This window comes from Pristiophorus japonicus, chromosome 6 (genome assembly GCF_044704955.1).
Source record: "Pristiophorus japonicus isolate sPriJap1 chromosome 6, sPriJap1.hap1, whole genome shotgun sequence".
NCBI lineage: Eukaryota > Metazoa > Chordata > Chondrichthyes > Pristiophoridae > Pristiophorus > Pristiophorus japonicus.
In genome coordinates, this window is record NC_091982.1 from 33,562,689 (window position 1) to 33,634,777 (window position 72,089).

The 72,089-nt window shown below is 45.7% G+C and overlaps 1 pseudogene; it reads right to left on the minus strand.

Moving 5' to 3' along the window:
• Positions 1 to 25,225: 25,225 nt before the first annotated feature.
• On the minus strand, positions 25,226 to 29,677 carry LOC139266094 (sorting nexin-18-like; annotated as a pseudogene).
• Positions 29,678 to 72,089: the final 42,412 nt, after the last annotated feature.

The window sequence follows — 72,089 nt, forward strand, 5'->3', positions numbered from 1 at the left end:
CCCCAGTGGCTTACAGCAACACACAGCGTGAGGGGAAGCTCGGAGGGTGAGTCGGCACAGGGGTCCTGATGAGAAACAGGCAGATGTGGACCTGGACTTGGAGGCCATGTCCAGGGAGTCCATGCAAATGCACCGCGAGCTCATGGGTGCATCGGAGAAAGTCCCGCAGAGCATTGGGGGAGTTTGGGGGAGGCCACCTCAAGCATTGCCCGTGCCCCTCAGGATTCCAACATGCCCATCCTTGCCCGTTTACAGAGGAGATAGACTCAACCAGAGATAGTGGAGTCCCAGAGGAGATGACGCGTGTCATGGTTGACGTGGCAGCAGCAACCGCATCACAGGCCCAAGCCACGCAAGAACTTTGTGATGTGATGTTGTCAGTGATTGCTGGCATGAACTCGCAGACTGCTGCGTTTCAGGCTCAGACTGCTCTGAGTCAGTCGCAGAATGATGCCATGCAAATACTGACTGCTGCCATCCTCTCCATATCCCCATAGTCCAACAGGGAAGTGACGGTGCCGAAGCAGGCCAGCAATATGTGCTCACACATCGTGCTCTGGATGCTGATGCTCTGCCCTTGGTGAGTGACAGTGAGCTGCTGGAAAGGAAGGTGCCTCAAGATGACAGCATGCTGGCTCCCACCACTGCCACTCTGCCTTTGCTCCTGCCGCGGTCTACACTCGAGCCATCTGAGACTGCTGCCGCCAATACTAAGGTGGTGGAGTCTGCAGCCGGGCCTTCCAGGCCCAGAGCTTGTCCAGGAAGTCCTGCTAGGCCAGCTGCAAAGCTGGCCCACATACACAGCAGCCCTCAAGCAGCCTTGCTGTAGGCACTGAGGCCACATTAAGGAGGAGCACTAGGCGTGGAAGCAGGGTAAAGGTAAGGAGTGCAAATGTCTGATGAAGTCTGAGTGAAGACTTTGCCCACCATGAACAGATGTCCTCATCGTGTAAATAATGGCTCTAAATATGTTGTTGCATTGTTTGATGCAACCTATTATTGTGAGTGTGTGTGCCTAATATGTCACATGGATGCTGCTGTGGGATGACTAATGGAACGGGCGTTTGTCCAGACATTGTTTACGTTCATTGTTTTTCAGTTTTGTTTTATTACTTGCTGAGGAGGGGTTTGGTTGTGGAGCGACTATGTTGGTGTCGTCAATAAAATTTTACTTTGACCGTTTTGCATTGGAGTTATGTGATGATTGTGGACCTTAGCAGAGATATGGCACATTATCAGGACCTCAAAGGTAGGAATCTCCAGATTACTCCCGGTGCCATGTGCTAGTGAGTACAGAAATAAGAGGATAGATCAGATTAATGCATAGGTCACTATTAGCTGCATCCCTCAGCTTCCTCCATTCAAGAGAACTGATGCATTATGAGCCGCTGACGTGTGGCTCTTGCACCGGCAATATTGCCACGTTGCTTCGACTGTGGATGATAATCCTCCTGGTGTGGCAAGCCATTTGGGGTCACACCAGGCTCCTGTTCCTCATCCTCCTCTTCCTGAGGTGGGGCTGCAATCCCCACTGGCAATGCCTGGCCCCTCATGATGGCCAATTGTGTAGCATGAATTGCGACACCTGTTGAGGGCAATATTGAAGGTTGCCGCCAGAGTGTTCCAGGCATCGGAAACACTGCTTGAGCACCCCTATTGTCTGCTCGATGATGTTGCAGGTGGCCGCATGGCTATCATTGTAGGGTTGCTCTGCTTGGGTGGTGGGGTTGTGGAGGGGAGGGGTCATCAGCCAGGTGGCTAGGCCGTATCCTTTGTTCTTGAGCAGCCAGCCGCCTCCTTCCCGTGGTGACCGAAACAATCGTGGCACAGTGCTCTCATCATATGTGCTCCCTGGATCGCGGGCATTCACTGTGAGAATGCGCTGCGTGTGGTCGCACACATGCTGCATGTTTAGGGAGTGATAGCCCTTTCGGTTTCTGAATGGACGTAGTTATTTACACTAGAAAAATGCTCTGATTGGGTCTCCGTGATCATATGACTCGATTGCTGATTGGAGGATAAGACGTACCCAGCAGTTTCTCTGGAATGTGTAATTAGAACCGCCCAGCCCAAGTTCTCAGTGACTTTGCAAAGTGTAATTTGAGCCATTCTGACATCAGACGCCAGACAGGATAGAGCTCCCCAACCCAGCCCAAGATCACGACACCCCCAGCCCAAGTTCCTGACCCCACCCCAGCCCAAGTTCATACCCCCTCCCCCCAGCCCAAATTCCTGACCTTACCTCCCCCACCCATGCAAATGGGGCATAGTGTGTGGGTCACAGATTGTTAACAGGTTTATTGGGTATGAACTGAATAGTGAAGGTGTTGTGACTTCTCGATTTCATCCACTCCAATGATATCTCTTGTCACACACATACGAAACGTTCCGAGAAATCAGGTATGGGTGTAAGGGGGTTGGATGAACGTGATCCGGCTTCCCCGAGTTCCCTCTCTCCCGCATCCGCTTTCCCTCCCCCAGTCTCTCTCCCTCCGTCCCTCTCTCTCTCTCCCCATCACCATCTCTCTCTTCCCCCGTCTCTCTCTGTCTCCCCCCACCCATCTCTCTCTCTCTTCCCTCTCCCCGTCTCTCTCTCCCACTCCCCCTTCCCAACTCTCTCTCTCCCCCGTCTCTCTCCACCCCCATCTTTCTCTCTCCCCCCATCTCTCTCCCCCATCTTTCTCTCTCCCCATCTCTCTCTCTCCGCCCCCATCTCTCTCTCTGCCCCCCGCATCTCTTGCTCTCTCCCCCGTCTCTCTCTCTCCACCCCTCCATCTCTCTCTCACTCTACCACTCCTGTCTCTCTCTCTCCACCCACCCTCCCACGTCTCTCTCTCTCTCCCCCCCCATCTCTCCCTCTCTCCACCACCCCCGTCTCTCTCTCTCCACGCACCGGCTCTCTCTCTCCATCCCCCCATCTCTCTCTTTCTCCACGACTCCCGTCTCTCTCTCCACCCACCCCCCCCGTCTCTCTCTCTCCCCCGTCTCTCTCTCCACCACCCCGTCTCTCTCTCTCTCCCCCCCCAACCCCCATCTCGCTCTGTCACCCCGTCTCTCTCTCTCTCCACCACCCCGTCTCTCTCTCTCTGCACACCACCCGCGTCTCTCTCTCTGCCCCCATCTCTCTCTCTCTACCCGCCTCTCCCACCATTTCTCTTATTCCCCCTTGCCCCCCCATCTCTCTCTCACCCCACTCCGTCCTATCTCTCTCTCCCCCACTACCTCCGATGTTTTCTCGCCCACAAAAAGCCGCGAAAATGTTTCAGCAACGATGAGCTCTGCGCGACTCATGGTTTGGCCCACTTCCGGCTGCTTCCTATCTTTCACTGCGCAGATGTGACCGAATCGAAGGCCCATGTTCAAAAAGGGGCGGAGTCCAATGCGTGCATGCTCAGGAGAACATGCAAAAACCTAGTGCAAATAGTCACTCTGTTTCTGAATACCTTTACGTTGTCGAATGGTGTGCCCAAGGCTACATGTGTGTAGTCAATGGTTCCTTGAACCCTCGGGAAGCCTGCAATCCTGACAAACCCACATTCCCACTCATTCTGGCTTGCCCTGCTCATTGGGAGCATTATAAGAATATAAGAAATAGGAGCAGCAGTCGGCCATATGGCCCCTCGAGCCTGCTCCACCATTCAATAAGATCATGGCTGATCTAATCATGGACTCAGCTCCACTTCCCCGCTCGCTCCCCATAACCCCTTATCCCCTTATCGTTTAAGAAACTGTTTATTTCTGTCTTAAATTTATTCAATGTCCCAGCTTCCACAGCTCTCTGAGGCAGTGAATTCCACAGATTTACAACCCTCTGAGAGAAGAAATTTCTCCTCATTTCAGTTTTAAATGGGCGACCCCTTATTCTAAGATCATGCCTCTAGTTCTAGTCTCTCCCATCAGTGGAAACATCCTCACTGCATCCACCTTGTCAAGCCCCCTCATAATCTTATACGTTTCGATAAGATCACCTCTCATTCTTCTGAATTCCAGTGAGTAGAGGCCCAACCTACTCAACCTTTCCTCATAAGTCAACCCCCTCTTTTCCGGAATCAACCTAGTGAACCTTCTCTGAACTGCCTCCAAAGCAAGTGTGAATGTTTAAAATGTATAGAGACATTGAAGGTGAGAACGTGGGAATTGTATAGGGACAGTATAAGCTAACAAAGAATTCATGGAGGAATAGCCATGACATCTCGGACTCGAGACTGCGAAATGTTACAACACTAACACATATTGAAACAAAACCCACAGCTTGCAGAAAAACCTCAAGGTCTTATTAAATCATGTTATTAACCTGAAACATTAACAGAAGGTCTTTGTTTAAAATCAGACCATACTTAGGTCAGCTTATGAGTGGACAAAGGGAAAGAGGGACCAAAAGAGATAGGTTGAACTAGGATGTCACTCTAGCCCTATCTTGCTATCTTTTGCCGAGAATGTATAACTGTTGTCGCTTTACGATGTAACTTCACTTATCCGTAGGGAGTGTGTACGCTCGATCGAGAATGTATATCCTCTGTCTGATAAGTCTTGCCGGCCGGTAAAATAAAGACTGCTTTGTTGAAAGCACAAGAGGTATTCGACTCAGTAATTTTACTGAACCAGATTGGGAGAAAAGAATCTACATTTACATTTGGTGTCAGAAGTGGGATCTCAACGGACGACTGCCGAAAACTTGCGAATTAAGAGCCAGACTAGCCTTGGACGAGACGAGGGGAAAGTGGCCACTGGAGTGAGTATGATTTCAATACTGCTCCAGTTTCCCCCGGTTTCAAAAGTCTGAGGAAAGTTTAGCCACTCGCTGGTTCTCAGGTAGTGTCTGAACGAGATCCAGGACAATCTGGTGAATAACTTTCAAACTTAGAATAGGGATAGAGATAGGGAAATTGCGCGATGACGCAAACCAAGCGGCGACTTGGAAAGATAGGTTATAGTTGGAGCTAGATAGGGATAGATGATCAATCATGGATCCAAAAATTAATAGGAAAGAAAAGAGACTCTTGTGAACATCTGTTTAAATGAGAAATGCTTCTGTGATTTTTACTGTAAAAAAAAAAGCCGGGGAGTTGTGGTTTGTTTTATCTCAAACAGAATGAAAGTTTGTTTTAACCCTTCGTAGTGTTGTCCTGTATGTGGGAAGTTTAAGAGTGTGAACCTTATTGAATTACGTATATTCGGATGATAAGTTACGGAGCCAGGAAATGCACAAAGGATAGGTTTGTTGAAAAAAAAAGAAAAAATTACATGGTCCCAGTGGTTAAAAAAAAAGGATTTAACATGCTCACAAACTTGTTGAAAGAAAACATTCAGAGAAGGCACAGCAAAACAACTGAGATGGATTCAAAAGGATTAAAAAAAAATATATTATATTAAATAACACGACCTTGAGGCTGGAACAATTGAGATAACGAAAAGCAGTCCACAGCCTACGTGCCAGACTTCTCTCTAGTTATGGAAAAGGCAAAAAAAAAAGTAACGTACTAAATAGGTGCTAAAAACAAATGTTCTGAGATTTTAAATTATGAGAAAAATTCCACTGCAGTCTAAAAGAAAAAAATCACTCCTGTCCAGTAGGCAGAAAAACTCCATTAAATTAGGGCTTTCATTGACTGATTGAATTTAAACTGCGCGGTGACGCGAAAGGATAGGGAAATTTGGAGACTAAAAGAAATTAAATAAGGCTCATAAGAAATCAAATTTAGAAAATTAGGCTCACAGGGAATTAAAATAAGGCTTATGGGGAATTAAATAGAGGTTAGGTGTTCAATTCAGGTACGACGTTGACCTTGTATATCACTTGGCCCGTCTAGGCACTGATTGAATTTAAATCCCGCAGCAACTCGGAAGGTAGGGCCGAGGCGAACGCGCAGCGGCGCTGACGCGCAACGACGCGAGACGCGCAGCGGCGCGAGCGTGCGGCCGAGTGGAGGAAGGCAGACGCAGAGGCACGGCAACGTAAACGCGTGGTGACGCGAGACGTGCGGCGGCACGAGCACGTACGCGCGAGTAAACGTGGGCCGACGCGAACGCGCAGCAACGTGAACCGCGAAAGTCAGTGCTGATTTCAGTAAGTCCGTTTATTGTTGAGTTTGTTAAGCTTGTTTAGGTGGAATCGCGTGGAGATGCGAGCCGCGGGGCGACGCGGCTTTGTGTTAAGTTTGTTAAGCTTGTTTAGGTGGAATCGCGTGGAGACGCGAGCCGCGGGGCGACGCGGCTTTGTGTTAAGTTTGTTAAGCTTGTTTAGGCGGAATCGCATGGAGACGCGAGCCGCGGGGCGACGCGGCTTTGTGTTAAGTTTGTTAAGCTTGTTTAGGTGGAATCGCGTGGAGACGCGAGCCGCGGGGCGACGCGGCTTTGTGTTAAGTTTGTTAAGCTTGTTTAGGTGGAATCGCGTAGTGACGCGAGCCGCGGGGCGACGCAGCTTTGTGTTAAGTTTGTTAAGTTTGTTTAAGGTTGAATCGCGTGGTGACGTGAGCCGCGGGACGACGCGGCTTTGTGTTAAGTTTGTTTAAGTTTGTTTAAGGTTGAATCGCGTGGTGACACGAGCTGCAGGGCGATGCGGCTTTGTGTTAGATTAGTAAGTTTGTTAAGTCTGTTTTTCAGTAAAGTCTGTTCGTTTTAAGTTTGTTTAAATCGCACGACTACGTGAACGCGTAACGACATGGTAATGGGTAATCAGTTGGATAAAACAACGGATGCGGATAGTCCGCTACAAAAGTTATGTGAAAAATTCCCTGAAAGAGCTGAAGACTTTAGAAAATTATCAGGAGCCCTGAACAAATTATTGGGAGATGATCAATGGCCTCTAGGTGGCACTAGAAGCATAGAGGTAGTAAAAAAAAAAGCACAGGGATTGTCAAAAAAAAAATTAAAAGATGCATCACTTCTGTCAAGTTGGCAAACAAATGCTATTAAATTAGGACTTTCATTGACAGAGGGAACACATGTTAAAACTGTAGACGTCTTAAAAAAAAAGAATGTGCGCACAAGAAACTTACTAAGAGATCCTCTGGGACCTCTGAGAAAGGTATTGACCGACTACGTAGTAAAATGGCTGGCTTTGTGTTAACCGAGGCTGATGATGAAATTGATGAGTGGTCACTGACTCAGCGCCCAACGGTGCCTCCCGAACCCCCTGGCCCCTTGCTCCAGTCCTCTTCCCAACACCCTCCACCTTACACTCCGGCGAGAGGAGTTAAAAATAACCCCATACCACCAAAGCAACAAACCCAAACTGACTCCTCATCCTCTGATAGCGATTCGGATCCCCAGTTCACAAGCAATATAGCTGAAAGGACCAGATCTCACACTCGAAAGGGCAGAACTATATCTCACTCACAGACAGTCCCATAAATCTTCTAGTCAATCTACCAGTCTAAGTTGTGATAGACATAGCAAACACCCCCGCCGATCGAGACGCAGAACTGTCAAGCAGTCAGACAGCTCCGAAACATCCTCCGACCTAGAAATGATTTCCAAGATCCCAAAGTCCAGACACCAATTCCCTGTCAGACCAATGCCAAACCTTGATGCACAACAAGCTGCAGACCACCCCACTATAGATGTCTATGTGATCTTCGAACAACTATTTGATTGCTCACGCTATCCGGACAAATGGAAAGGGCAGTTAGATATTATTGGAAAAGAAAGGGGAGGGGGGAGGTGCGCCCCCAACCCGGGTCAAGACTGAATACATGACTAGAAAGGAAGAGCCATCTCGGGAGGAAGGATCAATAGAACCGCAGTGTTGCATACAGGATTGGATGGATAAGCAAGGATATGGTTATACTAAACAACCAAACGGCCCGAGCCCTGCTAATAAACCTCCCTATTGTCCCCGGCATGGTATGGGAAGAGGCCGGGACTGGGTAAGAGGAATTGACTGTTTTAATTGTGGGCAGGAAGGACATTGGAATAAAAATTGCCCCTACCGTCAGCATGGAAAAGGAAGAGGAGGAAGAGGAGGGTGCAAGGGGGGAGAGGAGGATCTTACACTAACTTCTCCCAGAACAACCCCTTTGGTCAATTGTCCCCCGATTGACTATGCAGCTTGATTGTGCAGGGATCCTCCCCGGACGACGAACCCATTCTGAATGAGTGGCAACCCTTTTTGATAGATACGGGAGCCTTCATGTCCTCTGTACAATCAAAGCTTAAACTCCCTGCCTCTACTGAAACACAGGAACTTTCAGGATTCCTGGGACAAATCTCGACATTCCCAGTGTCAGAACCGGTTAAAATGGGTTACCAGGAAGAATCGGTGGAACATCGAGTTGTTATCACAACCAATCTGGACTGTAACTTGATGGCTAGAGACCTCCTCTGCAAATTCCAGTTGCATTTGGAGTGTGGAGATGATGGGATTATTGTAAAACAGGAAACCCTTAAGCGGCAGTATTATACCACTAGAACCCCTCAGTGGTGGTCTCTGGACCTGCCGCAGGCACCCTATCACGTGACCCTAGCATACGATCCCAGTGGAAAGAATCAGGACCTGCAGAACTTTTATCAGGATCACGAAGGGGAAGTGAAGGGAATTCTATTAAGGGCTAGAGTGACTGGACTGGAAAGAGAGGCAGATTTTGTGGAAGTGGATAAGAATCTGTGGAAACAGCCCCTAACAATGGCACCGCATATTGCTCGTGAAGTATTAGCCCCTCACCATGCTAAAGATTTGGGAGTTATGGTACGCAAGGCCATAGATGAGGCTGACCCTACCAGCCGGGATGTGCAAATCGTAAAACATGGCCGAACAGTCCAATTTCATGGGGACCCCGAGAAGGTCTTAACGACTCTACAGCATCATACTGGCTCGGACATACCTGACTATGTGGATCCTCATGTGTGGGCAGAGGACCCCTCCCAAGTGGGTTATACTCCCATTGATCCGATTGAGATCCCAGTGCAGGGCAATGTGGACTGGCCCTCTATCCGACAGAACCCACTGAAATCACAGGCAATCCTAAACTGACCTTTCGGCACTGTACTGCAATTAATCCGGCCTGTTTTCTTACTGAGCCACCCCAAGATGAGGAAGAACCCAGTCATGATTGGTTATCTTTAATTTAAGAGGCCACATCAGTCAGGGAAGATTTAGTTGATGTACCAATGGAAGATCCAGACTGTATTCTTACTGAGCCACCCCAAGATGAGGAAGAACCCAGTCATGATTGTTTATGTATGTTGACGGAAGTACTTCTATTAATCCAGAAGATACACGAATCACAGGATACGCCATAGTAAACCAGGAGAATCATATCTTGGAATCTGCCGCTTTTGAAACCGCCTATTCTGCTCAACAAGCTGAACTATTCGCCCTCACCCGAGCCTGTATCTTGGCCAAAGATCTCAAAGTCAATATCAATACCGACTCTAGGTATGCCTTTGGGGTGGCCCATGATTTCGGACAATTATGGAAAAATAGGGGATTCCTAACCTCACAGGGGAATGAGATATCTCATAAACAGCTAGTATCTGATTTGTTGCAAGCCCTCATGTTCCCCAAACGCATTGCCATTGTCAAATGTACCGCCCACACTACCGGAAATTCTCTGGTTGATGTAGGGAATCGTTGTCCTGACCAAAAGGCCAAACAGGCCTCTCGTGACCAACAGATGGTAGTGCAAAAATTATGAGTCAGACTAAAAATCCTGCGAAGGATAAGTTAGCCTCGGAAAAACTAATGCCAACCATCCAAGATGTTATAAAAGCACAGGAGGATGCTCCTGAAAAAGATAAACTGTTGTGGAAATATTATGCATGTACTTATGACAATGTTTCTAAACTCTGGACCACTCCCGCGGAACAGACTTGCATGTCTGACAAGTTGGCTCTATGGGTTATTGAATGTATGCATTTTGCTACTCATTGTGGAGCAAGGGTCACGAGTGACACACTTTTGGCTACTTGGTGGCACCCTAGACTCCAGGCGCTTACCCAGAACATCAGTAGTCGTTGCCTGGTTGGCCAGCAACATAATCCAGGGAAGGGAGTCCCCTGTGATTGGGGTAAAACGCCCCTACCCGAAGGTCCCTTTGAGACATTTCAGTTGGACTACATTGAGTTGCAAAAAGTTCAGTGTTACAAATATGTGTTAGTAATAGTAGATGTGTTTAGCAGATGGATTGAAGCCTACCCTAACCTGGACAATAAGGCTCAAACTGTTGTTAAGGTGTTAATGAGGGAAATTGTTCCTAGATCTCAGCTCGACTGATGACCACCTATGTTCTTTCTCTGACTCAGGCTCTGCGACTAGCTCACAACCAGGTTCAAGATGCTCACCTCGACCTCCCAGTTTTACCCGAATTGTCCCTCGTGGCACTAGGGAAGTATGGATTCGGAAGGGATTAGAGCCACAATGGGAGGGGCCTTTTCAGGTGTTACTCACTACCCCCACTGCAGCCAAGGTTGAGGGGAGGGGTGCCTGGGTTCACCTGCACCACTGCAAGCTCACCATCCTCTAACGAACCTATTTTACTGGTTATTCTAACTCCTGTTTCTGTTCCAGACTTCCTCTTCTCCATAGCTGAACAAGGCCGTTGGCATCCTAATTGGAACGTGGACCAGTTTGAACTTTTACCCGTAGTGATAGACAGCCAGCTACACCGACGGTGACCTGAGAAGAGAGACGGGAAAACTGAACTCTTTTAATCAGCAAAATAATTGGACTATTTATCTGAATAAGATGAAACTGTCTGTATGCCACAGTCTGTATAATAGTGTTGATATATGACAGTTTCGGCGCATGGGAGGGGAGACAGAGATGAGAGCTACATGTCTTATGTTTATGCGCAAAATGGGAACTTTTCTGGATATTAGGTGTGTTCACATTCCCTATACATTTTACTCCTAGAATGATCCTAAGTGTTATCATGGAATGATAAAAGGGGGGAATGTGAATGTTTAAAATGTATGGAGACATTGAAGTTGAGAACTTGGGAATTGTATAGGGACAGTATAAGCTAACAAAGAATTCATGGAGGAATAGCCATGACATCTCGGACTCGAGACTGCGAAATGTTACAACACTAACACATATTGAAACAAAACCCACAGCTTGCAGAAAAACTTCAAGGTCTTATTAAATCATGTTATTAACCTGAAACATTAACAGAAGGTCTTTGTTTAAAATCAGACCATACTTAGGTCGGCTTATGAGTGGACAAAGGGAAAGAGGGACCAAAAGAGATAGGTTGAACTAGGATGTCACTCTAGCCCTATCTTGTTATCTTTTGCCAAGAATGTATAACTGTTGTCGCTTTACGATGTAACTTCACTTATCCGTAGGGAGTGTGTACGCTCGATCGAGAATGTATATCCTCTGTCTGATAAGTCTTGCCGGCCGGTAAAATAAAGACTGCTTTGTTGAAAGCACAAGAGGTATTCGACTCAGTAATTTTACTGAACCAGATTGGGAGAAAAGAATCTACATTTACACAAGTATATCCTTTCGTAAATATGGAAACCAAAACTGCACGCAATATTCCAGGTGTGGCCTCACCAATATCTTGTATAGCTGTAGCAAGACTTCCCTGCTTTTATACTCCATCCCCTTTGCAATAAAAGCTAAGATTTGATTGGCTTTCCTGATCATTTGCTGTACCTGCATACTATCCTTTAGTGTTTCAAGCACAAGTACCCCTAGGTCCCGTTGTACTGTAGCACTTTGCAATCTTTCTCCATTTAAATAATAACTTGCTCTTTGATTTTTTCTGCCAAAGTGCATGACCTCACACTTTCCAACATTATACTCCATCTGCCAAATTTTTGCCCACTCACTTAGCCTGCCTATGTCCTTTTGCAGATTTTTTGTGTCCTCCTTCCATCTTTGTATCATCAGCAAACTTGGCTACTTTACACTCAGTCCCTTCTTCCAAGTCATTAATATAGATTGTAAATAGTTGGGGTCCCAGCACTGATCCCTGCAGCATCTCACTAGTTACTGATTGCCAACCCGAGAATGAACCATTTATCCCGACTCTCTGTTTTCTGTTAGTTAGCCAATCCTCTATCCATGCTAATATATTACCCCCAACCCCGTGAACTTTTATCTTATGCATTAACCTTGTCAAATGCCTTCTGGAAGTCCAAATACACCACATCCACTGGTTCCCCTTTATTCACCCTGTTCGTTACATCCTCAAAGAATTCCAGCAAATTTGTCAAACATGACTTCCCCTTCAAATAGTCAATGCTAACTCTGCCTGACCGAATTTTGCTTTTCCAAATGTCCTGCTACTGCTTCTTTAATAATGGACTAACATTTTCCCAACCACAGATGTTAGGCTAACTGGTCTATAGTTTCCTGCTTTTTGTCTGGCTCCTTTTTTAAATAGGGGCATTACATTTGCAGTTTTCCAATCTGCTGGGACCTCCCCAGAATCCAGGGAATTTTGGTAAATTACAACCAATGCATCCACAATCCCTGCCGCTACTTCTCTTAAGACCATAGGATGCAAGCCACCAGGTCCAGCGGATTTATTTGCCTTTAGTCCCATTATCTTACTGAGTACCAACTCCTTAGTGATTGTGATTGTGTTAATTTCCTCCCCCCCTATAGCCCCTTGACTATCCACTGTTGGAATATTGTTAGTGTCCTCTACTGTAAAGACGAATACAAAATATTTGTTCAGAGTTTCTGCCATCTCCATGTTCCCCATTACTAATTCCCCGGTCTCATCTTCTAAGCTTTATTTAGCCACTCTTTTCCTTTTTATATGCCCATAGAAACTCTTACTGTCAGTTTTTATATTTTGTGCTAGTTTACTTTCATAGTCTATCTTCCCTTTCTTAATTATTTTTTTAGTCATTCTTTGCTGGCTTTTAAAAGCTTCCCAATCTTCTGTCCTCTCACTAGTTTTGACCGCTCTGTATGCCCTTGTTTTTAATTGGATACCGTCCTTTATTTCTATAGTTAGCCACGGATAGCTATCTTTTCTCTTACACCCTTTCTTCCTCACTGGAATATATTTTTCTTGAGAGTTGTGAAACAGCTCCTTAAATGTACACCACTGTTCATCAACTGTCCTACACTTTAATCTATCTTCCCAGTCCACTTTAGCCAACTCCGCCCTCATACCTTCATAGTCCCTTTATTTAAGCTTAGTACGCTGGTTAGAGATCCAACTTTCTCACCCTCCTTCTGAATTTGAAATTCAATCATGCTATGATCACTCATTCCAAGGGGATCCTTTACTAGGAGATTGTTCATTAATCCTGTCTCATTACACAGGACCGGATCTAAGATAGCCTGCCCCCTGGTTGGTTCCGTTACATACTGCTCAAGGAACCCATCCCTTATGCATTCTATGAACTCCTCCTCAAGGCTACCCTGACTGTTATATATGTAAACTTGTATTTACTCTGTACAGCCACCAGAGGGCTCATCCTCTGGAGTCCCAAGGGATCCCATAATCCCTTGGGAGCACAGGTATTTAAGGAGGCTTCACAAGTTGGAGAGGCACTCTGGAGATATGCAATAAAAGACTAAGGTCACACTTTACTTTGAGCTCGCAATGTTCAGTCTGACTCTTTCTCCATACACAACAACTGGCGATGAGATATAGATAGTGAACTCAAAGATGCAGAGAACAGTGGGCATCACGGAGAAATTCTCGGAGGGAGATGATTGGGAAACTTTTGTGGAGCAACGAGCTAGATGGGGAAGAGAGCACTGCCAAACGAAGGGCGATCCTCCTCACCGTCTGTGGGGCCCCAACGTATGGCCTCATGAAGAATCTGCTCACTCCAGCGAAACCCACGGAGAAATCATACGATGATTTGTGCACACTGGTCCGAGAGCATTTGAACTCGAAAGAAAGTGTTCTGATGGCGTGGTACCAGTTCTACACCTACAAAAGGTCTGAAGGCCAGGAAGTGGCGAGTTATGTCGCCGAGCTAAGATGCCTTGCAGGACATTGCGAATTTGAAGGACATTTGGAGCACATGCTCAGAGACTTTTTCGTACTTGGCATTGGCCACAAAACTATACTTTTCAAACTTTTGACTGTTGAGACCCAACCTTGAGTAAGGCCATAGTGATAGCCCAGGCGTTCATTACTACCAGTGACAATGCAAAGCAAATCTCTCAGCACACAAGTGCTGCTACAAGAACTGTGAACAAAGTGATGTTGTTTTCAAATCGTAATGTACAGGGTAAGTCACACATACCTGCAGCTACACGTCCACAGATGTCTCAGAGGCCACCATCAAGGGTGATGAATGCAAGGCCATTAACACCTTGTAGGCGCTGCGGGGGTGATCAGCGTTTCTATTCATGCCGATTCAAAGAGTACGTTTGCAAGAGCTCTGGAACATTGGGACACCTCCAGCGAGTGTACAGGAGAGCTGCAAAGCCTATTAAACCTGCAAACCACCATTTTGCAGAGGAGGACAGATCCACGGAGGATCACGATGAACCAGAGCCTCAGATCGAGGAAGCAGAAGTACATGGGGTGCACATATTCACCACGAATTGTCCCCCGATAATGCTGAATGTTGAACTAAATGGACTCCCGGTGTCAATGGAGCTGGACACGGGCGCGAGTCAGTCCATCATGGGCAAAGACTTTCGAAAGGTTGTGGTGCAACAAGGCCTCAAGGCCTTAACTCCAGTTCACACGAAACTAAGAACTTACACAAAAGAACTGATTCTTGTAATCGGCAGTGCTACCGTAAAGGTCTCCTATGATGGAGCGGTGCACAAGCTACCACTCTGGGTGGTACCGGGCGATGGTCCCACGCTGCTCTGCAGGAGCTGGCTGGGAAAGATACGCTGGAACTGGGACGACGTCCGAGCGCTATCGCCCGCTGACGACACTTTGTGTGCCCAGGTCCTAAACAAATTTCCTTCGCTGTTTGAACCAGGCATCGGAAAATTCCAAGGAGCAAAAGTGCAGATCCACCTAATTCCGGGGGCGCGACCCATCCATCACAAGGCGCGCGCAGTACCGTGCATAATGAGAGAAAGGGTAGAGATCGAACTAGACCGGCTGCAAAGAGAGAGCATCATTTCCCCGATCAAGTTCAACAAGTGGGCCAGTCCTATCATCCCAGTCCTCAAGGGAGACGGCACCGTCAGAATCTGTGGCGATTACAAAGCTTTACTCCCCTCGCTACTGAATCTATTTTCAGGTTCCCATCCCCCTGCCAAACTAGTTTAACCGCTCCCCAACAGCACTAGCAAATCCTCCCGTGAGGATATTGGTCCCGGCTCTTTTGAAGTGAAACCCGTCCGGCTTGTACAGGTCCTACCTCCCCCAGAAGTGGTTCCAATGCGTCAGCAAACTAAGGCCCTCCCGCCTGCACCATCTCTCCAGCCACGTATTCATCTGCTCTATCCTTCTATTTCTGTACTCACTAGCTCGTGGCACTGGGAGTAATCCGGAGGTTATTACCTTTGAGGTCCTGTTTTTTAATCTCTCTCCTAGCTCCCTAAACTCTGCCTGCAGGACTTCATCCCTCTTCTTACCTATGTCATTGGTACCGGTATGGACCACGACCTCTGGCTGTTCACACTCTCCCCCCAGAATTCACTGCAACCGCTCAGTAACATTCTTGACCCTAGCACCAGGGAGGCAACATACCATCCTAGAGTCACGTCTGCGGCCACAGAAACGCCTGTCTGCTCCGCTGACTATGGAATCCCCTACCACTATAGCTCGTCCATTCTTTTTCCTCCCCCCCCTTCCCGCCGTGCAGCTGAGCCACCGGTTGGAGAGTGAGATGGACTCAGGGAACTCCTGCACTACCTACCTAGTCCTCCTCTTCTGTCCAGGGGTCACCCAAACTCTATCTGCCTGCACACTCTTAAGCTGTGGGGTGACCACCTCTAGAAACGTGCTATCCATGTAGCTCTCAGTCTCGCGGATGCACCACAGTGACCCCAGTTGCCGCTCAAGCTCCAAAACACGGAGCTCAAGTTGGTGCAGCTGGAGACACCTCCTGCACACGTGGATGTCCTGGCTGCACGAAGCATCCAGGAATTTCCGCATGCCACAGGATGTGCAATCCACAGGATTGAGCTGCCCTGCCATCCCTCTAGTTACACTCGGAACTATCAAGTAGAACTAAACTCTAAACCTTAGCAAAACACACCCAGCCGCTACTCAGCAAACAGCCTATTTAATTTACTGGCTCTCCTTAGATAATAGAGATCACAAATATTTACTTGCAGTTCCTACTTACAACAATGCCAAAGGTTTCCGACAGAAAAGAAAAGAAAAATACTCACCAATCCACCAGCCAGTCACTTACCCACTTGGCTGTGAAGTCACACTTTGATTTTGATTTTTTTTAACTTTTTGTCCCTGCAGCAGCTGACTCCCCCCAACTCTCCGCACCCTTTTATCCTGTGGCTTGTTGCTTCTCCCGAAATCCATTCTGCAGGCGTAGAGGGCCTTTGTGACGTGGTGAATGCAGCGATGTGCAGCTCATAGAGAGATGCTGCATATGTCCCCTGATGCAGCCTGGAAGGAGCCGAAGGTATAGAAGGCCAGTGTCACATTGACCTTCACTGCGACGGGCAGCGCAGTTCTGGTGCCAATGTGAGGCTGCAGGTCTGCCTGTCGGAGACGGCATATCTCTCTCAGCACCTCCTTTCAGAAGCTCAGCCTTCTCACACACTACATATCAGAGAGGTGGAGGTATGAGCATTGCTGCCTGTAAACTTGTGGGGGGTAAGGCCTCCTGTCCAGATGTCTATGGCCTCTCCTTATTCATGATCCTACCCAGCCTTCTATCTTCATGCTGCCTAACCATAGCATGGAGTAGGAGACACTGGCGAACTAGTAATACACCCATTAAATTATTTCACTCAAGTTGTAAGGAACCTGTTATGGCAGATCATTCTTCCGACTTAAAGTCAGGTTCACGCAGCATGGTGTGTGGAAACGATGCGCTCAATGTTCCCTCCAATTTGTGCTCCTCTTCCCTCCCTTTAAAAAGACTGCCGATAACGTCAACGGAAGGTGGTACCGCCTGGTTTCTCGGACGTGATTAGGAGCAAACACTAAATGAGGCGGCCACACCTAATTTTGCGAGCGGGACGCTAGTGAGTTGTTGCATAAGGAGTGACATCATGATCTGACTGAAAGTACACAGTGAGGCAGTAGCGATTTGCACCGCTGCTAAGCTGGCAGCAAATTTCCCGGCAGGGCGCTGCAAGCTATGTGGCCAGGCAGTAATCAATTTGAGACACATTTCCGCCCCTCCAGGGGACACTACACAACCGAATTTCCAGCCCTCGAGTGTTTGAGTAGATGCCAGTATTACCAGTGCTCAACTACCAAAGTGAAAGATTGGCGCCCCAGATATTTCCTATTTCTGCTCTTGGGACAGGCTTTTAATAAATCCGAATTACTATTTGTAATTGCAGGGATCAGGATTAGAGGAAGCTCGTTAGTGTTGCATTGTGGTCTCGTTGATATTTCTAAAGTCCTTCGGATGTTATAATTGTTTTTTCCGCCAAAAACATTGCCTCAGAAGCTTAGTCACAAACTGATAACTCCCCCGCCACCACCAGCCCCCCCACTCCCACTGAGATTGCCAAGAGTTTTCAAAGGACTCCTAAGACAGTCTGATCATTTATAAAGAAAAAAAACACAGAAATCAAAAGGAACTCACTGTAGATTAAATCAGCGTCTCAGAATTTAAGCATTCTTCTTTGTATTTTTCTGTTTTCAAATGACCAGATCTTTAAAACTCTTCATTGACATCAAATCCAACGTACAAAAACCTAGGTGATTGCTTACGTAATGGGATGCACAATGCCATGCCAAAAAGAAAACAATAGCCTGACTTATGTAGAATTGATCTGGGCACTTCTGTCCCTGTTAGCTCCTGCAGCCTGTCCCATTGTTTATTTCATGCCCTACTGGCTGATAGGTTCCCAGCCACAGCAGCAAGTCTCTTTTAGTACCTTCAGGAGATGCTCCTATCCTGTGAGATCTGACAAGAAGCTGGAGATGGTGGGAGTTAGGCTGGCTTCACTGCCATCCCCAGTTTATCTTGGCAGACCAGTACTGTGGTGACAGGGCTGGGTTGTGTTGTGCTCCTCCATTAGGGTGCTGTGTCAGTAACTTTATATCCAAGACCAGTTTGTTGGAGATAAGTGATGTGTATGTGTAGCATCTATGATATATGAGAAATCAGCCTTGGTACCAGCTACAATGCCTTTGGCACCACATCTGTTGTTTTTGCCTGTAGCAACTTCAACAAAGGTAGATGAGCTTCATTTATGACTCTATAGATAGTCATTTATACCTATCAATCTAAGATTGGTATCCATTGCATTCCCTGGCTCTCTAGCAATGATGATGATGGGGCCAACAGTTCTCTGTTGGTGTGCTGCTGAATCACTTGAACTGAGAAGATGCCAGACTCAATCTTTGGTATGTGATAAGGGGATGGCGCAGATTTACAATTGGCTTCCGTGTCTCTGGGCTAAAAAATCCATATACGCTTCTGATAGCTATGTAGTAACCCCAGCTGGGAAGTGTATGTTTAGATGCTGAGGTGAAAATAATAGAATGGTTACTGCATGGAAGAAGGTGATTCGACCCATTGAGCCCATTACGGCGCTTTGCAAGAGCATCTGAGCTAGTCCCACTCCCTCGCCCTTTCCCCGTAGTCCTCCAAATGTTTTTCTTTCAGGTACTTATCCAACTCCCTTTTGAAAGCAGTGATTTGAGTCTGCCTCCACCTCTCTTTCAGGCAGTGTATACTAGATCTTAAGCACTCGCTGTGTAAAAAAGTTTTTTCTTATGTCGCCTTTGGTTCTTTTGCCAATCACCTTAAATCTGTGTCCTCGGGTTCTCAACCCTTCTGCCAACGGGAACAGTTTCTCTCCATCTACTCTGTCCTGAGCCATCATGATTTTGAACATCCCTATCAAATCTCCTCTCAATCTTCTCTGCTCTAAGGAGAACAGCCCCAGCTTCTGGCCTTAATTGCAAGGGGATGGAGTATAAAAGTAGGGAAGTCCTTCTACAACTGTACAGGACATTAGTGAGACCGCACCTGGAGTACTGCATACAGTTTTGGTCTCCTTATTTAAGGAATGATATACTTGAATTGGAGGCAGTTCAGAGAAGGTTCACGAGGTTGATTCCAGAAATGAAAGGGTTGTCCTATGAAGAAAAGTTGAGCAGGTTAGGCCTATACTCATTGGAGTTTAGAAGAATGAGAGGTGATGTTATTGAAACATATAAGATTCTGAGTGGGCTTGACAGGGCAGAGAAAATGTTTCCCTGTTGGGGGAATCTAGAATAAGGGGTCGTCTATTTAAAATGGAAATGAGGAGGAATTTCTTCTCAGAGGGTCGTGAATCTTTGGAATTCTCTACCCTAGAGAGCTGTGGAGGCCGGGTCATTGAATGCATTTACGGTGGAGATAGACAGATTTTTGAATGATAAGGGAGTCAAGAGTTATGGGGAGAGGGCAGAGAAGTAGAATTGAGGCCGAGATCAGATCAGCCATGATCTTATTGAATGGCGGAGCAGGCTCGAGGGGCCGTATGGCCTACTCCTGTTCCTATTTCTTATGTTTCTCCAATCTATCCACACAATTGAAGTCCCTCATCCTTGGAATTATTCTTGTAAATCTTTTCTGCACCTCTCCAAGACCTTCACATCCTTCCGAAAGTGCGGTGCCCAGAATTGGACACAATACTCCAGTTGAGGCCGAAGCAGTGTTTTATACAGGTTCATCATAATTTCCACACTTTTGTACTCTATATATATTCATGAAACCCAGGATCCCATAAGCACTTTTAATTGCTTTCTCAACCTGCCCTGCCACTTTCAACGAATGTGCACATATACCCCCGAGATCTTTCTGTTCATGCGCCCCCTTTAGGATTGCACCCTTTAGTTTATATTTCCTCTCATCATTTTTTCTACAAAAATGCATCACTTCACACTTTTCTGCGTTAAATTCCATCTGCCATGTGTCCGCCCATTCTACCAGCCTATCTATGTCATCTTGAATTCTATCACTATCCTCCTCCACTGTAATTCCAAGGGCTCAATTTTCCCCAGTGATCTGCGCCGTTTGTTTGGCACGCGGCGCTTTTTTTGTTGCAAATTAAAATATCCAAGTTTCTCCAAAGTTTCTGTGCCAGCATAACTTAGTTAGTTATGATTTTTTTAGATTAGTATTTTTTGCATCATAGGGAGCGTAACCTGATGTCTGCACCAGTTTTTCACATTTAAGCAAATTTGGCTAATTTACATTTGACGACTCCCAAAAAACCTTCTGGGCACTTAGAAAAACCAGCGTATATTAAAAAAATCATCGCAGAAAGACGCCATTTTTTAATGCAAAGTTTTGGAGGGAGTCAAGAAGACAAAGAATATGCATCATCAAACTTATTTTTTTTTAAATCAAAAGGGAGAAAATGGAAGTCTAATGCAATTGTTTCATTTTTGATTTTTTTCAAAGTACCACCCACCAGTGACATCTCCTCACCAGGCTCGTGGATCAAAGCGTCGGCCGTCAGAATCGCTCCTTCGCCCGGACTCGGCTTCAAAACAAGCCTGGCAGGAGGTGGGGGGTGGAAGTCGAACTGAAGGGATGATAACCCTTAGACTATACAGCAGCTTCAAAAGAGGGGGGAATGCCGAGCCCCTGTGTCCAGGCAAGGGAGCGATTCTGGCAGCCGACCCTCGAGCCCAGTGAGGAGACATTTGATTGGTGGTGGGGTGGTACTTTGAAAAAAATTTAATAATTAAAGAATTGCATTAGACTTCGTTGCCCCAAATGTCTTCATTGAATGCCTAGCTTCCCGTTCGAAGCAAGACTATTGTGCATGGGCAGACAAGGGTGTGGTCCATACTAGAAACATACATAGAAACATAGAAAATAGGTGCAGGAGTAGTTCATTCGGCCCTTCGAGCCTGCACCACCATTCAATAAGATCATGGCTGATCATTCCCTCAGTACCCCTTTCCTGCTTTCTCTCCATACCCCTTGATCCCTTTAGCTGTAAGGGCCATATCTAACTCCCTCTTGAATATATCTAATGAACTGGCATCACCAACACTCCATGGTAGAGAATTCCACAGGTTAGCAACTCTCTGAGTGAAGAAGTTTCTCCTCATCTCGGTCCTAAATGGCTTACCCGTTATCCTTAGACTGTGACCCCTGGTTCTGGACTTCCCCAACATTGGGAACATTCTTCCTGCATCTAACCTGTCCAATCCCGTGAGAATTTTAGATGTTTCTATGAGATCCCCTCTCATTCTTCTAAACTCCAGTGAATACAGGCCCAGTCGATCCAGTCTCTCCTCATAAGTCAGTCCTGCCATCCTGGGAATCAGTCTGGTGAACCTTTGCTGCACTCCCTCAATAGCAAGAACGTCCTTCCTCAGATTAGGAGACCAAAACTGAATACAATATTTCAGATGAAGCCTCACCAAGGCCCTGAACAACTGTAGTAAGACCTCCCTACTCCTATACTCAAATCTCCTAGCTATGCAGGCCAACATGCCATTTGTCTTCTTCACCACTTGCTGCACCTGCATGCCAACTTTCAATGACTGATGTACCATGACACCCAGGTCTCAGTGCACCTCCCCTTTTCCTAATCTGCTGCCATTCAGATAATATTCTGCCTTCAAGTTTTTGTCACCAAAGTGGATAACCTCACATTTATCCACATTATACTGCATCTGCCACTCGTTTGCCCACTCACCTAACCTGTCCAAGTCATCCTGCAGCCACTTAGCATCCTCCTCACAGCTCACACTGCCATCCAGCTTAGTGTCATCTGCAAACTTGGAGATATTAACTCAATTCCTTCATCAAAATCATTGATGTATATGTAAATAGCTGGGGTCCCAGCACTGAACCCTGCGGCACCTCACTAGTCACTGCCTGCCTTTTTGAAAAGGACCCATTTATTCTGACTCTCTACTTCCTGTCTGCCAACCAGTTCTCTATCCACATCAATACATTACCCCCAATACCATGTGCTTTAATTTTTCACACCAATCTCTTGTGTGGGACCTTGTGAAAAGCCTTTTGAAAGTCCAAATACACCACATCCACTGGTTCTCCCTTGTCCACTCTACTAGTTACATCCTCAAAAAATTCTAGAAGATTTGTCAAGCATGATTTTCCTTTCATAAATCCATGCTGACTTGGACCAATCCTGTCACTGCTTTCCAAATGTACTGCTATTTCATCCTTAATAATTGATTCCAACATTTTCCCCACTACTGATGCCAGGCTAACCAGTCTATAATTCCTCATTTTCTCTCTCCCTCCTTTTTTAAAAAGTGGTGTTACATTAGCTACCCTCCAGTCCATAGGAACTGATCCAGAGTCGATAGACTGTTGGAAAATGATCACCAATGCATCCACTATTTCTAGGGCCACTTCCTGAAGTACTCTGGGATGCAGACTATCAGGCCCTGGGGATTTATCGGCCTTCAATCCCATCAATTTCCCTAACACAATGTCCTGACTAATAAAGATTTCCTTCAGTTCCTTCTTCTCGCTAGACCCTCGGTCCCCTAGTATTTCCGGCGGTCCCCTAGTATTTCCGGAAGGTTATGTGTCTTCCTTTGTGAAGACAGAGTATTTGTTCAATTGGTCTGCCATTTCTTTGTTCCCCATTATAAATTCACCTGATTCTGATTGCAAGTGACTTACATTTGTCTTCACTAATCTTTTTCTCTTCACATATCTATAGAAGCTTTTGCAGTCAGTTTTAATGTTCCCAGCAAGCATCCTCTCATACTCTATGCCCCCCTCCTAATTAAACCCTTTGTCCTCCTCTGCTGAATTCTAAATTTCTCCCAGTCCTCAGGTTTGCTGCTTTTTCTGGCCAATTTATATGCCTCTTCCTTGGATTTAACACGTTAGCTACGGTTGAGCCACCTTCCCCATTTTATTTTTACTCCAGACAGGGATGTACAATTGTTGAAGTTCATCCATGTGATCTTTAAAAGTTTGCCATTGCCTATCCACCATTAACCCTTTAAGTATCATTCGCCAGTCGATTCTAGCCAATTCACGTCTCATACCATCGAAGTTACCTTTCCTTAAGTTCAGGACCCTAGTCTCTGAATTAACTGTGTCACTGTCCATCTTAATACTAAGGCATTGATCTTGGAGAGAGAGAGAGAGGAAAGGAGCTTTAAGTCCTTTGTCCTGCTGTTTTGAGCTTCTTGCAAACCCACAATTTAATTATGGGAGCAATATTGACAATGCCATACCTCGTGCAAGCCTTCTGCATGATGGTGCTGCAGAGAAGACCATTTTTCTCTATGTCATCGCATGAGGAATCTCAGAGCACGTAGGATGATGGGCAGGAGGCCTTACCCACATCGGGTATATCAAGGTAGGCGTTCATACCTGCACCTGAGTGATGCAGTCTGTGTGAGAAGGCTACGTTTCCGCGAAGAGGTTGTAACTGAGATCTGAAGCATCAGGAAGCCTGCTTTGTCAGTTGAACTGAAGGTTACAGCTGCACTTTCATGCTATGCACCTGAATCATTCCAGGCCACAACTGGGGATGTGTGCGCCAGTTCTCAATATGCAACACATGTCTGCATTCGGCAGGTGACTGCTGCACTAGATGCCTGGAGGAATGACTACATAAAGTTCCCCATGACCGCCCAGGCAATGCGTGACATGGCTGTGGGCTTCTCCAGGATTGCTGGCTTCCCAAAGGTACAGGGCTGCATTGATTGTACCCACATTGCCTTGCGAGCACCTTTGAAGGATTCCAAGTTGTACAGGAAAAGAAAAGGCTTCCACTTCATTAATGTGCAGCTCGCATGTGACGACATGCATCGTATCATGTCAGTTGATGCTAGATACCCTCGGAGCATCCATGATGCATTCATCCCACATGAGAGCATTATATCTGCTATGTTTCAGCAGCAGCCAGAAGGGCAGAGCTGGCTGCTGAGAGACAAAGTGTATGGCCTCACCACCTGGCTTATGACGTCCTTACGTGTAACCCGGGCAGATGTTGACTGGGAATACAACATGTCACACATTGTGATGCGCAGCATAATAGAGAGGACCATTGGCATCTTGAAACAGCATTTTCGATGCCTGGACCATTCCGGAGACTACATGTAATACTCCCCTGAGATTGTCGGTCAGTTCAACTATTGTGTGCTGCATGCTGCATAACTTAGCCATCAGGAGGCAGCAGCAGCTGATAGTAGAAGACTCACCTGAGGTGAGAGTGGCTTATGGTGAGGAGGAATATGCAGATAGCGAGGAGGCGGAGGACGAGGAAGCCATGCAACTACCGGAGCACGACAGCGGAGGAGGGCGGGCCATCGTGCCCCTTTAACGATTGCTCGAGCCTAGCACCAGCAGCTCATTCGTGAATGCTTTACTGATGCCTGAGGGCTCAGCAGCAACTATTCCAAATGGACCATGTTTACTGTTTGGACCTGTTCCGCAATGTTGTGCTGTGTTAATGGAACAAATAATAGAAATGATTCTTCTTTACTTCAAAGAGTTGTGTTAATAATGGAACAAATAATGGAAATGATTCAGTTATAATTTAAAATATATTTGATTCAAAAGTTTAATGAACACTTGTTTGTACTTGACTTTAATAAAAATATTCTTGTATCAAACTTAAAAGTTTTCATTAAGATCACTTACAAACTTTTAAACTTGTAAATTTACATAACTTACAAAAAAGTTTTAATTTGAGAGCAGTTATAACTGTAACAACAATAATAACAACAACAGCAGCAGCAAAGAAAGCCTGCACTCATCTCTTCTCTACCTTATTCTAAACCAGTGTCTCAACTACCTGCAACATTCCCTCCTTCATGTTTGCCGACAGTGTCTCACCTACCTGTGACATACACTCCCTGATGTTCACCAAGTTTCTCAACTATCTGCGACATTCCCTCCCTCATGTGTCTGGACAATGTTCCCATTTCTCGTGAGAGTGTTGTTACTTCTCCCAACAGTCCTGATACCTCATCACCCACCCCACTGATGGTGTACAGGAGTGATCATGTAAGGTCAATGCTCTCCGCACTCATTGCCATCATCTGAACCACATCTGTTAGATTCTGCACCTCAGGAGAGCGCTGTCGAGCTCTCCTTCCCCTTCTCACTCTGGGCATGCCTCGCTGCGTCCCACTGGGACTGGCAGCCTCGGAGAGTGGGGCCCTGGGTGTGGCTCGCTGCATCCCACTGGGACTTGCAGCCTCGGACGGTAAGCCCCTGGGCAGTGGTGTAACTATGCCAATGCAGTGGCATTGGGGCCCTCGCCTGAAGGGGGGCCCACCACCTGCTTCCTCACGAACTCATTGGCGGTGTGGCTCAGCTGGAAAATGCTCTCTTCCATCTTCTTGGTGAAAGTTTTTGTAGTGTATGTAGACATCTTTAGTAATGACTCCACGAGGTAGGGTATGATACTAAAACTGTGTAGACCTGTAGTCCTTTATTTGCAGCTCCTCGAGTGAGGACACCAAACTGTGAGTTCCTTTTTATACTGGGTTACCTGCAGTGTGCAGGTAATCCTCAGGTCTCCAACAGCAGCACCCTCTAGTGTATAGGTAAGGTGTGTACAGTGTAAGGGTACATTCAGTGTTGCGTAACAGTGTTACAGACATCACACAGTAAACAGGCATGCATATACAACAACACTCCCCCCTTAGCATTTTTCATATCCTTTGTCATGACCAGGGGAGGTGATCAGTGGTAGGTTATGGAAGGTTGTGGTGAGGGTTGTGTGGTTGCCAGGTGTGACCCCTGTGCTTGAGGCTGGCCTCATACAACACCCCTCCCTCACACACAGACCAAGTGGGTGTCGCTGTTGTGGGATCCCTCAGGGGGGTAGCCACGGCAGCAGTGGGTGGTGTGTATAAACTGTGATGTGGGTAGTTGTGAGGTGGTGGGCAGGGCCACAGGACTGGGTGGGTTCCTTGTCCACCAATTCGGATGAGGGTCAGGTCATCCCAGGGTTTGCCAGGGAAGCTGGAGGGTATTGGCCTCACACTCCTGGTGTTGGCCCTGGTGGCCAGGGGTTGTAGGGCTGGTCTGGTGCAGGTTGCCATTGGTGGTGGCTGGGCTGCCCATTCACCACTGTCCCTGTAGTGGGTGTGTGTGTGTCCTGCAAGGGGCACCACATTTGTTCCAAAGGTCCAGGCTACATGGTTAGGTAGCCTGCTGGACCTGGGGGGTCTCCCACAGCGGGATTCCATTGGCATCAGCATGGTCCCTGTTGGACCCAGTGTCCTTTAGCAGTGTCCTACCAGTATACATGACACCTTGGCTCTGATCACACATTGTCGAGTCTGCATTGTACATTCTAGCATTTGCATCACTTTTGGATGTCCTGGTTTCAACAGACATCGTTACATTAGGCATTTCAAATTCTCTATCATAATTGTTAAGCATAATAAACTTGTTCTTAACCTTACTGACACCTGCATTCATCTCATTAGTCACATTAGTTAAACCATGGTTACATTGCATACATTTTCATACTTGCACCCTTTAATTGCATCTTTAGCTTTAAAGTCCTTGTACTCAAATAGTTGAAACTGTTTACATTTCTTTGGTTACCGGTCTCCTTTAAGGGAGCCTCCCAATCCGATTGGCCGTTCGATGCCATGTATCGCTCCTCCAACGCTGCCCCTCGTAGTATGGCCGTGGCCATTTTTGATTACAGGTTCTGCTCCTCGTGGTGCGGCCGCCATCTTCTGGCTTTCCTTCAGGTAGGCTGTGGTGGTCTTTTCTTCCACAGGTTTGGCCCTGGACGTCGTGAATTCACCTCTTTCCATGCTGTTCACCTCTTGGAGTCCTGCCCCGGCCCGGAAAGTGGAGTTTGGATCCTCGGTCCTGGAGATGTCGCTATGGTGTTGTGGAGTCGTCGCCGAGCTGATGAGCTGGACAGTGGAACCTCCGGCTGCAGCGATGGATCCATGTTCGAAGTCGATTGCCGGGGACCAGAGGCCATCGCCACTTCACCTGATGTGGACCAGGTTCATCCAATTCCTGCCCAGCGGCGTGGGACTGTCGCCAGCTACAATCCACAGGGAGAGTTTGTTCAACACACCGCCCTGGGAGACCTGGACATCCACGTTGCCAACGATTTGGATTTTACCCTTGTTGTAGGTGAGGAGCTGCGCCGGGACAGGAGACAATTTCGGTTGATTGGCGGGATTTGTCCAAAGATTTTCAAAGGTCGTTTGGCTCATCACAGACTGGCTCGCCCCTATGCCGATTTCCATTGAGACTGGGACCCCATCGATGTCCACTTCCATCGTCCATGGAAAACTTTCGGTGGAGCAGGTATAAACTCCATACTCTTCTTTCAGGGTTTGAGCAACTTCACTTTCATCTGCGTCGAGCCCGGGTGATCAGCCAACTCATCAGAGACGCGGTGAGTACAGCTTTTTTTTTGCACATTCTTTAGAGGTGCCCTTTCTCTTTGCAGCCTTTGCATGCATAATCTTTTTAGCGGCACTGATGGGCCCTGCAGTTTCCTCTACAGCGCCAGCAGGGGGCCATCTGGTTTGTCCCATGTGGCGGACTCAGGGTTGCTGGACTCGGGGCAGCCTTCCTGCCTTGCGAAGTATCCATGTGGTGCACTGCGCTCGCTAGTTTAGAGTCCTGGCTCAGTATTCTCTTGGAGTCGCCGGCCGAAACCATGTAGGTCTGGCTCACTTGAATTGCTTTCTGCAGAGTGACCGTGATGTCAGCAGAGAGCAACTTGTGCAGGAGGCCCTCGTGGCCCATTCCAATGACAAATATGTCCCTTAGGGCTTCATTTAGGTGGTCTCCAAAATCACACGGAACAGTTAGTCTTCTTAGGTGTGCAGCATACTTAGCAATTTCTTGGCCCTCAGGTCGCCGGTAAGTGTAGAACCGGTGCCTGGCTGTGAGGATGCTTTCTTTTGGTTTTAGTTGTTCCTGTAAGAGTGTTACAAGTTCCTCATAGCTTTTGGTGGTTGTCTTCGCTGGGGCTAGCATGTTCCTGATGAGACAATGGATGGTGGGCCCACAACTGCTAAGCAGGATGGTCCTGCGCTTGTTCGGTCGTGTAGCTGGTGTGTTGGTCATTGGCTAGAAAGAAAGCCTCCCAATCTTCCCCCTCTGTAAATTGCTGAAAGTTGCTGAGGTTAGACATGTTGAGCATGTAATTCGTGAACTCGTATCCTCGTCGCCAGTTGTAGTGTATGTAAACACCTTTAGTAATAACTCCACAAGGCAGGGTATGATACTGTGTAGACCTGTAGTCCTTTATTTGCAACTCCTCGAGTGAGGACACCAAGCTGTGAGCTCCTTTTTATACTGGGTTGCCTGCAGTGTGCAGGTAACCTTAGGTCTCCAACAGCAGCAACCTCTGGTGTACAGGTAAGGTGTGTACAGTGTAAGGGTACATTCAGTGTTGCGTAACAGTGTTACAGATATCACACAGTAAACGGGCACGCATACACAACAATTTTGAACTCGTCGACCCTGCTCTCCACCTCCTGCAGGTTGAGGGGGCTCTGCGGGGTGCTGAGCATCAAGAAGAAGTTGCCCCCACCATGTCGTCCTTCTCGGCTTTCCTCTTGCCCTGCTTCCAAGCCTTCTCGTCCTTACAGGTGAGGAAGGGCTGGAAGGCATCGCAGTGGCTCATCATGTGGTTCATCCACAGGGTCAGCCCTTTCTTCCGCTTGGAGATGAAGTCCTCTTCGAAGCGGCCAGTGGCTTGCTTCTCGGGAATATGGTGCACTGAGATGACGGGGAACTTCTCCATCAGCCGGCCGTACAGCCAGTCGAAGTGCTTGTAGTGCTGGTTGACCGGGCACTGGGTGTGGCTGGGCACCAGGGTGTACGAGATGTAGCTCTTAAAGCCCTTGAACTTGGTCTGCTTGGTGGGCTCGTCGATGGAGCAGGCGAACGGGTAAAGGTTCTCCTGCCACTCGTGGCCGTGCGTGCCGGCCGCCACGCAGATCTTGTCGTCGTCCTTGACGAAGCCGGCCGCCTCGCCCAGGGTGAACGTCTCGCCGCCCGACTTGACGAAGGTGGAGAAGCGGTTGAGGTTCCTGCTGACCATGGCTGTGTTCTTGGAGGAGGCGGCGGCGGCCGAGGAGGAGGACACTGACCCCCCGACATTCTGGCCGCCGGCCCCTGTGCTCACTCGGTAACGGCCTGTCCCGTCAAAATCCGAGAACCCGCCGTCGCTGCCGCCTCCCCCGCTCCTGCCACCCCCCCGGACAGCGGCTTGTCCACCACCATCGAGTTATCGTCCCAGTTGTCATCCCAGTCATCATTGTCACCGCTGCCTGATGCCTGGTGCGGCAGCCCCGCCAGGACCTGCCCCCCGAGGCCGCCGCTGCCGCCCGTTTGGGCGAGAGGCGGGGGGCAGAAGGTGCTGGCAGTGGGACAGGCCGGCAGGGGGAAGCCGCTGGGGGGCTGAGGCGGCGCTGGGCTGTCATAGCCGCCGTCGGCACGTTGGCATAGCGGGAGGCGGGAGACTCGGCAGCACCGGCACCAACACTGGGCGCAGCGTCGCCTCCACTCCCGGCACGTAAGAGGCCGGGAAGAGGCCCCTCTGGCCGGAACTATTGGCCCCCTCCAGCCAGTCCTTGATGCCGTGCTCGCTGTACACGGTTAGCACCTCGTCCTCACTCACCGAGATCTCGCCCACATTCTCACTCTGGAAATCGTACAGAGCCCGAGGCTGGAGCACCATCGTCCTGCCGTCCACACCCGACTCAGCTCTGCTCCCGGACCCCGCGGTGACCCCCATCCCATAAACCCTCCCTCACACCGATCCCGGCTCCCTCTCATACCGGCTCCCCCAGATCCCAAACTCACTCTTCAGCCCCCCCGCATCCCCTCACTCGAGGGGCGGCTGCGCGGGGTCTTTCCTGGCCGGCTGCACTTTTCTCTGTCATTCTGTCATTTTTAAAAATCTGTGTTTGTTTTGGGGTCCACATCCTGTAGTTACGCCACTGGCCCTGCGTGTGCCTTGCTGCAGCCCACTGGAATCCCCAGCCTCGGACTGTGCAAAACTATGGAATGTCCCAACACTCGTACCACACAGGAAAGGGGCTGGCACCTCAATGGGTGGCACCTGACCCTCCTCCAGAGTGAGTACAAGAGTGGGTGCTTCATCCTGCCCCTCATCCTGCCCCCCCCCCCCCAGTCCCCCCCATGGTCTGGAAGGTGGGATTGGAAGATGATCTCCTCTTCAGACTTGTCCACTTCTGAATCTTCTTCTGCCTCAGCTTCAGCCTCGTCAGGGTTGGCCTCAAGTTCTGAAAATTATAACAGAAGAGACAAATGGTTAGCAGCAGAGGAGGGGGTATGGTAGGTGGCATGAGTAGGCTCACACAGCGCAGGCAGCAGGGCCATTTGAAGGACCACGATGAATGATAGCACATTGCATCAACCGAAGCGTAGCTGACGGAGACATCCCCAGGAACCGAAGCATGGCTAGCCCGCGCAGTACTTCACTTTTAGCAAAGCCAGACTGTGGAATTTGCAGGACTTACTCTCTCCTACGAGTGTGGGGCCCAGCTTGTGCAGTGATAGTTGCTTTTCTCCAGGCAGGACCCATCAAAGCAGCGACCCTGTCTTCCAAGTGGGTGAAGATTTTCCAGGCCTCCTGCTGTTCGAGTTCTTTCCCTTTTGTTGTGTAACACCTTGCTCTGCAAAGATGAAAATATAACTTTTTAGAGAGGGTCTCTTTCTGCTGGGTGGGACTTACAGATGGTCACATTTACAATTGCAATTCCAGTGAATAAATGAAAATATTACACAAACTACTTGACCAAGGTCCTGCCTTCAGACCTCGGGGTGGTCACCATTGCACAGTAATCTTCTGCAAGTTGGTTCCAGCGTTTCTTCATTTCTTTTGATGTGATAGAGAATTCAAACAGGCTGCATTCAGACAGGCTGTGAAAATTCACAGACCCCAAGTCAAAGCTGCTACGTGCAACTCAGCATGTTGCATTAAGTCATCAATCAACTTGACATTTTAGGACCTTTGGTAGCGAGCCAATTAAAGGTTAACAGACTATCAATTGAGCCAATAAGGTCAAAGAAGGCGGGTTCTTTTCTATAAATTGAACCAGGTATAAAAACAGCCATTTTGGCCATGTGGTCTCAGAAGGACAAAGGCCTGACTTAAAGCCAAGAGCTTGTTGCTACTGGCAGAATAAAGTGACATTAAAACTACAATCGGAGTTCGTATTTTCATTGGAAATTAAGAGATCTAACAATTTTGACATCACGAACAGGATCGCTGAGGAAAGAAACTGAATTTTGGACATTGGACCTACATACTGAGGTAAGGACTCCTCTTTATAAAAGTCCTCGGTCAAAAGTCTAAATTCGCCTCTCCTTCTACGCGATTCCGAAAGCCTCCGGTTTGCGAACCCTCCGGTTGGTAGTCGGCTCGAGGTCCCATAGACGTCTAACTTTGGCGGTGTGTTAGTTAATTCATCACCGACCCACTGACCGGCTGGAAAGCCTACGACTCGAGACCCCAGTAAAGAAATCAGCATTATGGCAGCAGGAGATAAGAGCAAAGAATTGCCTACAACTGTTAAAGGTGGGCAGGCACCACCTGAGGTTTCAATAGTTTAAATCCTCGAACATTTGAAAGAATACATAGAGCAACAATTCAACTTATCTAAAACCTGTATTAAGATTGAACAAAAGTACGGAACCTCCAAAGGATAATGGCCCTTGGAGGAGATTAAAAGGGTCTGGGGAAAAGCGACCCGTATGAAAAATAAAGAGCGAACTAGATGGTCCCTAGCCGTTATGGGACAGATCCTAAAGCGGAATGAAATTATAATGCGTTCCCAACATGATCGAGAACTGACCAGTACAAAGGACCAATTGCAAGCTGTTTGTGCACAGCTGCGACAGAAAAGACTTGAACTTGAAAAGTCGGAAGCGGAAGTTAAAGATCTTAAAGGTGAAATTAAAGAATGGAAAAAATCATTAGGTCAAGAGACAGTAATAGGAAAAGGAAAATGTATTGGTCAATTCCCATGTTTGGATAAATTAAAAGCGCAAACCCGAAGACACGACCGAGGAATAGATACGGATTCTGAATCCTCCGACGATACAGGGTCGGAGGATGAAGAATTAGGGGTGCGCTTTGCCCCATTTAAAAAAAGACGAGTTGTAGTCAAATCAGAAGAGACTGCGGATAAGGGCGGAACCAAAAAAACGAGGAGAAAGGTGTATGCAGAATACTTATTTCATGATCCGGCAGACCCAGAGAAAATTGATAAATGGTCTAAGGAATTGCCCAATCCAAAGAAATGGGGAGTAAAAACGTGGGACCAATTGGACTGCTTAAGAAATATATATCAACTTCATCCCTGGGACGGAGAGCAAATTTTGACCATAATGGTGCCAAAAACACAGGGAAGAAAATTGCACAACAAGGTAGAAGAAGCTTTGGGGCAGGATGAGCAAGAATTAAACGCAGGATGGGAGGCGATTAAACACTGGCTGCAAGCCTTCAGTCCAGCTAAAACAGACTGGGGAAAAATTGCAGCTTGCCAACAGAAAGGAACAGAGGAGGTCCTGGAGTATGACGAGCGGTTTAGATGCACGTGGCTAGAACATTCGGGTATGAATAATACGGATGAGGAAATGGATGAACAAGTGTTTGGACCCCTGAAAGCAGCTTTCGTGGCAGGTCTAAAGCCAGAACTGTCCAAAATGCTTAAGGTAGTGTTGCCGGACTGGGAAGGGAGAGGAACTACCTTTGCACATTGGTGGATCGATGTAACCAATTAGATCGTGATATGGGAGCTAAAGTCCAAGCTGTACAGGCTATGGGATGGAAATCCCAGGATTCCGATAAACAGTTATTAGGAAAATTACCCGGAAAATGTCATTATTGTGGGAAAGAAGGTCACTGGGCTAAGACGTGCAGGGCAAAACAGCAAGGTCGTGGCCAGGGAAGAGGACGCAGCCAGGGATACAATTCAGCCAACAAACCAGGCTTGTCACAAGATAATGACCTCATAGAAGCATTTAAGCGACTGACAATATAACAACAGAAGGAGTTACTTGGGATAGCAAAAAACAATTAGAGCCCACCCTGGCCCCCCTCCTCGCACTAATACAACAAAGGGGAGATGGGCTATATATAACTGTGAGGGTTGGCGATAAGGATGTGGACTGTCTTTTAGACACAGGGGCGGAATTAACATGCTTACCCCTCCAATATGGAGACTTTTTGCCATTGGATGGTAGGGCACGTACTATGGAGTTGGGGGTCATAAAATGGAAATTAAAAGGACAACACCGGTACTTATAGGGCTGAGTCCACATGAACTAACCACGCCGGTCTGGATAGGCCCAGTAGATCAACCTCTTTTGGGAATGGATGTTCTAATCCAAGTAGATTCATCGTTGCATTTTGAGGATGGTCAGGTGACATGGTCAATTAAAACTTTGAAGAAAGAAGAATTGAAGGAACACCCGATATGGGCTAAAGATAAGAACGATTGTGGCCTACTCCAGGTGGAGCCTGCGTCATTTACCGGGACCAAGCCTCCATGCACTAAACAGTATCCCATCAGTCCAACTGCCGGTTATTCAGCAATTGGAGAAACAAGGGGTGCTTATTAAAACGCATAGCTCCTCCAATAGCCCTGTGTGGCCGATACAGAAATCTAGTGAGACTTGGCGTTTGACTGTCGATTATAGGAAAGCTACCAGTGTATTGATCAAAAAGCTCCTTTGGTCGCAGATCTCTCCACCATTTTTAATGCCCTCAAACCGGAACATAAATATTTCTCGGTTATAGATATGGCCAATGGATTTTGGTCGGTGCCTCTGGCATCGGAGGTTCGACAGTGGTTTGCTTTCATGGTCCAAGGACAACAGTATACCTGGACCCGGTTACTGCAGGGTTTCCACAACAGCCCTACGGTATTCCACATGGCTTTACAAAGCCATTTGTGAGAATTACCTCCCCTGTCATCCAGTCATCCAATATGTAGACGATATCCTGCTAGCTTCAAACACGGAAGAACAGCATGAACAAGATTTACGAGCTTTGCTGGACCACCTTCGGCTGAAAGGACATAAAGCCAACATCAACAAAGCACAAATATCCCAAGAGGAGGTTGTCTACCTGGGACAAAAGATTTCACAAGGAAAGAGAGAACTTACCCAGGATAGAACTGCAGCCATTCGGGCTGCTAAAAAACCCACCACTATTCAGGAACTAAGGTCCTTTTTGGGATTGTGTAACTTTAAAAGAAATTGGATTGAGTCCTTCACACAGCTTGCTCAGCCATTGAATGCTATCTTAAAGGGGAAACGTGCCTCTAAATAAGCCATCACCCTCACGAAGGAACAGCAAGAGGCCTTCTTGAGTTTGAAAAAGGCTTTGTGTTCGGCACCGGCTCTGGGAATCCCCGACAGTGGTAAACCATTTACCCTGTTTGTCCATGAGAAAGAAGGATATATGACAGCTATATTGACACAAGAACATGGGGATCGGCAAAGACCTATTGGCTATTATTCGGCAAAACTGGATGCGGTAGCCCTCGGATGGGGAAGTTGCCTAAGGGCCATGCAAGCTACATGTCGAGCGGTAATGATCACTGCGGGTCTAGTCCTCGACCAAAAGCTGATTGTCAAGTGTCCCCACACTGTACATGCTTTGCTGTCTATGAATAGAATGTCTCAGGTGACGGGAGCTAGATGGACCCGCTGGACAGCAGTTTTGGAAGCTCCTAACCTCCATATCGTCCGGGCCAGCCCGGTTAATCCCGCAACTATGCTCCCGATGTCAGAATCGAGGGAGCAAGAGAGGGAGAATGTGAAGAGCATGACTGCATGGAGATTTTATAAGAAACAGAAGAAGCAGCCTTAGCAGCAGAGGAGCCTCTGCACAACCCAGACCTCATCCTGTTTACAGATGGTTCCTCCTTTGTTGACAATGGTATCAGAAAAACAGGGTGGGCAGTTACAACCTTATATGAGGTAGTGGCAAAAGGATGTTTACCCTCAGGAATGTCAGCACAACAGGCCGAGTTACGGGCCCTGTCAGAAGCATGTCGAATAGCAGAAGGACAGACAGCTAATGTCGACACAGATTCGCGTTATGCTTTTGGAGTCGCTCATGACTTTGGTCTGTTATGGCGGAAAAGAGGATTCCTCACTGCTGCTGGTACACCTATCCGAAATGGAAAAGAAGTCCGAGACTTACTAGAGGCCATATAATTACCTCAGGAAGTGTCCATCCTGAAGTGTAAGGCCCATACCAAGGAAACTACCACGGAAGCACAGGGAAATGCCCGAGCCGACCAGGCAGCTAAAGATGCCGCCTCACAGGGCGTTCCCCCAGAAGAACCAACACAGATGTGCAGATTGAAAGCACTCAGGACTCTGACACGAGACCTTCAAACAATGCAAGGCAAGTGCTCCCGAGAGGAAAAACGGACATGGATTGAGGCAGGAATTAAGCTATGCGAAGATGGTGTCTGGAGACAAAGAGTTACCGACAAGCCAATCGCGCCACAAGCGCTTATGCCTTTTTTAGCCCAACAGATCCACTCGTGGGGACACTTGGCCTCACAACAGATGATGGCATGGTTCCAGAAAAGCTGGTGGGGTCGGGGATTTAAAAAACATGCCCAGCTGGTAACAAACCGCTGTGTGGTCTGCCAGAAAAATAATTCTGGACCCATCACGGTAATGCCCCAACTGAGGCCCCCTGCCCCTGTCGGACCATTCCAGCATCTGCAGGTTGATTATATATGTCTTCCTTCATGCAAAGGATACTCTAACATTCTTGTCATGGTCGACAGATTCTCTAGACGGGTAGAAGCTGTCTCAACTAAAAGAGCCACAGCCAATCACACTGCAAAGGTCTTGTGTAAGGATTACATTCCCCGATGGGGAGTCCCGAATGGCATTGACTCAGATCAGGGAACACACTTCACAGGTGCTGTCTGCCAAGAAGTCTGTAGGTTACTGAACATTACGTGGGATTTACACTGTCCTTATCATCCACAATCATCAGGACAAGTAGAGCGAATGAATTGAACTCTGAAACAACGGCTTGCCAAATAAGAAGGAACACCATGGCCCCAGGCACTACCAATAGTGCTATGTAGCATTAGGGCAACCCCAAACAGAACTACAGGTCTAAGCCCATTTGAAATTATAACAGGAAGACCCATGTCACTGCCAGGAACTATCGATTTACGGAAAGCTGATGTTCACTTAATGAGTGACACTTTGTTATCATACTGTCAGAACCTAACCAATGCTATTAGTTCTGTTTCCGGACAGCTTGGGGTAATCCACCTGAAGGAGGACACAATATCATCCCGGGAGTCTGGGTTTATGTGAAAAAGTTGCATAAAGAATCTTTGGGTGCCAAGTGGGAGGGACCTTATCAAGTGTTATTGACCACACAGGCAGCTGTTAAAGTCCAAGAAAAGAAAGCCTGGATCCACGCCTCACACGTTAAACGAGCACCTGTAACTGAAGCTGAAATCTAATAAGGACAATTCCTTTTTGCCAAAATGTATAAATTTACTGTATTACTGACTGTAGGTATTCTAGGCATTTGTCTACTTCTTCCTAGCCGACCCTCTGCACCAAAGGGAAATAGTAGAGTACCAAGGGAATTACATGTAAATACCTTTTTATATATGTCATACATTTATGCCAAACAAGGTAACATTTCTAGTTGTTGGGTATGTGCGCATATTCCTATTCACCCAAAGGGAGGGATTCCCTTGAGGCCAGTTCCCTTGAATATCTCGGAAATGGCTGAGTGGATAATTAATCAAAACAAAACAGGCAATGCGTTTCAAGATACGGAAAACTGGGCACGTAAATGGAAGTCAGCAGGTTACAATCTGACTACCTTTGAAGGAGGATACCAACCGTGGTACAATAATTCCAAACGGCCCCCATTTTTTGTTATCACTAATACAACGGGAATAGGAAGACCAGGGGAATCAGTCTGTCTGATTAGAAACATCAAAGGAGGCCAAAATATGGGGTATAGTAACTGCTCCCGGAATTATAATGTAATCAAGCCACGGAACCGTCCAAACTGGGCTGATGTGGGAATTCTTAACGTAACAGGGATTCTGAATCAAACAGAAGGAAAAGCCTGGACAGGCCCCGGGTGTTGCTGACAAAGAAACAGCTAACCTTCATTGTCTATAATGGCACCTATTGGGTGTGTGGCCACGGCCTACCCTTGGCTGCCCCAGAATTGGACAGGATCCTGCTATTTAGCCTACATTGTGCCATATATGTATCATATAGAGTCACTGTCAGAACATTTACACCGTCCTAAGAGAGCTATCACAGAAACGGAGAGGTTCTTTGCCATTCTGATCCCCAGGTATGGGACCACCAGACTGGCAAGGGAATCCATTAACATGGCATCCGTTGTGGAACGGGTAGCCAATGTTCCCTCAGAGGCCCTAGTTAAAATCAATGCAGAAATGGTAGCAATCCGCACAGTAGCCCTACAGAATAGACTGGCCCTTGATTACATCCTGGCTGAAAAGGGAGGTACTTGCACCCTACTTGGAACTGAGTGTTGCACGTATATCCCAGATAGCTCCGAAGAAATTATCCACTTAGCGGAGCATATCCAAAAGGAGGTAGAAAAACTTAAGTAACCCCCATCATTCACTTTGTGGAGCGGAGCTATTGAATGGCTAGGTTCAATAGGAACCTCATTGATGGAAGCTTTAATTCTATTCATTGTAATTATTTTACTTTTATATTGTTTGTTTTTATTGATTAAATATTGTTGCAACCAGGCAGCTGTAGCTGCTGTCCCGCATGTGAGACACCTTGCGGGTCCCAGCAGACTGTCTGTACGTGGCACAGGGGTATGTTATGCTTAAGGGAAGGTTGTTTACTGGTTGAATTAAGATATTGATTTGCATTAAATTGGAATAAGGTTAATTAACCTACTAAAACGAGACTTCCATTGTGGCCACGATGGAACTCGGGTTGGTGTAAATTTGTGTGGAAGCTATTAGTCCGGACATGTGGCGAAACACATCAACAAATTTTAGAAGGAAACTCGATTAACATGTATGAAATTATTTTGTAGAATGGTTAACCAGTGATAGCTGATGTTTTATGATTCAGTTTGTGAAAGAATCAAAGGGGGGATTGAGAGAGAATTCAAACAGGCTGCATTCAGACAGGCTGTGAAAATTCACAGACCCCAAGTCAAAGCTGCTACGTGCAACTCAGCATGTTGCATTAAGTTATCAATCAACTTGACATTTTAGGACCTTTGGTAGCGAGCCAATTAAAGGTTAACAGACTATCAATTGAGCCAATAAGGTCAAAGAAGGCGGGTTCTTTTCTGTAAATTGAACCAGGTATAAAAACAGCCACTTTGGTCATGTGGTCTCAGAAGGACAAAGGCCTGCTTAAAGCCAAGAGCTTGTTGCTGCTGCCAGAATAAAGTGACATTAAAACTACAATCGGAGTTCGTATTTCATTGGAAATTAAGAGATCTAACAGGTGAAACTTTTATGCGACCTCTGCTGGTGTCCAGTTCGTGCCATCTCACCTCAATTACAATAACTAATGCCTCCATTTCATCCTGTGAGAAATTCTTGGTCCTTGGGCTGCGTTGCATATTGTATTGCAGCTCCGATTTTTTTCCAATGAGCTCTTTAAAAATGGCCGAATGCAGACTGGGAGCTGTACTGGTCATGCGCGCCCATAGCAATCATGTAAAAAAGGTTCTTTTTTTTCCCGCGTATGTGCAGAAGGGGGGGGGCATTGTTTTTTCAATGCAGACATTAGGCTCCACCCCCCCACCCCCTGAAGCTAAAGGGCAGGATGCGCAGCGCCATGAGAATGGGGAAACTTGCAAGTTATTTTTGGGAGACCAAAAAAACGGGCCTAACTCTTGTAATATGCCAAAAAACGTCATTGGGAATAATTGAGACCCAAGTTTTGTTTCATCTGGAATTTTAAAAATTTTGCCCTGTACACCCAGAGCCAAGTCATTAAAATATATCAAGAAAAGCAGTGGTCCTAGTACCGAATACCTTCCTCTAGTCTGAAAAGCAACCATTCACCACAACTCTGTTTCCTGTCACTTAGCCAATTTCTTATCCATGCTGCCACTGTCCCTTCAACTTTGCTGGCAAGCCTATTGTGTGGAACTTTTCGAATATCTTTTGGAAATTCACGTACACCATGTCAACTGCATTGCCCTCATCAAAAAACTTGATCAAGTTGGTTAAACACAATTTGCCTTTAACAAATTTGTGCTGGCTTTCCTTAATTAATCCACACTTGTCCAAGTGACTGTTAATTTTGTTCCTGATTATTGTTTCTAAAAGCTTCCCCACTACCAAGGTTAAACTGACCGGCCTATAATTGCTGGATTTAGCTTTACACCCTTTTTTGAACATGGGTGTAATATTTGTAATTCTCCAGTTTTCTGGCACCACCCGTTTCTAAGGAGGATTGGAAGATTATAGCCAGTACCTCCGCAATTTATTCCTTCACTTTCCTCAGCGTCCTAGGATGCATCCCATCCAGTCCTGGTAACTTATCTACTTTATGTACAGCCAGCCTTTCTAGTACCTCGTCTTTATCAATTCCTATCCAACCCAGTATCTCCTCTACCTGCTCCTTTGCTATGTCTATGGCAGCATCTTCTTTTTTGGTGAAGACAGATGCAAAATACTTATTTAGTACCTCAGCCATACCCTCTGCCTAATAAAGCTTCCTTCGTTGTGTTCCTCCCCATCTACAGTCTATAGCCTGCTTGCATATGAAGAATGGCAAGGTATTAGAGGACTGTTGGGACCATGGAGCCATGTCTCAAGCTTAAAGAGAAAATTAATTAAAAGCAGTTAAATAGGATCTGCTGTTCTGTTGACACCACAATCTTTTCACCCCTCTCTATAAGGTGCTGCTGAAGGCCTGTATCAGTCTATGCTCCACTGAATTTCCCACCCTCCCTACGGCAAGCTATAAGCAGTGCGACTAATGCTGGCAGCTTGCCTGTTCTTTTTAAACGAGGCCCGACCATCAATGTCATTAGGTGGGTACATTTCCATTTCAATGTTCCTCCCTTTTTTTCCCCCCTAACCATCTAAAATCTATGCTGATCTTTCAATTTTCAGTTTCGACAAAGAGTACACACTTGAAACATTAGCTTGTGTTTTCTCTTTACAGATGTTGACTGTTTTTTCTATATTTCCAGCATTTTTTGTTGCTGTTTCTATTGTTTTAGATTTGTATTGTTACATATTGCTCCAGTATGGGTGGCCAATCCTCTTATATTCAAATATAGTATTATGGGCTGGAATTTGGTCAGCATTTCGCCGTTTTTTTTTGTGAAATACCACTCGGTGCGAGTTTGATGAAAGTGTTCCGCCGGCGGTTTCGAAATACCGCTGGGGAGCGGAACGCCGGCGTGCAACACTGAAAAAGACACTTCCGCCCGAGTTTGGTGGTAGCGGTGACCCGTAGGTGAGGAGGAAAAAAATGTCCACGAGAAACCAGCCGGAGCAACAGTTTGATCGATGGTAGGTTTAAAAAGGTAAGTTAAAGTTTTTGTAAAAATTCTTTTGCAGCGATTCAGTGGAAAAGGGTCCTGTGAACGTTTTCCGATTTTTTATTTTGTTAAAAAATATATTTTGTGTGTTTCCCCCCTCCCTAGGCCCAACTCGCAGCCTCGGTCTAAATTTTACTAAAATATGACTGAATTTGACCAGGATCGCATTTTCCGCCAAAAATCCACATGGAACACCGATTTTTCCCGCTGGGCGAATTTAAAAAAATTTGTTGATTAATTTTCTGCCGATCTTAATTAAATAATCAAAGTGGGTTTTCTCGGTGGTAATCCGGTGGTGGCAGTTTTTCACTAAATTCCAGCCCATTATTGTTTTTGAAGTTTTACACTAGATATTTTCCTCAGTTTCAGTGTTATATATCATTTTAGTAAATGACCCTTTACATCTCATAACCCAGAGTGTGTCTTTACTTTTCCAATCTCTGGGTGAATGCAGCCAGTCCAAAGGTCGAATCAAGAACCTTTGTCACTGTATTCTGACATACCTAATGCCACACGTGAATTCCTTGACTTAATTTGGCTATACCGATATATACCAATCAGACTGGACTATTTTCTGTAATTAAGCCTAATTTTAGTTGTGTGTGTGCCAAGACCATCAAGGAAGAACCAATTGGATCATCTATTATAGATAAAAATGTAATTTGTGTCATAACATGGAGCTATTTTCGATTCTATCCCATGTAATAAGATTTCACTGTGTGTGTGTGTGTGTATACATAATCAACTTAAAAATAATTTTGATAAACTCCTGTTGCCTGTATATAAAATATTGTTAAATATAAAATTGTCTATACTAGAAGCCCTGTATTTTCAGACGATATAATGTGCCAGTTTTAATCTGAACCATTTAGTTGTGATATTCCAGCACTGATTGGAATTTGCACCTGGAGAGCATTCAAGAGATGTCAGCATATAGTGATGTTAAAATTGATGGAGATCAGCTGTGGTAGGGTGGGAACTTACTGCGAAACACAGCTGAGGTATACAGCAGTTGTTAGCAACATGATGTTTCATTAAGTTGCGTTAGATCTAAATAGCAACAGTGCGTAGCACTGGGGACCAAAAGAAAGTGAAGATGTAGCGAGGATACCCTGTGCTGACAATCAAACAAATAACAAAATAAAGGGAGGAGATTAAAGCATTTCATTACAAGTTGCTGTGTTGAGAAATTGCTTCATGTTTTGGAGCAGAATGCAGGGTCCCTATGTGCTGCGATTTCGCCTACCTCGATGGGTCTCTGGCGAACGACATCGGTTTCGGGTCCAGACCTTGCTGCTGGATCCAGCATGCTGTGTAGAATGAATTTCTGTTGATTGGGCTTGTTAATCTCACTCAGTGCATTTGCCGGCCAATTGAAGGAAGTGGGTCTGATGACATCATTTGATGACGGGTCATCAGCAGCTTTCCTTAAAGGCTTATGGAGGAAGTCAGAGCACGCAGGGAGGTTCTCTTCCCTTCCAATGGGCGGAAGAGACCGCCCCAGGTGACCAACACAGCCTGGTTGCACATTACAGAGGAGGGCACAAGCAGGGATGTCGTCAGGAGGACCTGGTTGCAGTGGCACAAACCTTTCAATGATCTCAGTAGATCACGAAATGTTACTGCAAAGCCACACCCAACCTCAATCTGCTGTGCCACTCATCATATCCCCATCTCTCTCTCTTCCCTACCCTACTCCTACACATCCTTATTCACATCAACTTACCTTGCACCTCCACCCATCCCTTTACATTATCACTTCCCCATCTCACTAGCCACCCCTGACACTCATCCTCATCCTAGTCCAATCATACCAACTAACAGCACACAAGGGTAGGCACTTGGGGGTGTTTTTTGAATTGTTTATGTAAAGTTTCTGTTAATGTGGTGTCAAACATTGAAACCTTTAATTTCAACACATTCTTGGACAGATCTGTGTGTATCTTTGGAAGTGGCTTAGTGAGTTGCAGTGAATGGTGAGACATAACTGTACTCCCCACAATGATGATGAGTGTGAAAGGAATGGCTTGGGCATTGTAGGGATGTTTTATGGTGTTGGTGTGGGGTGGTGCCCACATGTGGCAACCAGGGTGTATAGCGCCAAGTGAAGTATGTCTGGCCATGGTAAGGCCATCCCTGGCCACCCGGGCAGCAATGTGGTCAGGTGCTGATGCCCTCTGTCCTGTGCAACATCAGGTGATTGTGGAGAAGGTTGTTGTTGTTGTTGGTGCTGCTGGTGTGCCTGGTGCTACTGGTGTTGGGGCTGATCGTGGTGGGATTCTGAGGACCAAGGGTGAGATAGTTTCAAGGGCACCAGTGCTGATGTAATGGATAGCAAGTGAACTTGAGATGACAGAAGTGATCTGTCAATGGTGAGAGAGGTTGTTCCAATGAGGTGACACTGGATAGAGAGTTTACTCCAAACACTTGCAACCTGTATAAAGCTCAATCTGTCTTCCAAATGCAGTAAGCAACAGCTTCCGAGCTTGGAAAGTGAACAACTGTGAGATGGGAGCTTTTATAGCACATTTGCAACTGTCAAGTAATGAGATGATTCCATGGTCAAACAACTCCAGACCTGCTTACCTGACGTGATCCCTGAGCAGTGTGGATCTTGTGCGCGACCTCGTAAAATGTAAAGGTGAGCTCAAAATGCCTCTTAATGGGCTGTGAACAAAATCATAGGTGTCGTGTCTGTTCAGCGTTGACAGACCCAATATCTGGGAAAGATACGTGGTGGTGGGTTGATGAGCTGAGCTCCCAAAAAATCCCCACCCCATGAATTATTAGTGTTAACTTTCTATGGCCTCAGTCATTACCAAACTTTGCTCCAGCACCATGTGTAAGAGCATCCAAGACCGGGAAGAAAAAGAAAGACTTGCATTTATATGGAGCCTTTCATGACCACCAGACGTCCCAAAGTGTTTTACAGCCAATGAAGTACTTTGTAGTCACTGTTGTAATGTAGAAAACACAGCAGTGAATTTTCACACAGCAAGCTCCCACAAGCAGCATTGTGATAATGACCAGATAATCTGTTTTAATGATGTTGATTGAGGGATAAATATTGGCCAGGACAACAGGGATAACTTCCCAGTTGTTCTTCGAAATAGTACCATGGGATCTTTTACATCCATCTGAGAGATCATCCGGGGCCTCGGATTAACATCTCATCCAAAAGCCAGCACCTCTAACTGTGCAGCACTAACTCAGCATCGCACTGGAGTGTAGCCTAGATTTATGTGTTCAAGTTCGTGGAGTGGGACTTGGACCTACAACCTTCTGACCCAGAGGGGAGTGGGCTACCTACTGAGCCACAGCTGACACAAGGATGTGAATCCCCGCTCAACATAGATAACTGGCCAAGAACCGACCTACTAATGTCACTTGAATGAGTCTGTCTGGCTCGAACATGGTGATTCTCTGGACTTAAAATGTTGTTCACTTAAAATACAGGAACCATAATTCAAGTATATTATCACAAAAATTCCTTAAAATAAGCAAGATTTATCTTGATATTCACTTAAATTCACGGAACCATAATTTAAATTTTTTACCCATAAAATTCTCCATGAGGAACTAACCTGGGTATTGGTATATTCCCACCGACACTGAAAGCTCCAGTTTTCATTACTTATCGTTCCAGTTTTTCAGATAATTTCGCTGTTCTCTTAACTTCTCTCATCAGTTTCCTGCCAAATCTATTTCAACAGTCTCTGCCCATAGGAAAAACAATGAGTAAAAAAGGACAACATATGTCTCTACAGGAATGCTGAATTATGATTTACTTTGCTTATTCCTCTGATACAAAGGCATTTTTTTTAACCAAGACCAGGAAAATAAGAATGTGGTCACCATGGCAGTGGAACAGGTTAGAGAAAGTTCAGTGCTGCACTCTATCCTGTTCCAGATCTCAGCAGCATTCCTGTGGGAGGCACTGAGAAAAGGCCAGGCCTGGAGAGGGGGGGATGTAGGGGACGAGTTAATATTGGAAAAAAATGTCACCTTCAGTGCTGCTCGTATGGATCACCTTTAGGTGAGATTTCCTGTCTTCCCCTTGTCCACAGGTGGTGTATGGCCTAGACAGACTAGAGAGCGGAAAATTAGATTGTGAGAACTCTCAACAAAGAATAATGCAGTTTGTAAACAGGAATGATTTACATTTTTGTGCAGTATAGGGCTATTTATCACCCAAGTGTATCAATGTCAGACAGCTAATGTTTTTTCTGTATAGAATAAAGGTAATCTAGTATGTTCATGATTCATGTCTACTTTGCAGGTTCTTGTAAGTTTGGCTGGGCATTCTACTGCACTGGGGGAGGAGGATCAGCAGTTACACTAATCTCTACCTGGCAGTCTTGTGCTTCTGGAAGAATACTACCATTACTAGCTGTCAAAATGTGCACTAGAAGCAGTATGCTCCAAGAGAGCAAAACACAATATACTAAAGCTTTCTACAGAAACATACACAGCATCATTCCCTTTTAAAAATTAATTCACAGGATGTGGTCGTCGCTGGCAAAGCCAGCATTTATTGCCCATCCCAAATTGCCCCTTGAGAAGTTGGCGGTGAGCTGCCTTCTTGACAACTGAGTGACTTGCTCGGCCATTTCAGAGCGGCAGTTAAAAGTTAACCTTTGCTGTGGGTCTGGAGTCACATATAGGCCAGACTGGGTTAGTACAGCAGGTTTCCTTCCCTAAAGCAAATTAGTGAAACAGATGGGTTTTTATGACAAGCTGGTAGATTTGTGGTCACCATTACTGATATTTGCTTTTTATTCCAGATTTATTTAATGAACTGAATTTAAATTCCCCAGCTGCTATGGTGAGATTTGAACTCATGTCCCTGGATCATTAGTCCAGGCCACTAGATTACTAGTCCCCTCTAGATTACTAGTCCACAATGCCACCAGTCCCATTATAGTAAAGCTTTCAGCCATAGATTTTAGCCTGCTGTACTTAAGTATCAAGGAGTACTATGCATAAAAATATTATTTTTTTTCAGATCTTAAATATTGTATTAAAACTTTCACTCTCGATTAACTGGATGCAAATTTCGACTACCGAGAACAGCAAAAGCAGAGATTATTGTTTGGAGTTTCCGTTTGGTTGAGCTGGTTTATTCGGCGCAATTCACCCAAAATTGACAACACAAGTGCAAAAGATTGCAGAATTTTAAGCGCAAATTACGTTCAACGCAAATCGAGTTTCTGTGATCTTTTGCGCTAGTTTAAAAAACATCTGCTAGAACCAGGCCACGCCCACAAAACTGGCCACACCCCCAGGGTGAATTTATCACCATTCTTAGTTTCCACTAATTTCAGGAGACTCTAAAAAAATAAGCTGGTTCTTTTAGGTGCAAGGATACATAGTCACATTTTAAATATCATTTTTAAAATTTACTAAACTCACTACTATACCCCAATATAACCAGCAAATGGATCGGTATAGTTTTTTTAAAGTCATTTTCAGTTATTTAAAATCAGGGTACTCACAGGTGGTGGACTCTGATTAAAATGTTTATTTTTTTGTGATAAACCCATTTTCAGCTGTATTAATCAAACAGGACCAAGTTACCACAGTTCAACAAATCAAGGAGTATTTTTGAAGGCAAAATTTAAAAAAATTACATTCTAAAACGCTGCCCAATTGCGCTGGTTCATGGCAGAATTTACGTTTGCTGACATGAGTTTGAGCAGAAACTCAAGAAAAAAAACACTGCTCAAAACTAATGCATTTTTGGGCTCAATTTGCGTCCAGATTGCTGATTGCGCCCAAAGCAGAAACTCTAGCCCATTAACTTAGACAATTTTAGCAAGATGGTAAAGCTCTAGTGTTATATTCCCTTTCAGCTTGATTCCACAGTTCAATTTCTTGCTCCATCAAAAACATAATAGAGCCAATTAGATAGCTGAGTTACTTATATAAAGAGATTACATGTCATCATTTACCTCACTAAAACTTAATGATTTGGTTGGAAAGTCTGGTCATTATTTTCAAATTTACAGTTGCTGTTTCTTTTCCCGTTTTATACCCTTCTCTTCTGAGGGTACTGACTCATGCTGCATATGCCTTTGCAACTATGCAATTATGTTAACTCATTCAACTGACCACTGAGCCAATAATGATTTTTGGCAGGTCATTATTCCTGGGGGGAGGGGTTATCACATAGAAGCCCAATCCTATCCTTACTTGACCTTTGACCATGAGCATTTTCCAACATTACACGACAGCAATCATGAGTAAAAATCCTGACTGACTATTCCCCCATCAACCTGGAGATGCTGAGGTCAAAACTGCATCAACCCCACAGCCTGCCCTGCTGAGATCAGCTAACTCAGCCAGGGTTTGACTGGTATGGATCAGTGTGACATAGAGCATTTAACTACTGAGCCATTAGGGGAGCTCTCAGTAGTCCCTGTTACAATAAGACTTTACTGGTCCAGTTTCTCTCTAATTTTGGCACGATATCCACTTTGCAAACAGCAAAGCTGTTGCAGCATGCCTTTGGTCTAACATCATAGTAGCCTAGAGGGATAGTTCTGCAATCTGGCACGTTCAACATCTCAGGAAATTGCTTGCACCTTCTGTTGTATATCTGTAAAGCATGCACTCCCATGTTCCGTCACCAGGGAGTGCATCCCCTAAAGTCCCAAGGTATCCCAGTATCCCTTGGGAGCACTGTATATAAGCCGGCCCCCAAGGCCTGTTCCTCACTCTGGAGTGTCTCAATAAAGACTGAGGTCACTGTTACTTTAACCTCCCAGTGAGCAGTCTCACCTGTGTTAGGAACACAATAACTGGCGACGAGTACACGAATCCAACGCAAAGATACAGCAAACTGTGGGCATCCTGGAGAAGTTCTCAGAGGGTGAGGACTGGGAAGCCTATGTCGAATGGTTAGACCAGTACTTTGTAGCCAACGAGCTGGACAGAGAAGGAAGCGCTGCAAAAAGGAGAGCGGTCCTCCTCACGGTCTGTGGGGCACTGACCTACGGCCTCATGAAGAACCTTCTGGCTCCAGTGAAACCCACAGATAAGTCATATGAGGAGCTGTGTACAGTGGTTTGGGAGCATCTTAACCCGAGGGAGAGAGTGCTGATGGCGAGTTATCGGTTCTATACGTGCCAGCGATCTGAAGGTCAGGAAGTGGCGAGCTACATCGCTGAGCTAAGACGACTTGCGGGACAATGTGAGTTTGATGGCTACCTGGAGCAAATGCTCAGAGACTTTTTTATACTGGGCATTGGCCACAAGACCATCCTACGAAAACTTTTGACTGTAGAGACACCGACCCTCAGTAAGGCCATTGCGATAGCACAGGTGTTTATGTCCACCAGTGATAACACCAAACAAATTTCTCATCACACAACTGCTAGCAATGTTCATAAATTAACTGGAACTGTGTTTGCGAGCAGAAATGTACAGGGCAGAAACCACGAGTCTGCAACTGCCAGCAGGCCTCAGGTGACCCAGATGACTCAGAGTCTGCAAAAAAGGATGAATGCAAGGCAATTCACACCTTGTTGGCATTGTGGAGGCTTCCATTCAGTTTATTCATGCCGCTTCGAAGGGTATGTTTGCAAGAGCTGTGGAACAATGGGGCACCTCCAACGAGCTAGCAGACAAGCTGCAAGGTCTGAAAAACCTGCTAACAACCACATGGCAGAGTAGGATCGGTCCATAGTGGATCAAAGCAATTTCGAGCCTCAGAGCAAGGAGTCAGATGCGTAAGTACACCGGGTGCACACATTTTCGATGAAATGCCCACCTATAATGCTAAATGTAAAATTGAATGGCTTATCCGTAGCCATGGAACTGGACACTGGTGCTAGCCAAACCATCATGAGTAAAAAGATGTTTGAGAAACTGTGTTGCAAGAAGGTACTCAGACCAGCCCTGAGCCCCATCCACACGAAACTGAGAACGTAAATCAAAGAGCTTATCACTGTCCTGGGCAGCACCATGGTCAAGGTAATCTACGAGGGCACGGTGCACGAACTGCCACTCTGGATTGTCCCGGGCGATGGCCCCACACTGCTTGGAAGGAGCTGGCTGGGCAAAATCCGCTGGAAGTGGGATGACATCCGAGCGCTATCACATGTTGATGAGGCCTCATGTACCCAGGTTCTTAACAAATTTCCTTCCCTTTTTGAGCCAGGCATTGGAAACTTTTCCGGGCGAAGGTGCGGATCCACTTAACATAGAAACATAGAAACATAGAAAATAGGTGCAGGAGTGGGCCATTCGGCCCTTTGAGCCTGCACCACCATTCAATAAGATCATGGCTGATCATTCTCTCAGTACCCCTTTCCTGCTTTCTCTCCATACCCCTTGATCCCTTTAGCTGTAAGGGCCACATCTAACTCCCTCTTGAATATATCCAACAAACAGGCCTCAACAACTCTCTGCGGTAGAGAATTCCACAGGTTAACAACTCTCTGAGTGAAGAAAGTTCTCCTCATCTCAGTCCTAAATGGCTTACCCCTTATCCTTAGACTGTGAGCCCTGGTTCTGGACTTCCCCAACATCGGGAACATTCTTCCTGCATCTAACCTGTCCCGTCCAGTCAGTCTGTTATATGTTTCTATGAGATCACCTCTCATCCTTCTAAACTCCAGTGGGACCACAACCAACTAATTCCACCCCCGCCCCACACACACACACACTCGAGAAACCCTACTTAAAATCAAGATATCTACCCAGAGGCTCGCCTTTCGAGAGGACTATAAAAAGATAGGAAACAGGAGCAGGAGCCGGCCATTCGGCCCCTCGAACCCGCTCCACCACTCAACAAGATCATGGCCGATCTGATCTAGGCTTACGCGCCCGTTCCCCACCACCCCCCACTCCCCCATCGACCAAAACTCCGTCTATCTCCCCCTCCAGCGCACTCAATGACCCAGCCTCCACAGCTCTCCGGGGCAGAGAACCCCAAACACTCACCAGAAGAAATTTCTCCTCATCTCCGCCCCAAATGGGGTCCACCCATGCTTAACCTAAGCCCCCTGGTTCTAGATTCCCCCGCAGGGGGAAACACCCTCTCCGCACCCCCCCCCCCGCCCAGCCCCCCCAGCACCCCACACGCTCCAATCAGATCCCCCCTCATTCTTCTAAACTCCAATGTGTACAGATGGAACCAGCTCAACCGCTTCTGATCATAATTCCTGTCCCTTCATCACCTTAACAAAAGGTTTCGTATTGTCTCACATAACTGCTGTTCTACCAAAGAATATATTTACTTATAAGTCTATAATTAATTCTGTGTGGACCAAAACCAACAAATTCCCTCCCCGCTCCAGATTACAATGATGATCTTCATCCAGAGGTTGTCCTTTGGCCAGGAGTACCCGCCCGCCCGCCCGGTGTCAGCACTGACTGACAGCTCCCTGAAGCTCAAGCAACCTCTGCACAATGCTGGGTGGCTGGGTCTTTGCTGAGGTTCTCTTACTGAGCAGGAGGTCCCCTCAGCCTCAACAGTCCAGTGGTCACTTACTTAAATATGGAATGGTGTTTCCCACGGCTAATGCTCAAAGCTCCCACGCCCTTGCAGTAGGAAGAGGCATCAATAGCAATACAAGAATAGCACGCGTCTCGTTGGAGATGAACCTTTGGCGGAGAGTTGCCCTGGGTTGAACGAGACGACGGTCGGTCAGTCAGAGCCGGAATCTCGGCAGGCTGTCACACACACACACACACAGACGTGGAGACGGCATCACGGGCTCTGACTAACGGGCTCGCTCGGTCAATTCTCATCCGAAGACTCAATGTCCTCCGATTTGAAATTGAATTTCTCGTTCGGACACTGTTCGTTCAACATCTTATTCATCTGATCGACAATGATCTGTTTCTTCGTTTCAACGTCGAGCTTGGTCCCAGAGGCACGACCCATTCACCACAAGGCACGAGCGGTACCTCACATGATGAGGGAGAGAGTGGAAATCGAGTTGGACAGGCTGCAACGCGAGGGCATCGTCTCCCCAGTGGAATTCAGCGAGTGGGCCAGCCCGATTGTTCCAGTACTCAAAAGTGATGGCACGGTCAGGATTTGCGGCGATTATAAAGTAACTATTAATCGTTTCTCACTACAGGACCAATACCCGCTACCTAAGGCAGACGACCTATTTGCTACACTGGCAGGAGGCAAACGTTCACCAAGCTCGACCTGACTTCGGCCTAAATGACGCAGGAGCTAGAGGAGTCTTCGAAGGGCCTCACCTGCATCAACACGCACAAGGGACTGTTCATCTACAACAGATGCCCGTTTGGAATTCGGTCGGCTGCAGCGATCTTCCAGAGAAACATGGAGAGCCTACTCAAGTCGGTACCACGCACGGTGGTTTTTCAGGACGACATATTAGTCACGGGTCGGGACACCATTGAGCACCTACAAAACCTGGAGGAGGTCCTCCAGCGACTGGATCGCGTAGGGCTGCGGCTGAAGAGGTCGAAATGTGTCTTCATAGCAACAGAAGTGGAGTTTTTGGGGAGAAAGATCGCGGTGAACGGCATTCGGCCCACAGATGCCAAGACAGAGGCAATCAGGAACGCGCCCAGGCCACAGAGCGTCACGGAACTGCGGTCGTTCCTGGGACTCAACTATTTTGTTAACTTCCTACCAGGGTTAAGCACCCTCTGAGAGCCCCTACACGTGTTACTGCTTAAAGGTGAGAACTGGGTATGGGGAAAAAAACAAATAATTGCTTTTGAGAAAGCCAGAAACATTTGATGCTCCAACAAGCTGCTTGTATTGTATAACACATGTAAAAGACTTGTGCAAGCATATGATGCGTCGTCATACGAAGTCGGATGTGTATCACAACAAGCCAACGTTGCGGGGAAGTTGCAACCTGTTGCCTATGCCTCCAGGAGCTTGTCTAAGGCCAAGAGGTCCTACAGCATGATTGAGAAAGAGGCATTAGCGTGTGTGTTCGGGGTAAAGAAAATGCATCAGTACCTGTTTGGCCTCAAATTTGAGCTGGAAACCGATCACAGGCCCCTCATATCCCTGTTCGCTAAAAACAAGGGGATAAATACTAATGCCTCAGCCCGCATACAAAGGTGGGCACTCGCGCTATCAGCATATAACTATACCATCTGCCACAGGCCAGGCACCGAGAACTGTGCGGATGCTCTCAGCGGCTACCATTGCCCACCACGGGGTTGGAAATGGCGCAGCCTGCAGACTTGATGGTGGCACAGCTCGCAGACTTGTTGATGGTCATGGAAGCGTTTGAAAATGATAAATCACCTGTCACAGCCCACCAGATTAGGACTTGGACCAGCCAAGTTCCTCTGCTGTCCCTCGTAAAAAACTGTGTACTGCATGGGAGCTGGGCCAGCATCCCTGTTGAAATGCAAGAGCTAATCAAGCCGTTCCAGTGGGGAAACGACGAGCTGTCCATTCAGGCAGACTGCCTGTTGTGGGGTAACCGCGTAGTGCTACCAAAAAGGGCAGGGAAATGTTCATCTCGGATCTCCACAGCACACACCCGGGTATAGTAATGATGAAAGCGACAGCCAGATCCCACGTGTGGTGGCCCGGTATCGACTCTGACTTAGAGTCCTGTGTACGGCAATGCAGCGTGTGTGCTCAGTTGAGCAACGTGCCTAGAGAGGCACCACTAAGTTTGTGGTCCTGGCACTCCAGACCATGGTCGAGGATCCATGTCGACTATGTGGGCCTGTTTCTCGGTAAAATGTTCCTTGTGGTGGTGGATGCTTTTTCAAAATGGATTGAATGTGAAATAATGTCGAGAAGCACCGCCACCGTCACCATTGAAAGCCTGAGAACCATGTTTGCCACCCACGGCCTGCCTGACATACTGGCATGTTGCACCAGTGCCGAATTTAAAGAATTCATGGTCCGCAATGGGATCAAACATGTCACCTCGGCCCCGTTTAAACCAGCCTCCAATGGGCAGGCAGAGCGGGCAGTACAAACAATCAAACAGAGCCTTAAATGAGTCACAGAAGGCTCACTTCAAACCCGCCTGTCCAGAGTGCTGTTCAGTTACCGCACGAGACCCCACTCCCTCACAGGGGTGACCCCGGCTGAGCTACTCATGAAAAGGACACTTAAAACCAGACTCTCGCTGGTTCACCCCAACCTGCATGATCAGGTAGAGAGCAGGCGGCAGCAACAAAATGTAAACGATCGGAATGACCATGTGTATGTGCTAAACTATGGACATGGTCCCAAGTGGATCGCGGGCACGGTAATAGCTAAAGAAGGGAGTATGGTGTTTGTAGTCAAACTAGACAATGGACAAATTTGCAGAAAGCACCTGAACCAAACGAGGCTGCGGTTCACAGACTGCCCTGAACAACCCACAGCAGACACCACCTTTTTCGAGCCCACAACACACACCCAAAGGATCAACGACACCACCCCGGACCAGGAAATCAAACCCATCATGCCCAACAGCCCAGCAAGGCCAGGCTCACCCAGCAGCCCTGCAGGGCCAACAACACGCCAGCCCAGCGAGGGCACAGCCAACACACCAGAACAGACATTTGTACCGAGGCGGTCCACCATGGAAAGAAAGGCTCCCAAGCGCCTCACCTGGTAATCAGTTTTCACTTTGACTTTGGGGGGGGGAGTGATGTTGTGTATCTGTAAAGCATGCACTCCCATGTTCCGTCACCAGGGAGCGCATCCCCTGAAGTCCCAAGGGATCCCAGCATCCCTTGGGAGCGCTGAATATAAGCTGGCCCCTAAGGCCTGTTCCTCACTCTGGAGTGTCTTAATAAAGACTGAGGTCACTGTTACTTTAACCTCCCTGTGTGCAGTCTCATCTGTGTTAGGAACACAATACCTTCCTTCTATTATTTTAATGGATGGAATATCATGGACTGTGTTTAAGTGATTTCCTGAGATATGCTATCTGCAAGCGCCACTTCACACTGGGTGCACCTTGAGACTGTTGATGCACGTTGTCGATTTGTACTTAAAAAAATCATTATAAGTTATAAAGTTGCTAAAATGAATGGATCTTTTTGATGGACAGTTTTAAGCAAGCACTTTCTTTGTAAAAAGGTTTCACAGATCTTTGCTTTTTCCAAGTACACAAAAGGACAATGTAAACTACACTGAATGCATCATCACATTATTTACGTGGTATTATTGTGAAATTTTCCCCTTTCTTCAGAGAGTTCAGAGAAGAACAAGAAGAATGATTCTCGTACATAGGACTCTAACTTTGAGAGGACATTCGCAAAAGTGAGTTTGTTTTCATTTGGGTAAAAAAGATTGAGAGAGAAATAATCCAGCTCTTCAAAATGCTGAAAGGAAGATGATGTACATGTAAGTAGACCATTAGATTTGGACTGAAAGTGTAGAATTTAAATTAGGCAAATGATTGAAGAAACTTTTCCACGAATAGGTTAGTGGATCTGTAAACTGACCCTTAAAAAGTACTTGAGACTGAGTCAATTAGCTTCTTGAAAACAGAGCTGGATGAGTAGCTAGGCTGGAATAGTAATCTACATTATAAGGAAAGATGTGGTCCTGTTTTTGGAGCAGTGGTAGACGTAGGGATGCTATCTGTTAAATATTGTCTGTTGAGGACAGCCGATGAAGGTTGAAGGTTGAAGGTGAGGGTTGGATGTGTATTCTGGAGTTTTGCTTGATTATCATTGAGATGAGGGATATTTATACAGATTCTTCCCTCAGAAGATTAAATGGATAGTGTGCACTTCATGATATAGAAACATAGAAACATAGAAAATAGGTGCAGGAGTAGGCCATTCGGCCCTTCTAGCCTGCACCGCCATTCAATGAGTTCATGGCTGAACATTCAATTTCAGTACCCCATTCCTGCTTTCTCGCCATACCCCATCAGTTATGTCAAGAAATAATTTGCTAAACACATTTTTCATAATAGTACACCTTTAACAGGCTATAATTAAAGCAAGTTTATGATATGTGTCAGACATTTAGTTTAAAAATATGTTACTCAATTGGAGGCCTTACCCTAAAAGCTTCATGCCAATTTGTGCAGCATTGTGGGCCGTCTCGTGCTATAGGTGAGACTGATGGGATGAAAATTGGCTCTCATGGGGTTGGCAAAACACTGGCCATAATTTGACACCAGTAGAGGTCACAACAAAGGTTGGGATGGAAAGTTAAAATGTCACACTGGTGAGGTAGCTGTTGCTCTCCAGAGAATAAGAATAACATACATTATTGCCGCAGAGTAGAGTCTACTTTATCCTACATTTAACCATATTATTCCTGTACTATGAGTGCTTAATTTTGAATCGGGCACAAAAGGTGAGAGAATGTTGTGTCTCCAACTTTGAGCTCACTCTTTCACTCTGTATATATTGACTTTTGCAGTAAAGGATTGTAATTGAGCCAACTGCAGATAAATATATAGCCGACAAATCAATATAAATGTTGTTTTGAGATTACTTCTACAATATTGTCTCATCAGTTTATATAACATCAGTACAGAAAACAGAAAGGCTATGGTTTCATTACAAGCAGGCAAAAGGTAATAGAGTCAACACAAATAGAAACTTTTACAATTAAAAGAAATAAAAAGAGAGTGAATAAAGAAAAGTTAATGGGGAAATGAAAATGACGGATAAAAATAACTAACAATAGTTATCACTAATTAATTTCTGCTGTATTTCTAGCATTTTCTGTTTTATTTCAGATTTCCAGGATTCAAGTCTTTTTTAGTCTCAACAGTAGTTGTGAAATGATGCAGGGAGATCGGAATATTGCACATTGTAAACTTAATGGCCCGGATTTTGTGGTTGGCGGCGTAATTAAAGATTACGCTGCCGGCATCCGAACTGAACGTGCACTTACCTGTTGCAAGCCCCCAAACGAAAGGTTGTTGTCAGGTACTGCAGAATTTAGTGACGCACCATGTGCGTACGCGTCTCTGGGATCACGTGGGCCGGTGCTCCAATCAGCAAACAGAAGCAACATGTTATTTGGAGAAATGAAACTGATTGTTTATCAGAACTACAATTCTTTGCAGTAGTTTAATGGCACTCAGGAGAATCAGGGTGAAATTCAGTTAAATTAGCATATGCTACATTCCCATTTTTTTTAAAAGAACCACAAACTGGAGACAAAATAACAACATCCACTATAAGTTATTAGGATTCTGTGTCTATGCCTGTCAATTAATATTTGTGCTAATATTCCACATTTACTTCAGGTGCCGTCCCAAATGAGACACACTGGCTGTGATTTCGCCTACCGAGGCGGGCCCAGTGTGGACGAGGTAGGTGGCGGACTGCGACGTCGCTCCAAGCTCCAGCCCGCTCTGTGAGGAATCTTCCGTTGATGGGGCTTGTTAAGCCTGCCCTACGAGGTTTGATGACGTCATTTGATGACTTGTCATCAGCCGTTTTCCTTAAAGGGACCGTGTCCACATTCATTTTGACAGTTGTGCTGTCATGTTCTACAGCATTGTGGAGCTGCAAACACTGACAAGCACTGCACAAAGGTGTCGGCTGCACCAGGGCTCTCAAATGACTCCCTATATATTCTTCGAGGAGTCACAGCACAAAGGGAGGTTCTCTTCCCTTCCAATGAGTGGAAGAGACCTCCTCAGGACACCAACGCAGCCTGGTTGCACATTGCACAGGACAGCGCAAGCAGGGATGTTGTCAGTAAGATCTGGCTGCAGTGGGGCAAACATTTCAATGATCTCAGTAGATCACGAAACGTTACTCATGTCTTCTCATTGAAAAACCGACCTGCTTACCTGAAGTGATCCCCGAGCACCATGAAAGTTGTCTAAAAGCTGGAAAAATGGTAAGTAGATGGTAAAATGCTGTTTAAAGTACCTTTTAACAAGCTCTTAACTATTTTAGTTGGCTCACCTGCTGCTTAGTGTAAAGCGTAGGCAGACCCAGCACTTGGGAAACTGACACGGAGGCTGGTTTTCAGTGGGATCCCGCCCCGCTGTCAATCTTTTAGAGATTGCCTCCGAACCCACTCTCTAAGCGCTGGTAAAATCCAGGCCTCAGGTTCTACAGCTTTATATGTTACTGGATATCATCTTTTGTTTACAATGGTGACCGAATTGTACAATTAAAAATGAAAATCATCATTGTGATGTTATCTGCATTGCAACATACGCCGCTGCATTTATTTTTTTTAATTGCAATATAGTAATGTACAAACAAAAAAAGCATCAAATGAAGATTTTCTATTGACGGGGATTCCCCTTACACTGTGCAAACCGGCCCTTCGTCTCTTTGCACCAGCTGTAAAATTTTCATACCTAATTCCTGGGCAATTGGTGGGCAATTAGCCCAACTCTGCACCAGCAATTAGGATTTCAATGTCAGTCGGAACTCGACAGATCACAAGTTGACGATTTAGCACATGCTCAAGCTCAGGTGGAAATCCCAAACTTGTTGTCCATTTCAAAGGTGGTACGCTGTCATACCACCCGCAAATTCTGGCCCAATGTGTTGCCTGATTTCACTCTAGTTTTTTAAATTCTGGTATTGACATCTTCACACATGCACAGAACCCTCAATGTCAGTCCCTAAATCTACAGAAACAGTTTTCTTATCATCAGTATCTTGTTTGTAGCCTTTGATGTAAATAGGGAGAAGGAGTACTGGGATATGCCATATTCATATCCCATTTATACAGACTTTAACTGTAAAAGAGACCACAATGACACAACATTTCCTTTGACTTAGGCACAGCTACAATAAAATGTTTCTTCGCGGCTGATATATACTCAGCAAATTTAGGCCTTTGTGCCAAAGTGGAAAGTGTTCCATTCCCTAGCACTCACTTCTTCACTTAATATAAGAACATAAGAATTAGGAGCAGGAATATGCCTGTCATGTATTCAACTGTCATTGTGACCCATGTATAAACTGACCTAAGTTGTACACCGTGAGAACACTGATCACTAGGTGGTGAACTTGTGGGAGACACTCCTAACCTGGACTTTCAGGTATAAAAGGGGAGGCTCCACCCACCTTCACCTTCTTCATTTCAGTGCTGGCTAATAAAGGTTACTGGTCACAGAGTGACCTTCTCTCAAGTATGGGCCTCGTGTGCATTTGTACTGTATAGTAAGGACATATTAACGCCATTTGGCTCCTCGAGCCTGCTCCACCATTCAATAAGATCATGGCTGATCTTCTACCTCAACTCCACTTTCCTGTACTATCCCCATATCCCTTGATTCCCTTAATATCCAAAAATCTATCGATCTCTGTCTTGAATATATTCAATGCCTGAGCCTCCACAGCCCTCTGGGGTAGAGAATTCCAAAGATTCACCACCCTCTGAGTGAAGAAGTTTCTCTTCATCTCAATCCTAAATGGCCGACCCCTTTTTCTGAGACTGTGATCACTGGTTCTAGGCTCCCCAGCCAGAGGAAATATCCTCCCTACATCTACCCTGTCAAGTCCTGTAAGTATTTTGTATGCTTCAATGAGATCACCTCTCATTCTTCTAAACTCGAGAAAATATAGGCCTAGTCGACACAATCTCTCCTCATAGGACAATCCCCCCATCCCAGGAATCAGTCTGGTGAACCTTCGTTGCACTCCCTCAATGACAAATATATCCTTCCTTAGGTAGGGAGACCAAAACTGTACACAATACTCCAGGTGCATTCTCACCAGGGCACTATATAATTGCAGTAAGACATCTTTACTCTTATACTCAAATCCTCTTGTAATAAAGGGAAACATACCATTTGCTTTCTTAATTGGCTGCTGTACTTGCATGCTAACGTTCAGTGATTTGTGTACACAGGTCCCTCTGAACACCAACATTTCCCAATCTCTCACCATATAAAAAATCCTATCAAAGTGGATAACTTCGCATTTCTCCACATTATATTCCATTTGCCATGTTCTTGCCCACTCACTTAGCCTGTCTATGGGCTCTATTTTCGCCACCACTGGGCGCCGTTTTTTGGCGTCCTCTGATTTTTTTTTGAGCAATCGTGAATTTGCAACTCCCCTCAAAGTTTGTACACCGGCGGCAACTGTCAACGCCGGATTTTTTGTACACAAGATTTTTTGCCGCAGGTCTGGGTGAAATCTGATTTCAGCGTCGTTTTTGGCACTTTAACCGATTTTTGCCAACATCAATTTTTTTTCAGGACAGCGCAGAGTGGCCTTAAGTATCGATCAGAAAAACCCAATGTTAACTTAAGGAAATCGGCGCTGAGTATATTTCTGAGTTTTTGGAGCGAGGGAATTTAAAACACAAATTCACGATGATTTTTGCAGAGGGAACTCAGAAAATAACTCGGAAAGTTAATTTTTCTCACAGAATGTTAAGAAATGTAATTTTTTTCATGTTATGTGAGAAGGCAAATTGCGACACCACCCCACCACAGAATCTCTGCTCACGGGGCTCCAGGCACGGGTTGGAGGAGTGCCGGCTGGCTGGCGGCAGGATCGCTCCCTCGGCCGGACACAAGCACAGGAGCTCGGCGCTTTGATTCCACCATTTCACCCCCCCCCCGCCCCCCTCACCCCAGGCTTCTTTCCAAGCTGAGCGCCGATTTCCTCTGTTTCTCTCCGGCCGAGGGAGCGATCCTGCCAGCCGGCACTCCACAGCAGCAAACATACGGATTTCGACAAAAGCTATAATTAAAGTGCCATAAATCACTGTGCGCCGCGTCTCCATAGAGACAGAGTCTAGTGTTGCGCATGTGCAGACCAGGATGTGGTCCGTTCTACTAGGGCATCACCCAGCAAAGGTGTGTGTGCTTCAGTAAGTACAGCCTCACAATAACAAGAATAACAAAATTAACTAATAATTAGGGTGCAACTCTGACTATGCCTCATGTCATAAGGTTAATTTGCATATCTGGACTGACGGCTTCCTGATCATGTTCTGCTTCTACTTTTGCTTCAGCTTCTGTCTCTTCCTGATGCACAACATCTGCAAAACATAACAGCGCAGGTGTTTGGTTAGCAGCAGGAGAGGGGGCAGAGGAGGCAGGGTGACATGAGTACGCGGGTCACACAGCGCAGGCTCTTTTCAAAGACCACGATGCCAACCCAGACTATGCAATTTGCAGGGTTTACTCCCTCTCAGTAACCTGGGCCCAGCATCCACATTGGTGGTTGATCTTCTCTTGCGAGATTTAATCATATCAGTGATCATCTGTTCCACAGCTGTTAGTTGCAGCCTACTTGGTGCACCTCCTCCAGTTTTTGACCTTTCTCGGTTGATCTGTGACACCTTCCTCTGCAAAGATGAAAATAGAATTTCTACTGTGGTGGCCACACATACACATATTAGTCACATTTACAAATGTAATTTCAGTGCATAAATAAAAATATTACTTACAGTAACTGCTGTAACTGCTTGGCCGAGGTCCTGCCACTTTTTTTTGACCTGCATGCCGCTTCTCAGGGTAATGGCCACTGCATTAAACTCTTCTGCAACTTGGTCCCAAAGTTTTGCTAGTAGAGAGGGCTTCAGTTTCTTTTGTCCCATTCTCCATTTGTTCTCAAGCACATCCCATCTCCTCTTAATTATGTCTACCAGGGGCAATTTCTTCTGCTAGAAATCTCTTGGCCCTTCCCCCTTCCCCCTTCCCCTTCCCTTGAATCCATCTTTTGCAACTAAAATATATGTCCAAATCCAGCTCCGATATGAATGTGTTCTCACAAGCTCTTGATCCAGATCAGGAACTTTACTGTGGGTGCGCGGGCACACCTGTCACGTGGAAAAATGCATTTTTTTTCAGGCGCATGCTCACTGACTTTTTGGCGCACACTTGAAGCTCCGCCGCCAGACTTAACTTCGGGTACCGCAACGGCAAAATGAAATTTTACTTTGGCGAAAGTTTAAACTTTTTTTTCCGGCGCAATCGGGCACAAAAAAATCGCCTGTTAATCCTCCTGGGTGCCAAAAATCGGCAAAGAGGAAAATTTTTGCATCCTCCTCACAACTTACATTCCCACCTAGCTTTGTATCAGCAAACTTTATTGAATACAAAATAATGAGGCACTGTTGATCTGTGACTAGATTGACTAGGATTTAACAATTACTTCATTGTACAGTCTTTATATTGAATATATTTAAAGGTAGCATATCATTGCTGACCAAGTTATACCCTGTTTCTCAAGATCACAAGACACTCATAGATGAGGAAGGGTATTCGACCAATTTTAATCCATCATTCCAGAATTACTTTACACTCCTCCATTCCTGCATCTAATCGTTTCATAAATGATTCCTGTATTTACTCCTCCACTACTCTGCCTGGAGGTCCATTTCAAATGTCCATCACTCTCTGCTCGCTGCCGTCTCCAAAACCATCTACAAAGTCACTGCACACACCATCATGGACCCCAAGAAGATGCATCTGGACTATCTGATTCGATACAAACAAAGAGAACCTTCTGACTCCCAAAATACAGACACTTATTTGAAAACAAAGACTTATCCTATACTAACCCCATAATGAAAGATTCACATATACTCATGGTTGGCTCAGGCCTGCCGTCTAAATATTTCGATGCCCACTGGTTGTGTATAGCCCATGGTCTCCTCACAGGATCAGGGCAGTAGTGCAGGAGGTAATCTGGAAGAAGAAGCAAGGCAGAGAGCGAGCTTCCTCCATACGGTTCTTTTATGGATCAACAGCTCTAGGACAGTTGCTTGCTAACTATAGGCTACTTCAAATACAACCTCAGAATTGATTGACACTCCTTTTATTTCCAGCATCTTTAATGTAGCCAGATTATGTAGCTCTTCAGCCAGTCTGGAGCCAGGTTATACAAGTTTCAATGGTGATCTGTTCTTCTTTTGTTACAATCGTCCGGAGCCGATTTGACCCATCTATATAACTTGTTGATTATATGACTTTTTTTTACTACACCTCATGTGGAGTAGTATGTTAACCAAAGTGTTGCATTATTTGCTAAATGTCTTGCACATTTTTGCTGCTAATTTATTTAGTGCTTGATTTATATTAAGTCACTCCACGTCAGAAAGTTCAAATTACTGCAAATGTATCTGGTTATGAACAAATTGGGACAAAATTGATCGACAACACCTGATCACATCAAAGTAATTTGCTCTTAACAAAGTATACAAGAAATTCAAAACGCAATGCCGACTTAACACATTTAAAATTGCTACAGGTATTGAAGGTATGTCAACAGTTTAAATATTTGGCAGTTAAATGAACTATATATCATAAATAAGTGGGTTTAGACTCAAATGACATTTCATAAACACTTGGGGTTACGGCACTGTAAAAACAAATACATGATGTCTAGAGATTCCAAAATGGTGGTTTTGCTTTTGTTTGGGCGTGGTCAGGTTGCTAAAAATTAATTTTTAATACTGCAGTGAGTAAAAGAATAGATTTTACTATATTGTCCAGGTGGTGTTTTGCCAAAGTTTTAATGATTTTAATTCTAATTATATGTAAATTATTTAATGTACAGATGATAAAAACACATTTTTGGAGTGTTTTAAATATGAATACTTTTTAGGAATCTGTTTTATAGGGTGAGAGTTTCCACATTTTGTGCATGCTTAACGTTGACTTAACGTCCATTTTACCGCTGAAGTGACGTATAATGCTCAGATATCGCCCAGTTTGCCACAAAATGGAAACTGTGGGGCATTTTTCGGAAACTTATAGGCGAGCGTTACTTTCCCCATGTGCGTAACGCCGGGAAAAAACAATACCGTCCGCCCACTTTTTTTGGACGGAATCGCCAGAATGGGCAAAACCAACGGCCATAATATCGCCCAGCGTTACTTTCCACACGGAATTAACGGCCAGATTCAATAATTCCGCCCGCCCATTTTTTTGTTGTAAAGAGCACATTTGGTGAAACTAATGCCCAGGAGATTGCCCACCCTCATTTTCACCACCTCGCACACATATAGGCCACAATATCGCCCGCCCCAAAAAATGCCTGGAAAAAGTGGAACTGTCCTGAACTAAAGCCAGTGGTGTAGGTGCCATTTTTAAAATCGCAGGTTGCTTCATTCAAAAGGCTGCTTCAACTTCAGGGGAGTTTGCATTGACTCTGGAGTTCTTCTCAGGTGAAGTGACCATCTTAACAGACATATTTTCAGACTCTGGACTATTGGGGGTTTACTCTAGGTGTGCTTTAGTGAGGAAATTATTGCTTCTGATCAATCGCTATTATACTTTCATTGCAATGGGGCCAGCCATTTCTCAGCCTTAATCAATTTATACGCAGATGCTGCAGAGTGCAGTTGGCCCAATGTGTGATGAGCATCATTATGTCCCCAATTTAAGACGTGCAAGAATGAGGAGGAGGGCCAGACCATACACACCCCACACGTACAGGAAAAGAGGTCTTACCTCGGCGTGTCCGAACACACCTCCCTTCAGAGACTGCGCTTCCGCAAGGTGGTGATCAATGAAATATGTGAGCTCATCAGGCCACATATGCAGCCTGCCATCAGGACATCAGTGTAGGTCGAGGTCAAGGTCACCACGGCACTGTCTTTCAGGCCTCTGCGGTTCAGATTTGCCCTCAATCTCACCATGTCACCCATCGCTGCATTAGGCAGGTCACGGAGGCCCTGTACGCAAGAAGGATGGACTTTATCAACTTCCCCATGACCACGGAGGCTCAGACTGACAGGGCTGGAGCATGGTACCACGTTGCTAAGTTCCCCAGGGTGCAGGGAGCGATACAGTGCACTCACATCGCCATGTGGCCACCTTCTCAGGACCCGGAGCATTTTGGTAACAGAAAAGGATTTCACTCCCTGAAGGTTCATCTAATTGTCGACCATAACCAGATCATCATGGCAGTGAATGCCAAATGTCCGGGCACTTTCGATGAGGCTCACATCCTGTGTGAGAGCGCTGTCTCTGACATCTTTAAGAATCAGACACAAGGACAATGCTGGATGCTTGGTGATAACCGATATGGCCTAGCCACCTGGCTGATGACCCGCCTGCATGACACGCACACCGAGGCCGAGAAGCGATACAACCAGAGCCACAGAAACACATGCAATGTGGTCCACAAAACAATAACTATGCTTAAGCAGCGCTTCAGATGTCTGGACCACTCAGGAGGGGAGCTACAATACAATCATGAGCAAGTAGGTAAATTTGCTCCATGCTGCACAATCTGGCTATCAAGAGGGGACAAGAATTGACAGAAGGGACTGATGCTCCACCTCAGGAGAGAGAAGAAGAGGACGATTGTGATATCTTCACAGAGCACAAGCACACACAGCTTCCTACATGGCAGGCAGCTCTCTCGGAAGCCTCCGGAATCTGCCTGGTTCTGTTTATTATTATTAACTCTGCATTTGGAGTACACAATACGTCCACATCCACAGTGTGGAGCTACAAACATTACAAGCCTACAGACATTACACTTCTACCTTCTTAATGAAGAAGTTATTATAACAAACATCATATATAACTTTCATGTTTATACATAACACAGGATATAGACTTATTTTTTTTTCCATATTTATAAATTTAACTTTACCACTTGTTTTCTGTTTTGAAGAGGATACCTTTGCTCTCGAACAGAACCTTCCAAACCTAGTGTCGATTTCACACTCATTCGAGGCTCACCCTGAGGAACATTTTCCTCCACGGAATTTCCTTGATTTTCATTTGAACTCACTCTAACTTCAGGCTCTTTGTTTTCCTGACTCGGACTCAGACTTTCATTCTGATTCTCTCCTGGATTTGTTTCCAGTACATTGGATTTAGGATTTGCTACTGCTGTATCAAAACTATCTGATGTCAGAAATAATTGAATCATTCCCACCTTCAACTCCTTCCATGTCTGTAGGTAAAATATGATCAATATGAACAAACCTAACCTGTCCATTATCAAACATCTTTACCAAATATGTGCGAGGACCACATATCTTCACCACTCTTCCTGGTATCCACTTTAATCATTTATGGTGATGGTTCTTCACTCTCATCTTCCGATTTAATTTCACACTTCTCTCTTTTATTCTACCTTTATCATGATTCTCTTTCTGTCTTAATTGTGTCTCTTCTACGGACCGTGCCAAATTTGGCTTTAACAACGAGAATCTGGATTGTGGCTGTCGTTTGAGAAACAACTCTGCTGGTGTTCTACCAGTAGTTGTATGAGGAGTATTTCGATGTGTAATCAAAAAATTAGCCAATTTGTGATCCAATGACAACTGTCGTTTCCTTGGATTTGGATCTAACATTTGTTTTATGAGGGCACGTTTTACAATTTGTACAGTGTGCTCTGCTGCACCATTCGAAGCAGGATGGTATGGTGGAACCTTGGTATGTTTCACACCATTTTTGCTCGTGAATTGTGCAAATTCTTCTGAACGAAATTGTGGTTCATTATCTGAAACAATCTCTTTAGGGAGGCCAAATGAAGAAAATCATTTTTGTAAAATGGCCAATGTTTTACTTGTTGTTATTTTCCACATTGGAAATATCTCAACCCACTTCGAATGGCTATCAGTCACAATGAATTGTTGTCCATCTAACTCAGCAAAATCAATATGTAGCCTTTGCTACACTCTGGGAGGCGATTTCCATGGCTGTAATGGTACTGGTGGTGGTTGCTTGCTTACCGATGGACATGTCGTACACTGACTCACAATGTACTCTATATCTTTATCAAGACCTGGCCACCATAAATACCTGCGTGCAAAACTCTTGGTCAAGCACATTCCCAGGTGCTGGTCATGGAGGTCTCCTAATAATTTGGACCTGAATTTATTTGGTATATCCACTCTTGCACCCCACATGATACAATCTTTATCGACTGATAATTCATTCCTACGCATAAAGAATGGATGTGTATCTTTGTCTGTTACCTGGTTTGGCCATCCATTTGCAATATAATCATACACCTTTGACATCACTGGGTCACAGTTGGTTGCTCTACCAATCTCTTCAGCTGTAACTGGCAGTTCATCAATGTATGAAAAATAAAACACTTCTTCCCTATCGGGTGTAACTTGTGATGGGGAAGGCAATCTAGACATTGCATCAGCATTACTGTGATCAGCTGATCGTATGTATTCAATATCATATGTATATGCTGACAAAATCAAAGCCCATCTCTGCATTCGGTCTGCAGCTAATGTTGGAACTGGGGACTTTGGATGGAGGATTGCTGTTAGGGGCTTATGGTCTGTAACGATGGTAAACCTACGACCATACAAGTATTTGTGAAACTTCTTGACCCCATAAATTAATGCCAAAGCTTCCCTTTCAATTTGCGCATAATTACTCTCACTGGCACTGAGAGTGCGTGAAGCAAAAGCAATTGGTCTCTCCTCCCCACTATGTGATACATGAGAGATCACTGCCCCAACTCCATACGGAGAGGCATCACATGCTAGCTTAATCTCCTTAGATATGTCATAGTGAACTAACATGGTGCTCTCTACCAATTTGCTTTTACACTCCTTGAATGCTGTATAGCATTCTTTTGACCACTTCCAATGGACCTATTTTTTCAAAAGTTCATTCAGTGGATGTAATACTGTAGTGAAATTTGGTAGGAACTTCCCATAATAGTTCAAAAGACCCAAGAATGAACGAAGTTCAGTGACATTCCTGGGAGTGAGTGCATTTCTAATTGCATCCAATTTTTCCATGGTTGGATGTAAACCATCTTTGTCTACTCTGTACCCTAAGTACTCCACTGAGTTTTTAAATAACTCACACTTACGAGCAGACACTCGCACTCTGTGCATCTCTAGCCGTTTGAGGACTTCATTCAATATGTTATTATGAATTTGCCTATTTGGTGCTGAAATTAGTATGTCATCCAAATAACATACTACCCCTTCAATACCTTGCAAAATCTGGTTCATCACTCCTTGGAATATGGCAGGGGCGGAAGACACTCCAAACGGTAGCCTATTAAATTGATATAGGCCTAGATGAGTATTTATAGTCAAACATGACTTGGACTCCTTATCGAGTTCAAGCTGTAAGTGTGCATTCGTAAGATCCAGTTTTGAGTAGATCTGACCACCTGTCAGTGTTGTGAACAAATCTTCTAAATTCGGCAATGTATTGGGGACATTACCCTCTAGAACCTGGTTTACAGTTACTTTATAATCACCACACAATCTTACCTTACCCTCGGACTTAGGTATAACAACAATGGTTGTAGCCCAATTACATCGATCTATCTTACAAATAATGTTCTCAGTCTCTAGTCTTTTGAGTTCTTATTCAACTTTCTCCTGGAGTGCATATGGTATGGAACGTGGCTTGTAGTAAACCGATCTAGCTTCCTCCTGTACCCTGACACTCGTCTTGAAGCCTTGATCGAACTGTCCATTTCGCAGAACACCTTCGGATACTTCTTGATAACCTCATCCGTTGATGAAAATCTCGCTTCCACACAGAAAATTTTACTCCAATCCAGCTTCAGTGAGCTCAACCAATTTCTTCCTAGTAAGGCAGACTTGTCTCCTTTCACTACTATTAGAAGCAAGTTCTGAAATTGATCTTTATATTTCACTGGTACGGTGATACGACCTACCACAGGAATTTTCTCTCCCGAGTAGCCTCGCAGCTCTATCTTGGATTTCTCCAGTAGAAAATCACGCAATTTGTCGAGGTACAGTGACTCCGGTACTACACTCACGGATGCACCCGTGTCAATTTCCATTGGTATCTTGAATCCCGCAACATCTATGTGGATTTTGATGCTTTCCGAATCGCTGTCCGTTAACCTCGTGCTCCTAATGACGTGTAACTCTAACATCACCATGTCCCATTGTTGTTCTTCCATGCTATGTAGGCTCTTGGGATTTCTACTCATAGCTTTGAACGCTGGACTCATAGCTTTAAAAACTGATTTACCCTTCAGTCGGCATGCCTCCGCAAGATGCCCAGTCTTTCTGCAGAAGAAGCACTCTGCCTTCACGTATGGACAACTTTGAGCAATGTGTTGTCCCAGGCACCTATAGCATATCTTCGATGCTCTATTAGAATTTCCAGTTTCTGAGACTTTGGGCCCCCACCATCTTTTACTTTGAACCTGCAGGTGATTTACCTCGGTTGACTGACGACTGTAATTATTATTTAATTATCGGGAATATTGTTCGGCCATGCCCATCGACCTCGCTATCTGACAAGCAATCTCAAAAGTCAAGTCATCCATCGTCAATAACTTCCTTCTGATCGCATCATTTTTCAGCCCACAAACAAAACGATCCCATAATGTTGAAAGTTTCCAAAATTACAGTGCATCGATAGCTTTTTTAATGCTACAATGTAATCACTGATAATTTCATCAGCCTTTTGATTCCGAATCTCGAAACGATAGCTTTCAGCAATTTCTAACGGTTTGGGGTTATAGTGCTGCACCAGCTTCGTTAAAATCTCTTTAAGCGTTGTGTCCTTTGGCTCGTCAGGCACAAGCAGATTTACAAGGGTTTCGTACAATGCCGGACCCGCCTCCGATAAGAAGATCGCTTTCTTACATTCCAACACAGCCCGGTTCTGGACTGCATTGTCTGGAACTTCGATTATGTTATTTGCAGTGAAATACATTTCTAGCCGATCCACATACACTTTAAAACATTCCCGGTTGTGTCTATATTCACCCAAATGTCCGATTACACCTGCCATTTTAATCTCTAGCTGTTCACACCGTGTGCTGTATTTTACCTCTGATTTTGTAGCTTTTTCCCAATGACAGAAACTTCCAAAGTCTCTCTGTCGGCTGGCTGAATCCTTCCCCAACAAAATTTAAGCTTTAAATCATCCGAAAAATACCATCTTATCGCCAAATGTGATATATTCACAGAGCACAAGCACACACAGCTTCCTGCATGGCAGGCAACTCTCTCGGAAGCCTCCGGAATCTGCCTGGTTCTGTTTATTATTAACTCTGCAGTTGCAGTACACAATATGTCCACATCCACAGTGTGGAGCTACAAACATTACATGCTTACAGACATTACAACGATGAGGGGCCAGACAATCAGGCTGGCTATGCAACCATGCCCACAACCCCCTCCAGACTGCAGGAAATGGCCCGTGGTGGCTACATAGATGCAAGACTCTTACGTGAGGAGCTGATATCTGAACGATTTGCCTAAAAGAATGTTGCTGTGAGTGACAACGCTGACACACTGCTGTGTGTGTGCAGCTCAGACATCAATGGTGCCCATCAACTTGGTGCCAGTTAAGGTTTACGTTGATGGAAGTTAAGTTTTATTTAATCCTTTCATGTTAAGGAATCACCAGTGAGTAACGGTCCAGCTATCTGAGACAATGCGCAACAAGGTTATGTTCAATGAAAACATTTTTATACCAACATTGGTCTGAAATCATAAGTATCACAGGCAAAAACATCCAACCTCCGCCCACACCACACTTTTTCCACTATTGACATCAATCAAATGTTCAACATGTCCAGCAACACAGAATACAAAGGTAAAGCAGGAGGGTGGTCCCCTCCCCCATTCATTACAACAAATTGCATACACCCAGATGGAGATATAACACAGCCATCACCTGCGGACGTGCACCTCACATTCCTTCCCCTGTCCTCTTCTTCTCCCCACCCCTACCCCTTCCTCTCCTCGCTCCATGGCGCCTGGCCGAGGAGCTCCTCAGGTGGTGCCTCATTGGGGGGGAATGAAGGCAGAGGCGGTGTTGCACAGGTATGGGAGCGGGGGGGTGCAGGGGGGGCAACATTCTCTGATGCAGAAGCAGGATCTTGGTCCTTGCTCTCGTCTGTCGTTCGCAGTGGTGGTGCGTAACCTAGGGATGGAGTGCTGCGCTGTGGGACCACTGGGAGGCCTGTGTCAGCAGTGTTCCTGGCTATCGCATCCAGGGCCTCTGCCAGCCGCTGTTGCTAAGGACGGCGACACTTTATGGCAGAAGGTCAGCGAGATTTAACGCTACCGCCCATTTCATATTGCTCGTGGTAACGCCCAATTTCAAAACTGGAGACTAGGTGCTTTGAGAATGGGCGAGAAGCCAGCAATCTGAAAACCCATTTTTACCGCCCATGCCGGAAATAACGCCCATTTTTGGGCGATAAGCACAAAAGTGTAAAATCTAGCCCATTGACTTTCATGCCCTCTAGTGGATTTGAAGAAGTATTTTTCCACATTACTGAGATTACTCAGGAAATAAAAAAGAGAGACTTGCATTTATATAGCACCTTTCGCGACCGCAGGACCTGCCAGCCAGTGATGTACTTTTGAAGTGTAGTCACTGTTGTAAAGTAGGAAACGCGGCAGCCAATGTGCGCTGAACAAGCTCCCACAAACAGCAAATGGATAATCACCAGATAATCTCTTACAGTGATGTTGATTGAGGATAAATATTCGCTAAGACATCAGGGATAACTCCCCTGTTCCTCTTTGAAATAGTGCCATAGGATCTTTTATGTCCACAGGAGAGGGCATACGGGGCCTCGATTTAACATCTCATCTGAAAGACGACACCTCTGATAGTGCAGCACTCCCTCAGTACTGCACTGGAATATCAGCTGAGATTTTTGTGTTCTGGTCTCTGGAGTGGGACTTGAATCCACAACCTTCAGACTCAAAGGTGAGAGTCCTACCCACTGAGCCACAGCTGACACAAAAGGATGCAAGATGAGTTAGATCCAAGACAGGCAGTACTGTTTGTATTCTAATATGAAATGCGTTTCCGGCCACATATCCACGGCATAACTAAAACCGCCTTTTTCCACCTCCGTAACATTGCCCGCCTCTGCCCCTGCCTCAGCTCTTCTGCTGCTGAAACCCTCATTCATGCCTTTGTTGCTTCGAGACTTGACTACTCCAATGCACTCCTGGCTGGCTTCCCACATTCTACACTACGTAAACTTGAGGTCATCCAAAACTCAGCAGCCCGTGTCCTAACTCATAACAAGTCACGATCACCCATCACCCCTGTGCTTTCTGACCTATATTGGCTCCTGGTTAAACAACGCTTCGATTTCAAAATTCTCATCCTTGTTTACAAATCACTCCATGGCCTTGCCCCTCCCTATCTCTGTAATCTTTTTCAGCCTCACAACCCCACAAGATGTCTGCGCTCCTCAAATTCTGACCTCTTGAACATCCCTCATCATAACTGCTCAATCATCGGTGGCTGTGCCTTCAGCTTTTGGGCCCTAAGCTCTGGAACTCCCTCCCTAAACCTCTCCGCCTCTCTAACTCTCTTTCCTCCTTTAAGACGCTCCTTAAAACCTACCTCTTTAACAAAGCTTTTAGTCATCTGCCTTAATTTCTTCTTTTATGGCTCGGTGTCAAATTTATCTGTTTGTCTTGTAACACTGCTGTGAAGCGCCTTGGGGTGTTTTACTACATTAAAAGCGCTATATAATTAAAAGTTATTATTATTATTATAATAAAAATAAATCCCAATGGAATTGCAGAGGTGTTAATGGAAAGGAAAGAGAGAAAGAGGGTGAGAGAAGCCCACTGCTATGCTTCTCTTTTAAGAAATGTTAAATATCAACTTTGTAAAGTATTACCTGTGAAATGCATCTTTGTCACTTTCTTTGGCTGTCTTTTTTTATGCCTGGAACATACATCAGCAAATAAAGCTAAGCCAATATTACTTCCTCATAATTTGATCCAAAGCTCTATCCATGTAGATACATACGATGGCTTCAGAGACCTAGAAATGACCAGGAACAGAGCTGATTGAAGTATTGGGAGGGGGAATGGAGGTGGAAGAAGGAAACAGATCAAATGCTTCAATCACCGCTAAGTCACCTATTCTACCATAAAATCTTTGAGAACATCCTCCAACCATCAGTAGAACTACTGAAATGGAACTCCACTATGGGATTAATCCACATTAACATTTACGTATAAATAATTAAGTCCCTAGATATTTACAAATGTTTTTGATTTATGATTGGGAATTTCTATGTGATGAAATGTTGGTATTGTCTATCTCCAAACTTTCTCTTCAGTTACTCCTGGCCAAGTACCAGCAGAGTGCAGCTTGTAGTGTAGTGTAACAAAATTTGCAGATGACACAAAGATTAGTGGGAAAGCGGGTTGTGTAGAGGACACAGAGAGGCTGCAAAGAGGTTAAGTGAATGGGCTAAGGTTTGGCAGATGGAATACAATGTCAGAAAATGTGAGGTCATCCACCTTGGAAAAAAACACAGTAAAAGGGAATATTATTTGAATGGGGAGAAATTACAACATGCTGCGGTGCAGAGGGACCTGGGGGTCCTTGTGCATGAATCCCAAAAAGTTAGTTTGCAAGTGCAGCAGGTAATCAGGAAGGCGAATGGAATGTTGGCCTTCATTGCGAGAGGGATGGAGTACAAAAGCAGGAAGGTCCTGCTGCAACTATGTAGGGTATTGGTGAGGCCGCATCTGGAGTACTGCGTGCAGTTTTGGTCACCTTACTTAAGGAAGGATATACTAGCTTTGGAGGGGGTACAGAGACGATTCATTAGGCTGATTCCGGAAATGAGAGGGTTACCTTATGATGATAGATTGAGTACACTGGGTCTTTACTCGTTGGAGTTCAGAAGGATGAGGGGTGATCTTATAGAAACATTTAAAATAATGAAAGGGATAGACAAG